Source organism: Pinus tabuliformis, chromosome 9 (assembly GCF_031772625.1).
Source record: "Pinus tabuliformis cultivar Carrire ecotype Pingquan chromosome 9, CPIR1, whole genome shotgun sequence".
Lineage (NCBI taxonomy): Eukaryota > Viridiplantae > Streptophyta > Pinopsida > Pinales > Pinaceae > Pinus > Pinus tabuliformis.
The window spans coordinates 194,376,442-194,448,530 of NC_142307.1; the positions used below are offsets into that span (position 1 = coordinate 194,376,442).

At 38.6% G+C, this 72,089-nt stretch overlaps 1 long non-coding RNA gene across 1 annotated transcript; it reads left to right on the top strand.

The window, feature by feature from the left end:
- The first annotated feature begins 17,393 nt into the window (after positions 1-17,393).
- LOC149147802 (uncharacterized) lies at positions 17,394-17,850 on the top strand. Its single transcript, XR_016263113.1, has 2 exons — positions 17,394-17,601; positions 17,720-17,850. It is a non-coding gene; the product is annotated as an uncharacterized LOC149147802 (long non-coding RNA).
- Positions 17,851-72,089: the final 54,239 nt, after the last annotated feature.

A 72,089-nucleotide genomic window follows, 5' to 3' on the forward strand; every position in this document is an offset into this window, starting at 1 on the left:
AACACATCCTTGGCTGTCCAAAGGTTCCTGGCGCATACTCTAGGCTTCAACAGAGGATCATTCCCCTCCAAATACCTGGGAATCATGTTAAATGAGCACCAATTCCGGTCGGCCAACTGGAACCTGCTAATCAAGAAAATCCGCAACAGAATGGAGAACTGGACCCACCATTTGCTAAATGCCCCAAGCCAAGTAACCCTATTGAAATCAGTTCTGCAGGCAATCCCAAACTACCAGCTCTCTTGCCAAGCAATTCCTAAGGCTGCGAGCCAAAATCTAGTCTCCCTGTTCAAAAATTTTCTCTGGCAAGGGACTAGCAAAATCAAAAAGTGGGCCCTTATCTCTTGGGAGTGGCTATGTAGACATCCTAAAGCTGGCGGGCTCGGACTTCGTGACCCCTTTGCCCTCAATCAAGTAATGGGCGCGAAGCTCTGGTGGCGGTGGCTTCAGAGGGGGCCCAGACTTGTGGAAGACACTCTGGGAACGAAAATACGACGAAACAGTGGAAATAGAAGACAAATTGAGAAGCATAACAGAAACCAGAGGTTCAGCGATATGGAACCTAGCTAGAAGCAACAAGAATCTGATAAGGGAGCACAGTTTCTGGAAAATCCGGGAAGGAGACAAAGCAAGATTCTGGGAGGAATCCTGGCAACAAAGAGATCGTCTTATTCAAAAGGACAACCTCCATGCCATCCTCACTTTCTCGACCCAGGCAGGGGCTATAACGGTTGGCAATTTCTGGAAGCAAGACGAGGAAGGATCCTGGCACAATTGGAAATATAAAGACGACTGGGCAGGAGCGCCCGAAACAGAGAGTTGGCAGGATTATCATACAGAGATGGTGTCACGGAAAATAGCCAAGAAATCAGGGTCTGACATTCTCAGGTGGGGCAAATGCATACAAGGAAATTTCACTACAGTTGAAGCCTACTACCTTCATTCCAACAACAGCCTACTGGCAAATAACCAATGGAAAAATCTCTGGGAAATTAAACATTGGCCTAAAATTTCTTTCTTCATTTGGACAGTTCTACACGGTAGAGTGCTTACCTGGGACCAAATCCTGCGGAAAGGTAGCCATGGCCCGTCCCGCTGCGCCCTTTGCCTCACCCAAGAGGAAACCATGGAGCACCTGTTGAACCGCTGCTCCGTCAGCTCCTCCCTGTGGAGCATCCACCGCAATTTGTTTGAGAGACAACACCGCAATCAGCAAAATATTGTGAGCACAATCATCAATTGGCCAAAGAAACCTTACCTGAACCCGATTGTCAACCGTGCCTGGCTCCTCTCCGCTGGATTCCTCCTCTGGAATATCCGGAAAGCCCGAAATGGAGCCATTTTCAAAGCAGAAACCAGATCAACGGCAGTAATCTGGGAGAAGGTCACCAAAAACCTCCAGGAAACAATCCTTTCGGAATGTTGGAAAGACGACGACTGGAACGTCTCGAATCTGGAAGAAAACATCCTGATAAAACTGGAAATCAGACAGAGTATGGTAAACTGCAGGGAGTCTCGAGTAGATACGGCTAAAGAGGTAACAGAAAGTAACCAGTACAGAGGCCCTCCACAAGGGTTCACAAAATTGAACTTCGACGGTGCAGCCAAGCACAACCCAGGCGAGGCCGGCATTGGAGGAGTCTTCAGAGACGCAGAAGGAAACACTCTCAGAACCTTCGCGATGGACTGTGGGGAAGCTTCAAACAACGAAGCAGAGCTGCACGCTCTAAAACGAGGACTAGAAATAGGTCTCCGAGAAAAATTTAAACGACTCCAAATCGACGGGGACTCAAAGCTGGTAATCGACATGGTCAGGAAGCTCCAGAAGCAAATCCCAGCAGAGAGAATAAGCAAAAGCTGGCGAACCGCTTGGCTGATAACCGAAATTGGAAGGCTCATTCCGAAAATTGAATATCTCCTCCCAACTCACACCAGGCATGCAGGTAACAAGCCGACAAATTGGCTTGCAAATTGGGGATGCCGAAACCGCGGCAAGGAAATTGATAGCGATGGTATGCCTCTTCTGCAACAGGAAGAGAAAAGCCAACTCCAACAACTTCTAAATGACGATACGGGAAGGCAAAGCATGGGAGAAATGAACGGCCAAGATCAGGTGGCACGCAGCGGAGGCGGAGATCATCCACATCAGCAAGGCTCGGACAACTCCTACGTGGGAATGGGAAGAAGGGTAAGGCAGGCACATGACAGGCAGGTGACGGGGCAGGACCAGAATGGCCGATTAAACGGAGAGGACATGCGAGCTGCGGCATCATTAAAGAAAAATCTAGAACTAGCTCCGGAACTCGAGAGAATGAACAGGGAAAGGACGACAGATGGCAACAGAAGTCAAGTCGGGCTACGACAAGAGCAACCAGACAGAGAAAGGTATGATGATGCATGATATGGAAAGGACAATCCACGCCACATTCTGAGACGGTTCAATCGGTTGGCGTGACGGAAAATTAAATGAACCAACGGAGGCCGGAATTCCCTTAAGCCAAGTGGCGGCACGCTCGACACGACATCGAGTTAATAAACCCAAGCAAACATATGGCAGGCTCATTTCGAGCAGCAAGGAGAATGACAAAGAACGGAAAGACGCCTGCGCATCTCTGCGATCAACCCTCCTCATCGGCCTCAGCAAGGAAAGGTGGTATGTTTCCTTCTGTCCTCGTCCCTCCAGCATGCAAGCTAATTTTTATGGTCTCTTGGTTTGGTTGAATATGATATGGCCCTGCAAGTAGAACCCTTATAGCAGAACAATTATGGCTCCCTCGAACTCCTTCTGTCTCCTCCTTCTTCAGTCCCTGGTTAGGAAAGTCTTGATTTATGATAATGTCATGTCCTGCTCAAAGAGTCAGGTAGTTCGGGAGACTCCGCCGAGTCTAGCCATGCTTCTCTACTCCCTGGTTTACTTCTGCAGCCGGCTCCAATACTGGTCCTCCATCCCGCTGTCCAAAGCAGACAGGTCTCTCTGCTCTGCAGACTGGGATGTTCTCCGAACTCCTGATAATAGATGGCGGGTTCTCTACCGTTGAGATCATTCTGGCCCTGCTCTAAAGTCAAAAATGGCTTCCCAAGATATGAACGCTGCCAGCATAGACTAGACTCTGTCCAGGCTCTATATCTCTTGCACTGACTCTCGGCTCTCTGATGTGGCAGGTAAGACAAGAGGAAACATGGCCCCTAGAAGGAACACCCCTAAACAGAAGAAGGAAGCTAGCACCAGCAGGCAACCAAAAAAAAGAGGCAGAAAGCATGACTTAGATAAACTCCTTCAACTGATCGACGGGTACATCACTGGCATCTCTCCTGAAGTCCGCGCTCTCATCCATGAATGGGAACGCGAGCTGAGGGAAATAAGTGCGGACCAGGAAATTCCCCGCGAGGACTGGACTATAATCTCCGACCCAGGCACTTCCAGAGGCAGGGACTCGCTATTCAATAGAACGTTACAATTCTACTGGATAATGAAGCATGTGGTTGCCAGGGCCATAGAGGTCAACCAAGCGGTGCGCGAGGAGGAAGATGAAGAACGCAAGCAAGCAGAAGAACTCCTCAAACACTAACTGACGGATGAATCTGCCTCCATAAAAAGCATTCTATTGAAAGAACTCGCGACGGTCCAAGTTCAAGTTTCAAGAAACCATCTGATGATCAAAAACATAGAGCAATTGACACTGGAGCTCAAATGGGCTATTGAGCAGAAGATCCTGAAGCCGGGCGACAGTGACCCCAAGCATGCCCTGATGAATCTGTCGGATGAAGATTAATGGTGTGTTTATTTCCTTAAAGTTTTGTGATGAATTTGAACATCTGGGTTCCTTCCACTGCTACAATAGTCAGTGTAGCTTTGAATAAGCATAATAGTGGTTATGATAGGAAGAAAGAGTTAAACATTTTTAAATTTTGGTCGGTCTTTCACGCCAAAAGGTGGCGGTCTAGTTTCCCTCGGGCAGGCCAGCGACCCGAACTCTAGTATAACTGTATTTTGCTGTTTTTTGGAATGAAGATGCCTAACCTTACAAAAAAAAATATACAATTTTTATTTTTTATTTTTATAAAAACTAATATTATTTTTTTAAATATACTCTATTCACAATTGTGATAATGTAATATGATCTCTTCTTCCCATTACAATATGTATGACAGAGAACTATTTAATTATTATAATGTATTGCACAGAGCTATCTAAATATTTTTCTTTATAATTATACATTACATAGAACTATCTAATTATGTGATAATTTTTTTAATTGAAATTTTAATGATTTAAAATTTTAAAATTTTCCCTATGTTCAATTTTTTTATAATTTAACTTAATTTGAAATTTGAATAAACTTTAAAATTCATTCACCATATCACAATTGAATCAATTTTACATAAACACATTATATTAATAATATTATTATTTTTCCTTAACTTAATTTCATGGTAAAGGCGCCGAGGATCTTGCGGACGAATGGTCCGGTGCAGCCCTCGGCTTCCAAGCGTGGTAAGTTCCCTATTCTAAATTGCCTTTTTATTGATAGGATGCGAAGTTTTAGGCATTTCGGCCTCAACGGTTGAAAAGACGCCAGAAAACTTCAAATTACACTGTGAAATTTGGAAGGATGCTGGAAAAGATTAAAAACCTTGTCAGAAAGGAGGAAATTGTGCTTGGATGAGTTCAGGCGTCGCTAAATTTGATGCTGGAATGTCAATTTGTGGTTGGCCAGCGCAAATTAAAAAATTTGAGTGTATATTTCGAAGATAATGTTAGAAAGTTCCCCGGTCACTACACAGTCAGATTCTGGCTAGCTAGGAATATTTTCCCTTGTTGGAGACGTCAAAGATTGTCCCCGGAAGCTGGTGTGGTTCGAGCATGGATTTCGTGAGGCTCCTTGATGCCACTGAAGACGATGCTTACAGTCAGTCGATATATACATATAATTTAATTTTCCTAGAGTTGGGTGCATTCCCAATTTATTATAAAGCTTAAAATAGTTAATTTTGAAGGTTGGCACTTCTTTCCTTGCCATTATCAATAGTCGAAACATTCTCATATTTTCCAAAAAGGGTGTCTTAAAGTATTGAGCTTATTGTTTGTTTTCATATCCCGAGTTATCCTAACATGAATGTAAATTTGTTCGTTTTTTATAAAAAATACAAGATCTGATTTGTTCTTTATTTTGCAAGTTTCAATGATTTTTCGATCTTTATTTTGCAAGTTTCAATGATTTTTCTAGCTTTTTATTTGTCTTAAAAAACTATGTACGTAATAGTAACCACAAACTCACATCAAATGAATAAGTAATAAAAACATGAAAACACAAGGTTAGAAGTGGGATAGTCCACAATCGAAAGTGGCGGGTTAATACAACAACACGTCTTCAACAAGATTCATACAATTGCATACAAAATAGTTCATACACAAATGCATAAGTTAAATAACATACATTGCTAAAGTAACCAGAATAGTCGAACTACAATAACAACATATGCATGAAAACGTGTTGGCTCAGTTATATTATTAAGTGAAAGTTCCATCCATACATACACCATTGACAACCACTAGCCCCAATAGTGGAACATTACAGTCAACACCGCCTGCTCCTCCAAAGAGATGTACTCGCTCTACGTTGTGGAGAAGCCAAGGCTCATCACAATACTCTCCAAGCCTTCTCTAAGCAATGCCTAGCCAAAAGCTTGGCTCCTAAAAGTTTGTTCTATGAGTTATGAGGTTTTATTTATAACAAAGGGCGGGGTGACCCTTGACATTACCCTTTGTGACTCTTAAACTACTCTCATGACTCTTCAACTTCTTTACAAATAACACTTTACATTACATAGTGATTGTTCACATTCCACTAATGACACTTGGAATTTCACTTACAACATATTTACAAATAATATACATTTTCCACATGTACCCATGTGAGACAAAATAGGCTAGAGACAGCCTAACAAGACACAACACTATGACTTTGAATTTTGGGGCAAGACCAACTCGACAACCTCCACTTGATGATTCTTGGTCACGTACTAATGCCAAGCTTGGTACTATGTTATGATGTCCCCAAACTGCTTGATGGTGTCTTCCTGATAACAAATTCTTGCCTCCATAGCTTCTAGATATATGGTCTTGGAACCTGTGTCCATCTTGTCCTGAAGCATGTGCAGCATGGTGTAGACCATGACAGGACCACCAGTGTGCTTCTGCATGTTTAGTGTGCTCAACTCCAAGTCATCCCTGGTGGCCTCTCGCCTTAGGTGATCCATGTACCTGTCGACCTCTAACTGGACTTGGTTCTTGTGCTTAGCTTTAATGAGGGAAACTGCATCTGTTCACTCTCGTCCTCAGCTGTTGGCTTTTCTGGCTCATGAACCTGTATTGGTGATGTTTGCTATGTCATTACGTCTTTGCCTTTGTTCTTCTTCCATTTTCTACTTCTTTTCCAGTTCTTTCCTTCCCAACTCCCGTTCTTCCTTCGATTCTTGTTCTTCTTGTTGTGATCTCAGTTCTTCTCTGTTGTTTGTGTCCTCTGCTTCTGTTGCTTCTGCTGTCAAAGCTGCTTGCATGAAGATTGAATGCGCTTTCATTTTGCAACTTTGTTCTCCTTTTATTATGTCAACAATTTCCTCTTTCCATGATCCTGTACTAGATTGTTGCCTTCTTCCATTGCTGGTGGTCTTGCTATCATGTGAGTGTTGATTCATTTTTTGTAAACAGTTGGGAATTCCCATATATTGGCAAGTAAATTGGCGCTTGCTCAACTACTTCCCCAGTACTGCTTCCAATGTTCTTTCTTGAAGAAAATCTCTTTGGTGCCATGGTACAATGACCGCTTGAGAGAAGTGCTTGATGAGTGTGGTACACGTGGGACAGAAAGGACACTCATGGCAAGCAAACATTAGCTCTTACAAATCTAAATTCACAACATGATCAAGCAGTAACCAGGGCATCTAATGAGAGGAATTGCGCAATTTTGACTGACAGGGGTGCATGACAGACTATGGGAACTGCACATTGTGCAGTCCCGACAGTCAGTGTGGAAGCTTAATGACTGGAACTACACAATGCGCAGTTCAATATGGGTCAGGGCCTAGGAGAGACTGCGCATTGCATAGTCTCAGTGCCCAAGCTAGGAGACTGGCCCTTGGAACTGCATAGTGCGTATTTGGAGCTAGCCTAGGACAGACTCTGCACAATTCCGGAAGCCAAAGCAGATGCCTTGAGCTCCCAGATTGCTCAATGCATGTAGTGAGATGTGAGATCGTGGGTAAGGGGAGCCTAGACCTGTTCATGGGTAGTGTGAAAACAAGCAGATCTGAAGGATGATGTGAGGATGAGTGCAAATATGACTAAGTGTAGATGTATGCATGTAAAACAATTGCAACAATGGATCAAATTGAAGAAACATGAAGCATGTGAAGGGAGTCACCACAATGACGACCGTTGTTGCAAAACAGGAAAACTCATGCGACACTTGAGAAAGCAAATCTATAACTTGGAACAACACTTCTAAAAGTTAAAACAAATTAGAACGCCAGTGTTCGTTCAAAAAAAACGAGTGAAACAACACTCTCACAAGCTAAACAAACAAAAGCAACAAAAAAAGTAGTAAAACGCAATAAAAGAAAAACTCACCCCGAAAAGTGATGGTAATGCTCTGAAGGATCCTTGATCTTATAAGGAAGCTAAAGATTGATGATCAAATGTATAAGTGAGCTCTAGAGGTGTCCATTACATAGATTTGAGCAAAATGGAGTTCATGATGCGTACGCTTGAGATCAAGGACAACAACAACACTTGGCAAAAACTTCTAAAGATGGCAATGTGTCACCTTCAGGAAACTAATAATAGGTCCCTACTTTCTAAGGATGCTTTTCCTCTTAGCTTCTTTCTTTTCAAGAAAACTGCCATGCATTGCTTGGAAAGAATGCGCAGTTCTGGGAAGGACTCGGCAACTCTCTAGTTCATGCACCGAGCAGTTTCTGAGCATAGTAGGTTCTGCATAAATTTTGGGTTGAGTGACTCTGGGCTACATCTCAAGCTCTGAGAAATTTCCCAGCTGAAAGCAGGCTGTCAGCCGGTTCTGCGCAATTCTAGAACTGAAGGCTCACTTGTTGGCTTGGACTGCTCTGCACAGTTTCCCAGCTGAAGACAGGCTACTAGCTGGGTTTGCGCAATTTTGGAGCCAAAGCTCACTGCTGGGTTGCACTGCGCATTTCTTGAAAGCAAGGTTGGTTGACCTCAAGGATTGCACAGATCATCAAGGCAGTGCTAGAACTATTTTGCAACCAAGTCACGAGGTCAACTTGTGGTTAGATAACAAAGAAAGTAAGCAAACACAAGTTGTAAAGAAAAAGATAAAACTCAATGAAAGTACAAGTACCTGGGTAGTGTAAGACAAGTTGCTGAGATTTTAGTAGGAAGGCTCCAAAACGAAGCGAACGAAAAATTTTAGAGGGTGGTTGTAGCCGCTACAGCAGTTGGAAAACTCAGTGAAGTTAACATTCTTATTTTGAACCATGTCCTTTTATCTTCAACCTAGAAAAATCAACACATGTAGCATTTCAGGTCAACACATTATTCATAATTCATTTATGTTTGGAATTCAAATTCTTTATTCAAGCTAGGTGGAGCCAATTGTCGGTGTTCTTACCATTCAAACTCAAAGATAATTTTTACCTTGTTTTTATTATTGCAAATAAGTACCCTATCACTGATATGGACATCATTTTATTTGATGGGACTATATAGTCTTTTGGCAATGATTTTCAATAATAAGTGTTAGCGGTAGAAGAGCATTACAGTGCATCTTGCTAGCCTGAAGCGTGATCAATGGCTCAAGAAATATGAATACAAATCAATAACTCATGTTAGAAATTTCACAAGTCATGCAAGGATGTCAAACGAATTTAACAACATTGTTAGAGTATCCGAAGTTGTTAAAGTCGCTCTTATCAGTTTGGAAGAAATAAGAGGGATTCAAATATGAAGAAGTGGATGAATTCTTGGAAGTGAAGGCACTTGTTCATGTCGAGGATGTATGCAATAAGGTTAACAAAAAAAAAACGTTAATACTCCATTATAGCTATCATATGAGGTTGATAACACCAATGAATATGATAGACAGGATGAAAATACATATGATTAAGTTTCCCAATCATTAGCAATGGTGATTATGATTATTGAGGTGTGTTAACACCTAATCATGATAAATATTTGGATGTTTATCTAATTTCTTAGGAGTTATGCATGAAGGATGACAAAAGGGAAACTAATTTTGGGAAGCTTGATGATATCGCCCATGAGTCCCATCATTTGGTAGGGAAATTGAAGGTAGGTGAAGACATGATTATTGCAACCATGAGGCATTTTAATGAAACACAAACATTGGTGGCATATCTTTCTTGGAGAAAGGAAATGACACATGATAGTTTGGGATGACAGCCTTCACTTGCATATTTTCAATACTCAGAGAAGCATTGGTAGTAATGAAGTCCAACTACCTACACCTTCTTTTAGGGAGATAGTATTTACTCATGCTTGGTGAGATGTACCATGATGCATTAGAAGGGAAAGAGGAGGAAGTTGACAAGCATACCCATGAGCTAGAGATTACGCAAGAATCTTTGAAGAGCACTCATATGGTCCTTCAAGAATTAGAGTTGCAGGTTGAGCAGCTATGTATGGAGCTTAGTTGGGTACATTCTCTATTCTCCACAATGGAGAGTGAATTAACTCTAGAAACCATCATGCAAGAGGTTGTTAGGGGTACTTATGATTTGATGGAGGATCCCCCTGTGACATTTGAGCATGAGGAGTTTTCAATGTATAGGCAATTGCAGAGAGGTATGTCCTTGAGGTTTATGATTATGCATCCATGAATTTTGGAAACATGTATATTTTAGACGAGGATACATCCTTCTAGGATCCAGGATCAGTTGACACTAGTGGTGTGATTGACACAATGGTACACATAGGAATGTGATGATATAATATGATACAATAGCATGTAGTGGTATCTGGTGGTGTATAAGGGTGTGCAACAATATGCAATGGTATGCAAAGGTACCTTGGGTGGTTTCTAGGAATGATTGGGATCCTCCCCACCCAGGTTCAATTCCCATGAGTGACATGATGAGCTTTAATGTAATGGACGACGACATGTATTTTCCTCATATGGAATAATGGATATTTATCTATCTAAAAAAATATTCTTTTTAACCTAAGAAATTAAAGAGAAATGTGCAGCAGTGGAGTGGTGCCTTGGAAAGAGATCAAATAAAATATCAAATGTAAATAACCTATCAAAAAATATGATAAAAAAAACAATATTTAGATATCAAATTTAAAAAAACATTGCTTAAATGGACCATATGAAAATAAGTCAATAGGATTAATATTAGGTCTGTGTGATATCAATCGTTATACACCTATACCTTTGGCGCGCGCACACACACACACTTAATATTAAAATAGTTGTTTATAAATAAGTTTAAGCTTTTTTATTTCTTATAAATTTATTAGGAAAATAAATAATTAAAAAAAAGGTCTATATTAAATATAATTAAATCCTTTTATCCCCATATAATATGATTAGGGAAGGTTTAAAAGGTTGCGGGGCAGGTGGGGCGAGGTGGTTGTCATGAATCATGTAATGAATGAGGTTGACATTCCTTTCCCCTCATTACCTTGATATAATGTTTTAAAGGATGTGTCGTCCTCACAACCTTTGACATTATGACCATTAAATCTAGTCATTCCTCCATCGTGCATGATAGTATCTTAGCTTGGATGTCCACTCACTCCTAGTAATTACTTGGTATTTTATACTTAGTTTCATGATGGAGTTCTCTTGCCATGGAAGCAACCTTCCTCCACTCTTATTTCTGTTAGCTCTCTATCTTTCTTTGTGGTTTTCTATGAGTTTAATTGTAGTCCTTTTCCCTTTGCTAATTACAATGCTAACTTCAATGTAGCTTTCTAGTTGGGTTTTTCTACTCTTTGACCTTCCCTCATTGTTTATTTCCTTCCTCTCATCTCTGGCCTTCTCGACCTTTCATTTGTTTCATCTCTTTCTTCTGGTTGCAGTAATGACTCATCATAGAGCTCAATGTTGGTGTGATAGTAGTGGCAGGGGTTTTCTAGGTGACTCGAGGGCTCGTTTTCATGTTAAATCTTCAACAAGTATATTCCATGAACAAACACCTCATGAAATCCAAGACGAGCTAAATTAGATGGATGTTGAGGTTGTGAGTGAGAAGGATTGTCACTCAGATTCAAAGGTCTTCAAAACTGTTGTGGCCTTGGTGCTTGATTCAGGGCATACTTGTGGCCATAAAAATCAATACTTATATACTATTGACTTATACTAGCACATGAAATCTCTCCTAGGAAAGGTTCTCCTTGAGAGAAGTGGTGGGAAGGAAAATATTCTCTTGATGTTGGACACCATTGAATTACAACTAAAAGATATGAATGGTAAGTTGGTCTGCATTAAAGAAGGCATTGCACTAGGTCTAGGACGAAACACCCACAACCCAGTTGCACCAATTCCTATCAAAGTGGATACTTTGATTTTTTCCTAATTCTCATTACCTTTAAGCACTCTCGGTTATTTTTATTTGTAGTTCTCTACAAATCCATTAAAACAATTATATTTTTGTTTAGTTAATTTTTTAAAATCTTCTAATATAAACTACAATGCTATTAATTTTAATCAAATTAAATTAAAAACTCTCTATACTAATTTTTTATTTTTATTTTTCCAATACTCTTATTTCCCTAACGAGGCAACAAAGATAAACAAAAACTATAAGCGCATATATTTTTTTTATCGATGATAAAAATAACTTAACCTAAAACAAATCTTTTAAAAAATATTATTAAAAAATTAATAAATTTTCCAAAAAAATATTTTTGACCCATAAATTTCTCAAAATATATTTTAATTGGAATATTTAATCAAAAGATATATAAAATCTAAAATTTTAGTCACATTCCAATTAAAAAAAATGTACCATATCTTTATAATTTGACCCTTACCCATATATGAAATATGACAAGAATCTACCTATCACAATAAGCCTCATAACACGACAAAATCAAGAACTAACATAATAATGATTCCTTTTAACCTTTCGTACAAACACCAAAATCAAGAGTCTACTTTATTAAATATTTTATAAAAACACATCTCGTGAATATTTTCTAGAGTAAACCTTACAACACATACCTTTTGCATAATACAATATCACTTCTTTCATCCATCAAAACTTTAAGTTGGACACGTACATGAAACATGTCTTGACAATTCAGGAGCAAGGTGTTTGAAACGTGCTCGACTTCTCCTCTTCCATGCTGGTCATGATGTTGGCATGGCAATCAATATTAGTTACATTTGAGGGTAACACAAAGTGAAAGGTGGGGCTCTAAAATTTATGATTTTAGAATTTTTTACTTTTTATTTTTAAATTTATGATTTTAGAATTTTTCTTTCTAATAAAGTGTTTTTAATAATTATTCGATGAGGTGTTTGGTTGAGGACAAATCATATCTGACTTTGGGTAGGCGGTTTTTAGGCGAATGGGCAACAGAGAAACAATGAGTAGTATGCAACGAGTTTTGGTGGCCAAGGAGGAGGCGATCCTGGGGGAGTGTGCCAAGCCACCACCTTGGCATAAAGTCCCCAACACATGGAGGAAGCCAAAAGAGTTAAGTGTGGGTGTCGTATGTTGTTTTATTTGTGGCATTTATTTCACGAGGCTATGGTACAAAGTAGTGGGTTCTGAGAACACCATTGAGTAGAAAGCTGAAGTTTTCGAAGTAGGCATGGAGGAGAAAGCTTGTGGGAGAATGTAGATAAGGCGGATTTGCCCTGACAGGTGATCAACCTGCATTTATGATTCACAAATTATGGGTGTTTTCAGGTAAGAAAAGCACAGGATCAGGTTTAACACTTGGCACTTGGTGAAGGAATGGAAAAGGCTTTGTTTTGGTTCATGGTTTAACCTTGCCTTGTTGGTATTGTTATATACAGGCTCTATTGAGCACATAGGGTGGCAGAGAGCATCAATGTTTGTAGGGTGGCGCCAAACCATTCTAACTCTTTCAGGGTATGCATTGACATATTTTGTTTTGTGTGGTAACCTAATTTCACAAATTGTTATCATCTTCGACCTCGAACTAGAGATTCGAATGAGATCTCCACCTATTTACTTTGGTTCTGTCACGTTTTATTCATATACATGCTCTATTTCTACTGTAGAGTGGTGAATAACACTTGTGTATGTAGGGTGGCACCATACAATTTTCATTCTTTTAGGGAAGGTGCAGGTGGATTGTGTTTTCCATGGTTAAGACCTTTCCAAAGCTGCATGCTATCAAGCCAATTTCCTTAATCAATTCTCTTTGTGTCCATCGTTGAGTAGGTACTTGATGGTCTACTTAGGTTTGGGGTGGTCATGTGGTCGGTCTGGGTCTTTTAATTGTATATGGTGTCATTTCGGGTTGTGTAGTTGTGTTTTTTTGCGATACATCACAATTTGAGCTCTACTAAGGGATATAGTTTCAGGTGGTGGTTATTTTGGGCGATCTCCTGTTTGTATTCTCCACTATATCACTGTCATCGACAAGGTTGAGGAGTCACGAGAAGCCATCAAATGTATTTTGTGTGCTTTGTGCTTAACTCCTCCTCTGGACCTTCTTTTGAGTTAATCGTGTTACTCTCGTCAGCAACCTTGCAATCCCTCGAACCTTTTGACTTATCTTTCAACTACCTAGTCTTGGTTGTCAGTGTTTGGTACAGTGGCTCATTTTCGATTTGGTTTTAATACTATGAGATTTCAAATTGATTAGGGGGTAGTTACTACGTCTCAGGAGGGGGAATTGTCTGTGGTTATAAGTCCTATTCAATATAGAGTCATGTTTGGTTGAAATATTCATTGCTATGGGTATGTGGATGATGTTTACACTAGGTCTTTCTCACTGGTAGTTGTGTCTAGTCTACTGGGAACCAAGGGCTTTTTGTCTCGGCCTAACCCATCCGTCCATCGTAAATTCAATTGTGGGCTATCTTGAGGTTTGTTGGTCAAGTTTTACTACAGGTTCTTTTGTTCGATGGCACGATGACAACGACTCATCAGTAGAAGAGGGGGTTCATCTGTGATGTCCTCATACAGAAAATATCGTCTCTTTGGTTGGGTGTCATTGGCAAATTTTTATAATGTTGTGCCTCTGGAGGTTCAACAAGAAATTCGATCCCTATAGGCAAGATAATTTGGTGAAAGACTGTACCATTCAGATTCTGAGGTTTGTGAAAGGAAAATAGAGTGGGTGCGAGACCCATGTAAATGGAGAAAACATCGGCTATATTTCTTGTACTCAATATTCTCACACAGATAGATGGTTTTCTGCTTTGCATGGTTTTGAGGGACAAACAAGTTGATAATTATATGTTAGTTATTGGTCAGGAGGACCTCAAACGAATAATGTGGGATATCAAATATGATATGCATGACATCATGGTTCGACTGAACAAAATGGAGTGCTACATCAATTCAGATTTAGATACTAAAACCACAACACCCCAAAATGGTGAGCGATCATCGATGCCACACCAGTTAACATGGTTAGTGGCAATTTGTCTCTAAACCAACCAGTGATCATCCTTGATGAATGATTCTACCTGCGCTCTTTTGCTATCTGGGTTTCTATTCTGGGCTCTCATGTTTTCTGGTTCTCTTATGTTATGTTTGTTTCCATTGTTGTAATATGTATGTCTTGCCATTATCGTAATATCTATGTTTCGACAATGGTTAGCCTTTTGTAGTCACTATATCTACTTGCCAGTACCTATGGTCTTTTTTGTACGTCGGGGCAATCATTACTCTTAGTTTTGTGTGGATATTAACTTTGGGTTGGCAGAGTTAACAATATGCTACAAAAAATATCAATAGAAATCTTGGTTGGATATTACAAAAATAAGTGTTTTTAATAATAGATTAAGTTTTGTCTGCCTGGGGTAGCTCAAGTGGCGATGGCAGTGGAAATGAAGTCTCACCGAACCAGAGATCTTGGGTTCGAATCTTGTGCTACCCTCCCCCCATAGCGGGGTGAATAATGGACATGTAAACATGAAAATGGAGAGTCGTGCCAAGCTTAACAAAAAAAAGTTTAAATTAAGTTTTGATTTTAATTATGGAAATCATTAATTTAGATACATTCATATTTATATTTTATTAGTATATATATATTTTTAAATGAAAAATAATACTATTGTTTAAATACTTTAGGCTTTTCCATTATAATTAGTATACTTTCTTTTTTTGAAAAACATATATATATATATATATATATATTTTATATACTCTATGCATAATTGTGATATGATCTTTCTTCCACATTACAATTATCTATTCAGGAAAACTATCTAATTATTATAATGTATTGCAGAGAGCTATCTAATTATTATAACGTATTGCAGAGAGATCTAATTTTTTTTCTTTATAATTATACATTGCATAAAACCATCTAATTATGTAACAATTTTTTTAATTGAAATTTTGATGATTTAAAAAATTAAAATTTTCTTCATGATCAATTTTTTTATAATTTACCCGGATGCGGGTGATGGTACAGATATTATGGCATGGCCACATGGCCAGCGCGAGCTGCCACGAGCCAGCCCGTGGAGGAGCGAGACTCATTACGCTGATGACATAAATGAGGGAGCTCTTGCTCCATTCCGTAATTTCATTAATGGTGGTAGACGGTGAAAGCAAAGCGCATTCATGGCGCTCAGGTTCCAAGAGAAAGCCATGGGAATTAAGGTGGGAGCAAGGTTGGGGCTGCGACATTCTCAGCCAGACCAGCTCGCTGTGCAAACTTGCTGGAACATTCTCTGCCTTCTAGCAGACTCCGGAGACTCCTGGAGAGATAGCTCTGCTGGGAATTGGATCAATGAAGTGGAAGCTCTGTTGCAAAGGAGAGACAGCTCTGCTGGGAATTGGATCACTGAAGTGGAAGCTCTGGTCAGTTCCTCCGTCCATATGGCCAGAACAAGAGAAAGACAACCATGTCGAAGAGGGTTTGGTCGTGGGACACCTTCTCGCCCTCCAGCAGCAGAGGCACACCACCATTGTTGCTGCTGTTACTTTTTTCGCAGAGTTGGAACTCCCCACCTGCAAGTATCTCAGTTCTTGGACTCCTGCAATCCGAATGAGGGACCGCCAGGCCCGCCTGCGCTTCCAGCATTCGGCACCGCCGTATTTAACTTGGGAAATCTTAATGCCCATATTTCAATTCTCTTTGTCAAAGACGCAGAGGAGGAAAATGCTGGGGCAAGCAGCAGAGAACTGCCCTCTGCGAACCAGCGGGACAAGATCGAGGGACAAGCAACCGATGCCAAAGGAAAGGCGCCCGTCCAAATTCAGACGCAGGAGGCGTCGACGTCCAGAGCGGGTGCGGAAGAGGTCCAGGCAGACCCCCAGGACGACTATGGGTGGTTCCCGATCGTGGAGATGGCGCCGGAAGAGATGGAACCAGAGGAGTAGCGCCACCATCCATCTTCCATTCAGGTCCTGTTTTGTGGTCTTCTGTCTCGGTCGCTTGGTCCTGTTTTGTGGTCTTCTGTCTTGGTCGCTTATTATGTATGGGATAAAATGCATGCTTTTGAATGGGTCTGGTAATCTGTCTGTAGGTCCTGCTCTGTTTTCAATTCTGTCACTTAGTATATTCAGGGAGTCTGCAAAGGTCCAAGGTCGCCCCTGCGTGGGTAGTTTTTTTGAGTCACAGCCCCTGCGAGGGCAATGTCAAAGCTAAACGATGACTTTTGATGAGGTTTTGGGGCAACTTGAGCACAAATGCAACCAAATGTCAGCTGCTATCCCACAGTGCCATCGATGGCCATGGGAATCTAGTTTCACTGCATGTAATTTCACTTTGTATATAATATAATTTCCTAGAGTAGTCTTACTGAGAATTTTTTTTTTTTTTTTTTATAATTTAACTCAATTTGAAACTGGACTAAATTTAAAAAATCTTTCCACCCTATCACAATGGGAACAATTTTACCTAAACACATTATATTATTAAATATTATTTCTCTTTAATTTTATGGTATTTTAAAACTCCTTTCTTCTTAAAAAACACACTTATTATTATTATAAGTTACTTTTATTTTTGATTCTCACTGATTGCAACCAATAAAAACACACTTATTATTATAAGTTACTTTTATTTTTGATTCTCACTCATTGCAACCAATATATTCAAGTCTATTGAGCCATAAATGCACGAGGGCAATATATACCCACAATTAAATCCAAATAAAAAATCCAATAAATACATTATCCAGCTGCCCCGTATTTATCGCTCTATAGCCTGCTAAATAACTCAAGAATAACCAGTACACTATTAATTATCAAAATTAAAATAATGCACATTCTGTCACTGACACTCTTCCTTCCATTAATCTCTATCACGTACACCAAACAAAATTAAAATAATGTATTTATCACAGGGTCCAAAGTCAAAATCATGTACAGTAGATGGTCCTCTTCTCTGAAGCACAGCGCAACTTAATCTCTATCAACACCAACCACGTACAGGTACACTGTTTGTTGTTACAGTCAATAGCCCTTTACATTTTTAACAATCTGTTATTGCATCTTCTGTTAGTCGATTTTTATTTTTCAATTTCTTACCATAACTGTTGATTTCTGCCAGGTAGATGCGTATAGGGAATGCAACGACCTTCCCGCTGCACAGTTTAAAGATGTAAGTACTTAAGAAGGCAAAAAGCTCTGCTCAAAAGCAGTCAAATCAGAGAGGTAAAGGTGCTTGGATGGCGTGCAATAGCCATGGAAACAGAGAATGCGGTTGTCAATAGAGTCCACAGAAAGCATCATGCGTTTCGAATGCCAGGGTAAAAGGCGCCGAGGATCTTGCGGATGAATGGTCCGGTGCAGCCCTTGGCTTCCAAGCGTGGTATGTTCCCTATTCTAAATTGCCTTTTTATCTATAGGATGCGAAGTTTTAGGCATTTCGGCCTCAACTGTTGAAAGGATGCAAGAAAACTTCAAATTACACTGTGAAATTTGGAAGGATGCTGGAAAAGATTAAAAACCTTGTCAGAAAGGAGGAAATTTTGCTTGGATGAGTTCCGGCGTCGCTAAATTTGATGCTGGATAGTCAATTTGTGGTTAGCCTTAGCAAATAAATTTATTTGAGTGTATATTTTGAAGATAATATTAGAAAGTTCCCCGGTCACTACGCAGTCAGATTCTGGCTAGCTGGGAATGATTTTCCTTGCTGGAGACGTCAAAGATTGTCCAAGCTGACCATGACCTGTTGTTTATGGGGTTACTGAACTAGTCATTTAAATCGAAGGATTCGCCCCGGTCTTTTCCCCATGTCTGTCGGGAGAGTTTATGAAACCTGTTTGGCCTCCGGAAGCTATTGTGGTTCGAGCATGGATTTCGTGAGGCTCCTTGATGCCACTGAAGACGATGCTTACTATTTTGGTTACAGGTTCAGGGGAAATCAGAATTGTTTAGCCAGACAAGCATTTCTTCGGAGTTACAAGTTTTGTATCGAAGAAAGCTTTAAAGATAAGATGAAAAGGTCCATTCGGAAATTAAGAGAGGATTCTTTTGAGGAAATCGTCAAGCAGGTAGCTAGAAACTTAAAGAGAACGGCAAAGGCCATAATGGACAGCCATAACCAGAAAATGATTTCAAGGAAAATGAAGCAGCATATGAATCTATGGCCTGTTGCCTGTTTTAAGCCCTCTTCCAGCCAGGATAAACCGCATGTTTTGATCTTTTCCTGAAGATATTTCAGGGTATATGCCTCTCTTACAGTTCTTATCTTATGTTTATCTGGAATATTTCTAATTGTATTACAACAGTTCAATTAAATTGTTTAGGTTTCTCTGGCTTTGTTGTCGGAGTGTATTACAGAGTATTTAGTATATTTTATTTAGAAAAAACAAAAATCTTTCAATGCTTTTGAAGATATTTTTCTCGAGGCAGAATCTGAAGTCTGTAAAGTTGCAGAGACGCTGCAGTTTTGGAGCCCCTGGAATCTTGATAATTGTGAAATAATTTTATTTTAAAATCACAACTGGGATGAGAACTTGTTTTTAATAGGTTAAATTACAATAAAAGTTTTGATGTTTTAACAGTTTGGTGAGAAGATTTGAATCGCGTGGGAGTGGTATATTGAAAACTTATATTAATGAGGGTTTGTAACAGTGCGATGAAAGAGAGGATTAAATAAAAGTAGTCACAGTGTGGTCCCAGAGACTTCTCATTTTTCAAAATTCTGAAAATATTTTATAATGGCAGGCATTCGGATATTTGGTTTCAAATTTCGAATCAACATTGTAAGAGGAGATTTGTAAGAGGAGATTAATGGAAATGCTTGAAAATTAGTGTCTGGTAAAATGTTTATTTTTTTAAATGCGTAGGCATTTGTTGTTTTTGGCAAAAATATTTTTCTCACAATTTTAAAAAGGTTGAACATTTATGATTTATAAAAACTTGAAAATCTATAATTTATTAGTTAGAACTAATGATATTTTCTGCAAAATTATTGTTTGACACATTAACTTATTAGGGAACATGTTAATATGGGGCATCAAATCATTGCAGAGGAAATATCAAGATCCCACCTTCATCAAGGTTACAAGTCCCTTGAAAGACTTTTACTTAATAATAAGCTCTTTGTAAGGATCCATTGGTATATAAGGAGAATATGTCATTTAAGAGAAAAATGATTTATAATGAGGAAATCAGAAGTATATAAAAGGAATCTGTCATTTAAGAGAATTGGATCAGAGTAGGAGAATAATATTACCTTGTTTTTATTTATTAGACAAATATTTTTAATAAAAAATGTAAAAATCTCTAAATATCATATCTGTAAAAAATATCAATATTCATACATTAAATAATGTAAATATTTTTAAATATTTATACTTGTATTATAATTAACATTAAGTTTTAAATAACAAGTGTAATATGCAGTGTTGTTGCTTAGTACTTGTTTTTTTCGCAAAAAGTAATTGATAACTAGAGTAAAAAACTTTAAAGAAGTAAAATTGCATATATCCCATCTTACAACAATAAGACAATTGCATTTAGGCCGAAGAATGTAATAACTTTTGATGCATTTGTAAACCATTTTACAACAAACATTTTGGTCTTGTGGTACAGACAAATGCTTCCAATAATGAAAAAGGTGGGAGGTTTACCAACAGTGAAAGTAAATATGATGACACAAAGAAGGAACGCTTGGAAATAATAAATGCCCATTTTCTCGAGGAAGATTTTTTTCTGCAATTTTGTTCAATTGATGGTGAAACTTGGTAATGTTAGAGGGAAGGTCAGTTCCAATAAGTGAAACACTTTGGACATTGCACTACATTCAATCATTCCCCTTTGCATTAACTTGATCCTCTAACATTTATTTTCATTCACTACATATTTGTTGCACCGTATAAGATGCAAAGGTTTTCTTTATTTAAATCATTATTCAAATATCATAATTCCTATAATTAAAACTATGTGAGAGAGCTAAGATTGGATTTGAACCCTGATAAGTTTTAAGTATCCATTTTTTGATGGAGTTCTCAACTTTTATTATTTGAATTATTGATTTAAATTTCACTGTATTTATATTAAAGTAGAGTGAAATAGTTCTATTTATGATTTCAAAGATATTTATTGAAATATTAAGTTTTGTTAATATATTTAGTTTTAAAGGATTGTGTTTTACTTATCAAATATATTAACCTAAAGAAAAAATTATTACATAAATTTTGGTGGATAAATTGCAAAAACTTGCATAAGTTAATTGAAAAAATTAATTGCAAAACCTTGGGAGTAGCAACCCCTCGCAAGTGTATTTATTTACATCTTGTTCCTATCCATTTTTTATGCAAATATTTGCTTAAATTATGGTGAATAGTAATTGATGGTGAATATGTTATTTAGGTGAATATGAGTTATTTTCAAGGATTTTAATTTTTGGTGGTTTCTTATGAAGGTTAACAATGAAAAATCTAAAAGTATCTAAACATAATAGCGTAAATGTTGGAATTGCATCCAAAAATTATCGCACAAAAATATTAGGGAATTATCCATATGACATTGCGCTGAGCAAAAGGCAATAGGTTTTTCTTTTTAAATTTTTATTTTTTAATGTAATTTTTATATAACTAATTAGAAAAAAACCAATTTACACTTAAAAAAAAATTAACCGTCTAAATATTCAATTTAATATTTAATATTTTCAAAATTTTAATAAATTTCATAGAATCTATTTAAATTATGAATTTTTTTACCAAAATTAAAAACAATAAATAACCAAAAGTGTTTAACACTAAAATATTTATCTTTATTATATTTATTATATATATATCTCCTCTTTTTATAAATAATAATTTATATAATTATATTTTAATTTTAAGCTTAGACGGTGAAAATGCTATATAACAATATAGTTATATAATATCTATATGGATATACATGGATAAAGAATATGTTAATTATTTAGAAAAGATTAGAAAATGATAAAAAAAATAAGTTTTAGTAACAACAATATATTATATATATATAGAATAGGAAGTTTTAGTAATACCAATATTCCTTGTACTTATATATATGGAAAAATTATAAGAAGTTTTAATAATAACATCATATCATTTTAAAAAATAAATTTATTTAAAAATTATAATTATATAATAAAAAGTTTGAATGAGTATTTCAAGATGCATTATAATATTTTTTCCATATATTAAAGGGTGGGACATTATACATTATGTTAAAGGGTGGGACATTATACATTATGTCATAGGGTGGGATATTATACATTATGTCATAGTTGTGATATATAGGTATTTTTATTATATTAAATAATTATAATGATTTTGTTTGAAAAATGATTTATTTGTAAGAAAATGTCAACTCATAAGGAGTGTTTGTGTTTAATGGAGATCATAGTTTTCATTAAATATTAATAAAGATTTTATTGTAGTCTAAATATGTTAGTGTTTTCAATTTTCCCAAAGGAAGAAGGTATCATCTGAAGTGTAATCTATTTGTAATCTATCTTGATGTTTTTGGAAAAATTGGAGGAATTGGTGCGCAAGGGAATTTATTGACATGGCCCAATATGGAGGATTGGGGTCCAAAGCCTTTCAGAAGCACTTTGAGGCATTAAATGAAGTTATTAGGGGGTCCAAAAACTCTTGCTTATTCAATACCCCCTAGATTTATTCCACACATAGAGGCCTTTCCAATGGTGCAAGAAATAAATCAATCAGAGTTTGCATGAAAAAGTTATGCCTCCTGAAAATTGACCTTCCAGTTTGACCACCATGGTTCTATGCGATGTCACATCAACCCTGGTTACTCATGCAAAGGGGGACAACCACATGTGGACTAAGAAGAAGACTCTAGAAGGTCAAAGTTATCACTTTAGTTAGAGAGTTGAAGTAGTCTAACCCAACCTCGAGTTAGTTATCAGGGTATGGTAAAATTGGGTCACTATGAGGATAAAAGATTCCATTTTATGCATATATTGTTCCATAGTAGAGTAGAGTCACTGATATTGTGAGTTAGAGAGCATAACAAAGGGGGTTAATGTTATGTAGTAGCATAATAAGCCACAAGTCTTAGAAAACTCCAAAGAGAGTGTCTTCTCCTTCACACTTGCATTTTTTTCCATACCAAAAAGGAGAGCACGACAATCTCCCCTTCTAGTTGAGTTTTCTCACATAAGGGCTTCCTAGAGCAAACCCTTGTGTTCATTATGGATGGTGTGTGATTGTATTTGTTGTTTTCTATTTTCCATTTTTTATTTATTCCATATATAAGAAAAAAATTAGTAATGAACAGATAGGAATCTAATGGAATTTAACCTTCATAAAATAGAGTTCAGTGTATTTTATAAAATATGTTATGAGAAATTGTAAAACCTCTTTTTAAACTCTAAGTTTTGTAATTGTAATTAAGATTGATGATGCTGGAATGACCATCATGGATAGTTTTATAGATTTCATTTGATGCAAATATTCATTTTTATTAATATATTTCTAAAGCTAAAGAAAAGAGCAATCGATATGAATCTTGATACCTAACGGAGTTGCAAAGGGGATTGGGAAGTTTCCTATCTTATTTGAATTAAATCTTTGATTTCTAATTTGGTAGTTGAACCACCTAACTACTAGTAGTTATAGGAAGGAATGGGAGTGGTAATGAATTGCTCGAGGAGTATGGGCTACATATCCATTTTGGATGCTTCTTATTGACCACACATCCCTAGAAGGGAGCCCAAATTCTCATGTTGGGAGTATGTGTGTTGTAGTATACCAATGTAGTATACCTAGGGGGGATAATATGGGGTACAAAGGGAGGTACCCATGGGAATAATGCAATAATGTGATATAATAATGGGCAATACTTAATAAATAAAGTGGTTAATCCACATTATGTAAGGGACCACAAGTAGTTAGGGAATAATGTGATAAGCCCATTGTAACAGATGTATGGTATTGAGAGACCCATGGTAATTAACCATGGTATTGTGTGTATGAAGCCTATATAGAGGCTGGAGACTTCCCATCGAGAGAGGTCAAGGATTATTTTATTGACAAGCATATGACTTGTGGAGTGTTCTCCTTCCTTAAGGAGTAGTTGTATGGTGTTGCCCTACCTCAAGGGTTTGATATTAATAAAGATATGAAGATTCTATATTTTGTTCTTGCATTTGTATTGATATTATTGGAAGTTATTGGGCATATTTGGTATTTTTAATATATTTGCAGGTTAGATCTACTACAAGTGGTATCAAAGCACTTTATTGGGCAAAGAGGGGAAGCATTTTTTTTTTCATTTTTTGCAGGATTTTTGCAGTGGTGATTTTGCAGATCAGATTTGAAAATTTTGGTGCAAAATTTACAAAAAAAATATCATATCTGGATTATTTGTGGAAAATTTCCCAAATTAAAAAAAAAAAAAATCGACCGAATTGAAGTCCAGATAAGGGAGATATCGCTGATTTAAAATCAGCTATTGTGCAAAATTTTTTCTTACGAAAATTCGTGGATGGCGGATCTCTGGTAAATTTTTGTAGTTTTGTGCAGAATTTCAGAAATAGATTGTAAATCCAAGTTCCTCAATTTCAAAAAAAAATTGGTCAAATAAGAGTCCGGATGAGGGAGATATTGCTGACTTAAATTCAACTCCTTTTTTTTTCTCATTTTTTTATTATTTAATTTTATTTACGGCGCGACAATTGCAGTGCAAATTTGAGTTCTTGAGTGCCCAGATCAAGCTTTTAATCACATGAGAAGATCCAGAATGGTTGTTCCATTTCCGAAAACATGCTATAATACAGATTTTGCGCCATAGTGACAAAGTTGTGGCCATTTTATATTTTTTGCATAAAGTAGTTAAATTTTTTCAAAACCCTCATTCTTTTTCATGGCTTCTACTAAGAGGAAGTTTAAGGGAAAATATGATGGCCCTACCATTGAAGAATTCCTAAAAGTGAAAAAATCAATATATTCAATTGTTTGGAAAGAGATATCATGTCTTAATTTTAGAGATGAGGCTGCCATATGGTGGGACTCATTTGACAAAAAGAAGTTGGTAAGCCTTTCCGATGAAGAATTTGAAAAAGTCCTTTTGGAAAAATGGTCTCATGCTAGAAAACAGGATAATGAGAAACATAAGGGGTTATTTTCCACTGGTATATTTTTATTATAGGTTCATGGATCTATTCAGAAAGAGAAGAGAATTGTGTTTATCAATCCTAGTTGCAAGAATAATCTTATTAATAATCATTTGGATAAAAGATTGCAAGTCCCAAAAAAAAAATGGAGCACACACATGTTGATAATGAGGAGGTGCAAGTTTATAAAGATTTGAAGATTTCCCTAGATAAGCATGTGTTGCATTCTGATTTTTATGCTTTAGATATGACTGATGTGGATATTATTTTGGGATACCTTTGGATGGAATATGTCGGTACTGTCAATATTAATGTGCAGAAGAAATTTCTGAAACTCTGGTATAACAAGAAGAAAATTACATTGCAGGATATTTCCATCAGTAAACAGGTAGAGTCTAAGGAGGCCGAAGCAGAAAATGCTGCAGGTTGTTATGAATCCAGCTCACAAAAATATAGAAAAGATAGTTCAATGCCTTATAAATAAGCCTCTTCGAGGGGGCAACCTCCTTTAAATTACACAAATGAACAATTCTTGGATAATACAAATGATAAGACCTCATTTCTATGTATAGGAGTCTAAGGGGTCATAATATAATCAGAGTCGACATAACAATAATAATGTAAGAGCACAATAATAATAATAGTGAGCTTCTATGGGGCACACTAATAACAATATGGGGACTACATGGGCACAACAATATAATAACGGGGTTATACTAATAACAATAAGGGGTTACACTAGTAGTATAGGGACCTAACATGGCCCTCTCCTTCAAAAAGTGTTGTCCTCAACGCTTGAGTAGTTCATGATGCTTCTGTATAAAATTTTTGTCCTCCCATGTGGAATATTCAGTGGGTAAGTTCTTCCACTTGATAAGATACTTTGGGTTTTTTTTTCTGTGACTGCTCCAGGCTCCAATATGATTTTTCCTTCCTCGTCAAGTTCTGGCAATATTGTTTGACCTGGGATCTTCTGCAACTTTTGAATGAGCGGCCACACTTTTTCATCCTTCTTCCATTCATACCTTGTTTTTTTTATCCAGTCTGGTTGGATAATAGAAATGGCGCACAACAATGCTTCCACATCCTCATCCTTTCTTGAGAGTGCATCTGCCACAACATTTTACTTCCCTTTTTTGTAGATGATTTCGAAGTCATAACCCAACATCTTTGTGACCCATTTTTGTTGCTCTTCAGAGGATAATCTTTGTTCTAAAAATTATTTAATACTATCATGATTCATTTTTACCTTGAAGTGCCTTCCCATTAGGTAAGGTTGCCATTTCATAAGTGCGTGTAGTATTGCCAACATTTCCTTGTCATAAATAGCTTTCTTAAGGGACATTTGTTTGTATGTATGTAACCATAAAAATACGCAATTGCCTACATCAAACTTCTTTCATTGTGATCTTGATCTGCCTGTTGTTTCATTCGATTCTGCACCAAAGTGGCGTTATCCTTTAAAGTTGTAGAACTTCTTGTTGATGCTCAATGTGATCTTTCACTGCTTGAATATTTTTTCTTCTTGATACATCCTTCTATATTGAGAGTTTGAGGATTGGTAATTTCTTCCAGTGCATTACAAGATATGGTCGGATTCATTTCTTGATTCTCTATGTGATCTTTCACTTCTTGAACATTTTTCTTCTTGATATGTCCTTTTATCTTGATAGTTTGAGGAGTGGTAATTCCGGCCATTTCATTACAAGATATGGTTGGATTCATTTCTTCTTTCTTGATGTGGTCTTTCACTTCTTGAACCTTTTTCTTCTTGATATGTCCTTCTATCTAAAGAGTTTGAGGAGTAGTAATTATTTCCAATGCTTTACAAGATGTGGTCGGATTCATTTCTTCTTTCTCTAGGGTTGGTTCCTGGTGTATATACTCTTCTTTTGACGTTTCTTGATCCTTTTCTTCCTCCTCTCCACAATTAATGTAAAATAATTTCTTTTCAGCACACTTATGACCTTTAATTTATTTTTTATCACAATTGTAACAAAGCCCTTTCTCTTTTTTCTTCCAATTGTTGTGGTGTAACCCTTGTAGGTTGTGGAAGGCTAGGAGAAACAACACTTTCATCTTTATAGTTGTGAGGGGTAGACTTCCTTGTTGCCATAATTTTTCTTTCCACTTTGTAACAAAACCCTTTTGCTCTTTTTTCTTCCAATTGTTGTGGTGTTGCTTTAAAGAAGGTGTTGCTCTTTGTATCCTCATAATGTGCTATAATTTCCTCCATGAAAATTGACCACGTAACAAGTGGTTTACAAGAACAAAGCCCTTTATACCATAAAAGTTGATCTTGTTCTAAATATGAAGATGTAATACATACCTTTTGTAACAATAGTACACCATGTAGATCAAAATATTTCTCCATCTGTAGTATCCAATTTACTGGATCCTTGCCATCAAACTTCCTCATCTCGCTTTTTCTTGATTTTAGGAGCTCGATCTTGAAACGATTGTAACTTTGTAATTTCAGATTTCCAACTTTTGAAATTTTGTCCTGTAGTAGCCCTCTGGGTCCTCTTTCTAACCTCGAAATTATGATCAAGATTGAATTTTGTAAGGAAGCGTTATGTCAAATCTCCCACGATGACTGGATTATAGACTGGTTCAGTAGAGCGAACTTGTACGAAGTGCCACGTATCACTGTTTCAACCTTAGGACCTGAAACCGATACATAGAAAACTACAGTCTGTTGTCGTTCTGAAACTTCTTACGAAATTTCAATTTAATGCTCAGAGAGAAAGTTATGACGATTTTCCAGACCTTTTTGGAATGCATTTCGGGGGTCTGCAAAAACCCTAACTTTCTTAGATTATATCTCCGAACATATAGCGAGATAGGATCTGAAATTTGGACTGGAGGTTTAGTGCAATGTCGTCTCAAATGGGTTTTTTTTTTAAGCTTCTGAAACGTCGCAGAAGAAAAGTTATAGCGAAAATGCCACGATGACTTGTTTGGAGCAGCAAAACCATAGAATCCAAAGCTCTGATACCAAATGTTATGAAACCAGCTCACAAAAAGATAGAAAAGATAGATCAACACCTTAGAAATAAGCCTCTTCGAGGGGGCAACCTCCTTTACATTACACAAATGAACAATTCTTGGATGATACAAATGACAAGAGATCCTTTCTATATATAGGAGTCTAAGGGGTCATAATATAATCAGAGCGGTCATAACAATAATAATGTAAGGGCACAATAATAATAATAGTGGGCTTCTATGGGGCACACTAATAGCAATATGGGGACTACATGGGCACAACAATATAATAAGGGGGTTGTACTAATAACAGTAAGGGGTTACATGATGGTTTCCTACTTTCGGATAACGATGGGAGCGAGCAATGACAGTTCAGAGGATAACAGAGACGGTTTCTAATGGAGGGCGGCAGAGGAGGGAGCTCGACTCCGTCCTACAAGGACACGATATCTAACAAAGGCAAAACAATGGTGATAAACAACAAAGGCATGGTTGGGAAAAACATAGAGATAATGATAAGGGGACAAAGGGGACTAAGACCAAGGTAAACAACAACATAAAGGACAAGGAGGAAGAATACAAAAATCTTGGTTCACGAGACCACAGTCAAAAGGGACCTTGCAAGCCTAAAGCTGAAATCACTCCCAGAGTAATATTAAATGACCCTGCTCTGCAAGCACACAGAGAACACATGGGGAACTATGCCATTATATGTAAATTCATGGGACTATGGCCCACTGAAAAAGCTTTACAAACGTGGATCAAGTATCATTGGAAGCCCAAAGGAAGCATTGACCTACATCTTGGGTCAAAGGGATTCTTCACAGTAATGTTCTCAAACATCGAAAAAAAAGACAGAATATTCGAAGGAGGACCCTACTTTTATGCAGCAGCTGGTCTCTATATGAGGCCTTGGATGATGAACTTTGTCCTAGAGCGGGAGACCTTCACCTCGGTTCCAGTATGGGTAAGGCTATACTCTCTACCTATTGATTATTGGCAAACTGAATTGCTAGCAGCTATTGGTAATAAACTAGGGCGTTTTGTCAAAGTTTCTGAAGCCACAAGAAGAGGAAATATACTTCCTTTGCAAGAATATGTGTGAAAATGGATCTATCAGAAGCTCTTCCGGATGAAGTTATTTTGGAAGTCTTTGATGAGGAGTGGGTGCAGACAGTGGACTATGAGCATATCCCATTTAGATGCCGTAGATGCCATGAACATGGACATCTATTTAGAGATTGCCCTCTCAATAAAGTAGACAACAAAGGGTACCTAAATACTTCGAAGGATACAGAGAGCTTTCAGAAAGTGGCAGGCAGAAGTAAAGGGGGAAAACGGGAATGAAGCAACAACAGAATGAAAGGCAGAAGGTCATTTAGAACAAATAATAAGTGCTGGACGAGAATGAAGAAAACACGAAGGAAGATCAATCTCAGGAAAAAGATCCTAATGAAAAAGAAAAGGAAGAAAACATTAAACAATCTCAAGATATGGAACATCAAAATGAGAATTTTATGAGTGAGACAGAAATGGAGATGGACCAGGAAATGACCCAAAGTGAAATATATCTGGAGACCATGAATTACAAGAAATTCTAGACAAGGAAAACCTAGATCTGGAAGGATTATTGAGGCAGCGATCCAAGGGAGGAATATAATCAATACCTCCAGAAGAATGCTCTAGAATATAGTAGTTATTTTTATGGAAAACCCAGGAAAGAGGGTCTGATAAAGGTAAAAGTATTCACAAGCAGGAGCACAGAGGTGTGAAAACTATGAAATAAACTTCAGGATTAGCACCTAGAAATTCAGGAAAGAAGAGGGGCAATAAAAAGCAAAATGAGCTCTTGATGGAGTGTGGAAAGCTAATGATAGATTCGAGTAAGATGAAAGACCTAACCAGTTACTCTTTCACAAATCTTTAATTATGAAGTTCATATCTTGGAATATCAGAGGTCTAGGTAGTAAAAGAAAACAAAGAATGTTAAGTAACAGAATGAAACTAGCAACACCGGATATAATCTTTATTTAAGAAACAAAATGTTCCATTCAAAAGTTAAAGCAAATCCATAGCAAATGGATGGATAGATTTGAGTTTCTCGAAGTGAAAGCAGAAAACGCAGCAGGAGGCGTCCTCACTCTATGGAACCCCCAAAGAGTCAGCGTATTAGATTCGGAGGCATCAAGAAATTATCTATCTGTAATTATTCAACCAATGGGAGTTGTGGACACTTTCCTCGTCACAAATGTTTATGGGCCACAAAGAATAGATGAGAAACTAATACTCTTAAACTCCTTGGCAGAGCTAAAAAGCAAACATGAAAAAATATCTTGGGTCTTGGGAGGAGATTTTAATATGATTAAATCACTTTCGGAAAAAAAGGAGGCACCAGATTGCTAAATAAAGGCTCCGTCCAAACCTTTACAGATGATATGAATCTGGTTGACTCGGAAATGCATAATGACCTTTTTACTTAGAACAACAAAAGAGGAGGTGAGGCTCAGGTCGCCTCCAAGTTAGACAAATTTTTGATCTCAGAGGAGCTTATGTTAGAAAATAGAGAAATAACAGCTAAAGTTCTTCCCTTTGGAGGTTCTGATCACTGGCCGATCCAATTAAAACTCAAGGGGTTTGATTCTCCCAGAAATAGACCCTTCAAGTTTGAGAATATCTGGCTCTCCCACCCAGATTTCATTAGCAACATTGAAAAATGGCGGGCAGAAGATCTGTAGATCCAAGGCATGAATATGTTCACCCTACACAAAAGACTTCAACATATTAAATTCAGACTCAAAGAATGGAACAAGAAGGTTTTTGGCAACATTTTTGTGGATAAAAAGGCAGTGGAAGCCAAACTACAGGAACTCAATCAAGCATTGATCACAGAGGGTTTTGATAAAGTCAAAAGTCAGCAAGCTGATAAACACCATCAAGAATGGGAGAAATTATGCAAACAAGAGGAAATCTTTTGGAGACAAAAGTCTCGAATTCAATGGCTCAAAGAAGGGGAACATAATACTAAATTTTTTCATAGATCCACCATAGCCAATAGGGCTCACAATAGAATCTCTTCGATTTTGAATGACAACAGGCAGCTCCAGACCTCTCACAAGAATATCGAAGATGCGTTGGTTCAACATTTCAGAAGTATCACTAAGGCAAACAATCCAGACAGAGAGCAATGCATCAAAGAAATTGCAAAAAACATCCCTAAGCTGGTGTTAAGAGAGGACAATTTTAACCTGAACAAACCAGTCACCGAAGAGGAAGTCAGTGAGGTTATCAAGGACATGCAGAATGGCAAAGCTCCAGGTCCAGATGGTTTCAATGTGGATTTTTTTAAGGCCTGCTGGAACATTGTCAAGCAGGACATTCTAAATGTTGTGGAGGATTCCAGAAGAAGTAGGACTATTCTGAAAGCCCTCAACACCTCCTTCATCTCTCTAATCCCCAAACAGGATTCAGCCCTGATTGCTGATAAGTTTAGACCCATTGCTTTATGTAATGTGGTATACAAGATTATATCCAAGGTATTGGCTAGCAGACTCAAACCTCTTCTTCCTTCTTTAATCTTAGGTGAAAAATCTGGTTATGTGGAAGGCAGACAAATCCTTAATAATATCATTCTAGCACACGAGACATTTCACACGCTAACTAGCAAAAAGCAAGCCGATATGATAATACAATTAGATATTGCCAAACCCTATGACAAGGTAAACTGGGTCTATATCAAGAGGATCCTTGCTGCTTTTGGGTTTGATCACAACTGGGTCAGATGGGTTATGGCTCTGATAACTTCTTCCAGCTTTTCTATTCTGGTGAATGGATCTCCCTCAGACATCTTCACTCCTTCTAGAGGTCTCAGGTAGGGCGACCCACTCTCTCCGTTTCTCTTTATCCTCATGATGGAAGGATTGGGTAGAGCCATTAAGCAGGCTAAAGCCTTGGGAAAAATTAAGGGCCTTCAATTAATGGAGAATGGTCAGACAATGACTCACCAACAATTTTTGGATGACGCAATGCTGCATGGAGTTCCTACAGTCAAAGAAGCTTCAACGTACAAACAAATCCTGAATAACTTTGCCTTGGCTACAGGTATGGAAGTCAATCTCTCCAAATCAATTTTTTTTTTTAAATACTAACATTGCAATTCAGAGAAATATCTCAAGAATTCTGGGCTTTCAAAGGGATTCCCTCCCTTCAAAGTATTTGGGAATTCCCCTTATAGCCAGACCCCTGCACAAAAGTATTTGGGAACCGGTTCTCAATAAGATGCAAGACAAAGTTAAAAAATGGACCATCAGATCATTGAACCTGGTTGGTAGGTTGATACTGACAAAAGCCGTTCTACAGTCAATCCCGGTTTTCTTTTTATCAGCCCTCCTAGCTCCCAAAGGGGTCTTACAGCAATTCAGGAATATCCAGAGAGACTTCCTCTGGGGCAAGGAAGAAACAAGGAAGAAATGGGCCCTTGTTTCTTGGGATAAAATATGCAAACCTAAGAGTCACGGGGGTCTAGGATTAGATGATCAGGAAATTTTAAGTAATGTACTAGGAGCCAAACTCTGGTGGAGATGGGTTAAAGAACCAGAAGCTCAATGGGCTAAAACCTGGAAAGAAAAATATGCAAGTTCATGGAAAACTAATGATCTTATTAGAATGTCTGGAAACATAAAGGGCTCTTACATCTGGAATAAAGCCTGGGAAAATAGAAGCCTAGTACAAGACCACAGTTTCTGGGAAATCAGAGCAAGAGATCTTGCTCTCTTTTGGGAGGACAAATGGCAACAAGAACCAATGCTGTTAAAAGAGGACTATATGAACCTCAAGCAAGAAATAGATTCCCAGGGACTAACCAGAGTTAAAGATTTATGGAATCTTCCTCACAACTCTGGAAAATGGAGAAATTGGAGAAGCATAGACTGTAGTGAGTACAACCCCCTAAAAATAAAAGTCGAGGAAATTATGAGCATACTAAAACAAAGGAAAATCTTGGTAACAGAGGGGCAAGATCAGTTAAGAAGGGGCCTCAATAAAGAAGGCTCCTTTAATATTAAGGAAGCTAAGAGGATTATCCTGAACCTAGATTCCAACAATGCAACGAATTCTTGGCAACAACTTTGGAGCCACCAAGGGTGGATGAAGATCAAGCTATTCATGTGGTTAGTTCACCAAAAAAAATCTTAACTTGGGACAGCATTACGAAAAGAGGGGTTATTGGGCCTTCTAGATGTTAGCGATGTGAAGCTCAAGAGGAAACAATGGAGCATATTCTTAACAGTTTCACCTTTACCACCTGGTTGTGGGATTCTTTTGCCACCATTTTTCAACAGACAGACAGAGATAAAGGAAGCATCACTAATACCTTGAACAAGTGGAGAAGGAACTTTTTAGAGAATGAGATTCTCAATCTGGCCTGGGCCTTTATGCCAAGCTTCATTATCTAGAATGTTTGGAAAGAAAGGAATAAAATAATTTTCAAGGATGAAAAAACTAGTCCTCTTCGCCTGTTGGATCTGATCTTGAAGCAGATTAGGGAGACAGTTAGTACCACTGTTCGCAATTATCCCAAAAACCCTCCCACAGAAAATGAGATGAGAACTCTCATGCAACTGAGAATGCAAGAGATCATTACCAATGGACTCAGTAGAAGAGAAGGAAATTTGGGAAAGGAAAAGGATTTCTGGTAGCCTCCTCCAAAAGGATACCTGAAATGCAATATTGATGGTGCTTCAAAAGGCAACCCTGGAATAGCCGGATATGGAGGGGTATTAAGAGATGAAGATGGAATTATAAGCTTCATTTTCCACTGCCACTTAGGTAAAGCCACAAATAACATGGCTGAATTAATGGCCTTAGAACAATGCCTAGAACTGCTGAATCTAAATCATAGCTCAAATGTCATCATAGAGGCAGACTCAGAAATCTCTATAAAAGTTGTTAAAAGAATCAGTTGTGGAGCAGCGTCGGAGAAGGTATCAAAACACTGGAGACTAATACAAGTGTATCAAAGAATACAAAAGCATCTCCTGAGTCTAAGAACTGTTAGTTTCAGACATGTTAGACGAGAAGCCAACAAACTAGCGGACACTCTAGCCAACCAAGGAGTGATTAATTTAGAGAGCAGATTTGAAATGAAGTGGCAGGAAATGTCTCAGGGCAGAGTAAAAGCTCTTTGTGAAGAACAAGTGGCAGAAGATAGAGAAATTTTTAAACATTGGGCCAGAAGGAAAGATACTGTATGATGATGTCTAAACAGGTTCGATCTCAGTTCTCGGGGTGGCACCTGGAAGACGGACATGTTCAAAGTAGTCTTTTAACACCCTGGTGGAAAGTGACCAGGTCCCTTTCCCTTCAGATTTCTCTACAGGGTTCTATCCACAGTCAATGGTGGTCTCTTTTGAATGTACTAAGGCGATCTTGTCCGGATAAGAGTGGTTCTAGTTTCTCAGCGAAGGCGGTTCCCCTTCATTCCTCATCCTGGTCGGAAAACCAGGCTCAAGCGATTTACAGGTGATCGCGCAGATTTGGGATGGTAAGTGGTTTAGTTTTTTGGGAGCGATACCATTAGGCTCCCGCCACGTGTCCAGGGAGGGGTGATGAAACCACCCTCCATCGCGCGTTAAGTTTCGCACATTTTAAGTGGTGCGATATTTCGCCGTGCCATCTGATTTCGTTGGTTGATTTAACAGTCAGATCTGTATGTGATTTTTTGTGGGGCCACGAGCCTTTTCGAGCTTGTCACGATAAAGATGTGGGTGGATAGTGGAGCCTTTGATTAGGCTTTTGTTTTTTATTGTTCAAACTAAGGTCTGATTTGAGAGATTATTGTTGTATGTTGTAGCGGGATGGAGCTTTACTTTGGCAGCATGCCCTTGGCTTTCCTAATTCCATTCGGAGTTTATGGTTATTGTATATTCTATAAATTTATTCTTGTTTTAATGAAATAGAAGGAACTACTCTTGCTTAAGCAAAAAAAAACAATAAGGGGTTACACTAGTTGTATAGGGACCTAACACAGGTACTGACACATGATATGAGGAGTCCATGGTGGAAGAAATAATGGAAGCCAAACAACAAAATCAGGCACCACAATAGGTACCAGATAACACTCAGGCTCCATTAGGTGACAAATTGAAGAAAAATACACCATCAGTTAAAAATATCACCACCCACACCACCCAACTAGACAACAACTAGCAAGGTGGCAACGGATTAGCAACAAGAATAACAACTCTTGGGCAATAGATAGAGAGGTGCAACCATCCACCCACAGCACATCAACACTGTGGAACCACCAAAACCAGCTTCCATCTCAAGTGAGCGAGGCACCGGCTAGATTGAGTGTTCACCTTTCTCTATGATGGCTAGATGCACGTGCATGGTACTGGTGGCTACTCTTTTGAGCGAATCTTATTATTTGTATTCTTCTCATATTTCAGGGATGAAACATGTTTAAGGGGGGTGGAATGTAGTATACCTAGTGGGGATAATATGGGGTATAGAGGGAGGTACCTGTTGAGCCCCAAACTTGCATCTTTCCTATACACTTTCCTAGACTCTTTCCATTCACCTGGACATCCTAAGCTATCAACATCATTGCATATTAATCATAAAAGAGCATTTAAAATGGTTTTTAACTATGTTTTGTGTTTGCTGTTTGAATTATATTTTTGCTCACTGAGCTGCGAATCCTATCACTTTCCGCAACTGCTTCAACTTTCCGCGGCCGTTTTTGTTAAAGTCTATATTGCAGGTGTCTTCAGGAAAATCGAGCCACATGGGCAAGTTGGAAATGACGTGGACATGGACAGAGTCCTATTGGCTCAGTCAGATTCATCAGAGGAGGTCGTGGTCAACGGTGGTCAAGCGGTGGTCAACTAGAAGAGTCCTACAGCAACAGGACTCTGCTTCCAAGCACGTGAAAGATTTTCGTGGTCGTTTCTAGATTTCTGGAGGCACGCTGACACCTGTAGACTGCCCACAATGTAAATCCAACAAACCGCTTTCATTAGATTGCATCATCTCGGCAGCTATGATGCTAGATCCATGGACGTTGTCGTTCACGTGTCCTCTGTCAGCGCAGTTTTTAGGAAAACAGTTATGTAAACTTTTGCTATAAATAATGCGTCTCTATACGCATAGTAGTTAGTCTTTGAAATGTAATTTTGCTGTTCAAAGCCCACTGTGCCGTGACATTTTTTCGTTGTTATGACTGCGTTTTGAATATAGGAGAAGACTCTGTTTCTGAGCATAATTCGTGATTGGTAGCTGTTGCTCGAGGTTGTGCAGAGGGCCCCTACACACGCCGAGGTTTTGTTTCTTATTGCTGTACAGTTTCATGCTGTGTTTCTTTATGTTTATTATGCCATAGTTATTCACTTATGTATATTTCATTCACTATGGTACTAACGTTTCATTTTTGTTCATAATTTTACATGCTTTACATTGCTGTTAACGCTGATCAGTGTGTCTGTTCCAGATTACAGTAGGCAGCCCGGGCATTTGCATATAATTTTCACAATGAATAATGACATGGAATCAGTGTTTCTGCTGACTTACTTTCCTTAGCTTTTAATTCCAGTTCTGTTTTGTTTATTTCAGTTTTGTTCACTGGCTTTATTAGTTACCTTAGATATTAAATTGCTCATATCATCGTCAGTTACCTCCGAAAGCCATAGCGAGACTAATGGCGAGGGATTGAAGTATGAGTGTGTAATTTGATATTAGTTTTATTTCTCTGCAATTAGATATCAGATTGCTCAAGTTGTTGATGATTACCTCCGAAATCCATAGCGAGACTAACTGGCGAGGGGTCAGACTATGAATTGATGTAATTTGATTTTAAGATTACTTTTCTGCAATTAGATATCAGATTGCTCAAGTTGTTGATGATTACCTCCGAAAGCCATAGCGAGACTAACTGGCGAGGGGTCAAACTATGAATTGATGTGATTTGATTTTAAGTTTACTTTTCTGCAGTTAGATAACAGATTTCTCAAGTTGTTGATGATTACCTCCGAAAGCCATAGCGAGACTAACTGGCGAGGGGTCAGAATATGAATTGATGTAATTTGATTTTAGCTTTACTTTGCTTGCAATTTTTGGATTTCTTTGAGTACAGTTTCTTTTGTATTTAGACAGCAGCAGGGATAATGGTTTCATGATCAATAGTTCACTATTTGTTTGATTAGAATAGTGGCACATTTATATTCTCTTTTAGGAGTTAATTTTATCATTAGCATGTTCTAAGACTTTCTGAAGCTTGAAGTTTGGAAACCATTATAAAGGACATAATTGTCTTGAAAATTTATATCCATACTTGTCTTTTAGAATTTCCATTTCACATTAGGAGATCAATGGAGATAAAAACCCCCAAAACAAAATAAAAATAAAAAACGACAAAAAGTAAGAAATAGGTTATCTTGCACATATAGTGCACCACACTTCAACAGTTTATGACTCCCGGATTGACAATTAATATAGCAATTTAGGACACTCTAAATTGACCAAACATTTTGGCGCCGTTGCCAGGGAAGTGTAACTAGGTAGCCAATTTCTTAAAAAAAGAAGAAGAAAAATTCAAAGAAGGGAAAAATTGATAACTTCTCAAAGTATGCTCTCCTCTTGCACCTAGTGTGATCTGGAGGATCAGAAAAGAGAGTTATTGGTTCAATAATTTCTTGAGTATGCTCTCTTCTTGCACCTAGTGTGATCTGGAAGATCAGAAAGAGAATTATTAGCCCGACTTGAAGATAAAAAAATAAAAAAAATGATATGCATAGAGCAAGAGATTCTAGGGGAAGGTTTATAGTTAGGGCCAAGAGTTCGATTTTTACAACTCCATCTACTTCAAGGCATAAAAAAGATACACCTCCATCATCTCCAACTCACACTCCCAGCCTTAGGTGTTGTGGGGAAAAATGCCTATGCAGGACAATCCTATCCACCTAAGGTGTGACAGTGCCTTAGCAACAAACGAGTACAACTATTCTGGTTTCTTCCTTTATGAAATGTGAAAGAAGAGAGATCAATAGACTTACCGGTGTCTTCCATTTGTCCCTCGATCTGGTCTCTCTTCTCTTTGGGAGTTCACAACTACTTGTCTTCTTCCTTATCCAGCTTCAACTTCTTGCAAGGTCACAAGAGAATAGCTACTTGTGACAAGAGAAGAACTCTACTCAAAGACAGATGTTCACATTCATAACTAGTTTAGGGTTAGAAATAAACTAAACATGCTAATACATTCATACATCAAAAATACATCAGCATATAGGAGAAACCAAGATAGCTTTATTGATGAATAACAAGGTTCAGGAAAAGATACAACCCAGAGGGCTCCAATCCAGCATCTCCTTCCCAGCAAATGGAATTCCTATCTTCACCCCTTTCAAAGCATTAAGCACCCAATGGTTCCAGTCTCAAACCAACAACAATTCTTTGCAATAACAAAATTCCAGCCTCTAGATCTCATGGAGGAGAGATCCATATATAGATGTTTGGAGAGAGGATGAGTCAGCTTGAGATCTGACTAGTGTCCTCTCCCTCTGTCAATTCTTGAGTCCACTTGGAGGTTCTTGCTTCCACTTGGATATTTGGAACCTCTTACTCATCACCAGTCAAATTCCCTGAGGCAAGTGTCATTTTGGAAGCTTCCTGGGTTTTGACACCTTGAGAAATGAGCATGCCACTTGTCCACTCTCGTTCAGCGCAGGTAGCCAGTGTTCCAGTTGACATTCAACGCAGGTAGCCAGTGTTGGCTTTGACATTCAACGCAAACAGCTAGTGTAGCCACTGAAATGATCCTGAATTGACTTGTTTCTGAGCAGTTTCTGGTGGAGAACTTCTGTGAATTGATGTGGTTTGTTAGCCTTGTTCCTCTAGGGGTAGGAACAACATGTTTAGGGACTTTGGATCCCTTAGATTATGGACATTTCATGCTCAATGTTGTAAGGCACAAAAATGTCTATAACAGTTGCCCCCTAAAGTATGAGGCTGTTTATCGGGTGAAATGCTTTATCAGGGGGATCCGAAGTTCATCCAATGCTGAGAGGAGACCTGTAATAAGATACAATACAATACATTATTTTTCATTCTGCTTTCATGATCTAGCTGAGGCGGGCATTCCCATGCTCAGCGTTATAAATTCATTTTTCTGTACATGGAATAGACAATCGTCTGATGGTAGACTGATAATTTTGATGAAATTATCATCCTTTGAGTAGGATGATTATCTGCTGCAATGATGTACATGTCAATGTCTTTATCTTTCCTGAATATATATCGCAACCCGGATGGATGAAACTAGATCTGGGGTCTTCAAACTCGTTCGATCTTCATTCTAAGTACAAGTCAATCCATGTGAGAAATGTTCTAAATTCGAACATGGAAAGACATCGCTTGATTACCGGTCAATGATGTAAACCGTTAACAAGCGCGAGAGAAATCACCGATAATGATAATGACCCTCAAGGTACTGCAGTACAATTCACGTGGTGTGAATAAAGGACTTGGCGTCGAACACCACGCAAAATCTTTTGGTCGAAGGTCATTGATGTATACCTGTCGCCGGAAGTGAGAAACTTGCCATTGTGGCATGCAAGCTTCAAAGTACTGAAGGGGTTGTTCCTAGATCAACTTCTTGGATAATGAGCTGATGTCGACAAGAAGCGATCCGTCAAAGGAGGGCCTTGATGAATCCCACATCAGTGACATGGAACGGAGCTAATGATTATAATGGAGGTGAAAACGATCTGTGACATATGATTCAGGGTGGCGGTCATGAAAGGATGAAGGATAATGTATGGCAGTGGATGGGACACGGTTGACTTTTCTGAACGACTTCTCTTGAACATATGGCGACACTGTTGCGATGGATTGGTAGCATTACCCCAAATATGGATGGTATGGCGAGACCATGGATGTGACCGGTGAATGAAACAACCCAACCCGATTGTGGTACGGAGGAAAAGTGTCATGTTCAAGAGTGACTTTCTACCATCAAAGTTTTCTTTAGTTTCTCCCAATTTTCCCCAGTCATTGCTGACCAGTACCTCTTTATTTTTGTTAAGCTTGAGGAGGATAACATATGCTTGTTCTATAACCTACCCTTCGGGCAAGCCCATCGCTATGTTTTAACGAGCCTAGCGATAGTGAAACTCGTTCTTGTCTAAAGACAAGTTTGTCGCTATTTAATGATTTTAATGAGTCTAACGACAAGGATAACTCTATCCTTTTCATTTTTAGAGAGTCTGAAAAGGTACATAAAGTTAACTCCAAAAGTCCTTTTTCGTCATCTAATCCCTTAAGTCCGAAAAAGTATAAAACAATACAGAAGGGATGAGTTTTCGATAGTTTTAACGAGCCGAACAAAACAAGCGCTCGATCTTTTTGTGCAATAATACCTCAGGTCCAAAAAGATTAAAATCTAAAGGAGGGATAGCTCTTCCAGTCGCTTTAACGAGCTGGAAGGCCAAAACTTGGCAATCTTTTCATATTTTACGAGTCAGTTGAAAAGAGCTTAAAGAAGACTCGTCTTTTGAGGAACGAGTGATAAACAGGGTTAGCAGCTGATTCCAGGTACAGGTTGGAATTTTCCAATCACGGCAGTGTCACAAGGATGGCTAGGTGAAATCACTCTTCGCAGCTGTTCCTCAAAATGGGTAAACAATCATATGGAGGTGAACGATCGGCCAATGGAAAAGTGGAGGTGACGGTGCAAACACGACCAAGGCTTTAGTGGCTGATGATATTACATTCACAGTGGTTATTTACCGGGACAGTTCATTTTTTAACGAGCTTAAACGCGGGTGGAAACATTTTCTCGGTCTTATGTTTATTTTTTAACGAGCATGAACTATGTGCTAAAACTGCTCGGATCTTGTGTTTATTTTTTAACAAGCATGAACTTTGTGCTAAAACTGCTCGATATTATATGGTCAAATTTTTGATTTTTACCATGACTAGCTTTGCCCTTTTCAAAGATAGTACTGTATCCTCAATTTCTGCATCAAACTAGTTAGAAATGAATAACATTTGCATGGAAATGAGAATAGAACCCTAATATTTCGCTTTGAACTACGTAAAAAGCAATTAAAAGGTGTTTTTACCTCTCATTTTACCATTTCATTTGAACTTGGTTTGTTGGAGCTTTGGAGGTGCCTCTTCCCCTTGATTTTCACCAGCTGATTCCGGGAGATTCTGCGGACGATTTTCGGCGCCGTCTGGACCAGGTAGGAGCTAAACTCTAGCTCTTTCTTTTCATGGTTTCCTTTTTCCATTCTGTGCCTGTTTTCCTGTTCCCATGAGCCCCTGGGGTTTTGCTAGGGCGCTTTGCCATCAGCGCAGGCAGTCCATTTGAAACTTGCATTGAATGTCAAGCTGCATGAAGGCAGTTTGACCTTCAACACAGGTGGGACACTAGCCAGTTGCGTTGATCATAGAAAAGCAGTTCTATTGCACAGTTTTTGATGAAATTTTGCCAGTTTTTCATCAAATCCAGGATCTTACTCTTTCTCTTGTTTGTTTTGCAGGGACTTTTGAGCAAAATGACCCTCACATGGCGAGAACGAGAACATGAAGAAGAGGACATGATTGCCCTCCATGACCCTGTCACGGTGAACGCGTTGCGGAACTGTGGCCTGCTGAAGTTCTTCCGCATCTCTAGTATGAGAGCACAGATCTCTTTACTGCAGTATATGCTTGATGCTTGGGATCCTATTAACCAAGTATTTCAGATCAGGAGCAAATCCATCCCTTTGACCATGGTAGACATTTACTTCTTGACTGGTTTGTCGAGGCGGGGTGCCCCCATTTCTTTGTCTGGTTCAGCCCGAGGGAATGACTCCGTGAGAGATTATGTCTGCCAGTATTGTAGGGAGGGATCCCAGCCGAGCAGAGACGGCAAGGTTGTTATCTGTGAGATTACTGACAGGTCTGTCAGGTCCATTCTGTATACTATTGGTAGGATGGCCGGTAGCGCATCTCTACATGTTGCCAACAGATCTTATGTGCAACACACCTTGGAGTGTCTCCAACCGAAAGTATTCAACTGGTGTGATGCAGTACTTCTTCAGATGAAAAGTCAGTTGAACAAGGTAAAGGACGGGAAGCTGAAGAACTTTGGATTTGGTTCTATTCTGACTGCCTTTTCCTTGGAGAAAATACCACTGATGCAGCCTCAGTATATTGCACTCGACTTGCCTTCTCCTACCGAGCCACGCATGCAGAGATGGGTTGATCACATGTCTAGGCATGCTGGTCAATCTCAGATTTCTTTCACTGATACCTTCTTTAGGTGGTTCGAGCGTCAGGAGATGGTATATTCCGAGTATCCATATGTTGGTATGGATTTCCGAGGTGATCCGGACTTGGTACTGGCGGATGGCGAACAGTGGGGCGCTATTGGTAAAATCTTCGACCATATTACTGTTTACTATTCTTATTTATAATGTCCTTGTGCTTTATTCTATGAAGACTTTAATCAAACTCATGTGTGCATGCAGATGTTGGTCCTGTTCGTCCAGCAGTTCGCCCGAGAGCGCCAGTTGCTGCCCCAGCAGGGGAGACTGCTGGGAGAGTTATCCTCCGCGACCTTGACGTAGCCGAGACCCTTATAGCTGTGCAGGAGCAGGTTGAGAGCCTTACTCTTGGCATTCCCGATGTGAGGATTGATGAGTTACCTTTACAGTTGCAGCGACATACTACGGGTGTGCCTAGACGATGGACTCGTCTCTTGCGCATGATTGCACAGGCCGTGACGTGCTATCATGAGCATCACTAGGCTAGGGTGCCCCCTAGCATTTTTGAGTTTTTGGGTCATATGACCGTTTTTTGTCTTGGTTACAGAACATTATGTATGAACGATAAAAAGCTTATATATATATTTTGATTTTCGAGTTTTATTCTGGTTGAGTTACATGACCCATATGTACAACATTGATGATGTGTCTCTTTTTATAAATGTCGCAAATGTCTATCTAACACATAGTTTGCTAATGAGTCGGTTAATGTGTTTAAGTTTCTGGAAATATGCTGGTATTGAATTGAATCAAATTGTCTTTCCAAAATCTTAACCCTTAGGAACATGCGATAACTAGCTGGATTGCGAACGGAATATATACCATTGAGTTGTAGTATTACGAGTTGTGAGTCTAGCCTGACAATTAGTCGGCGTATACCATGGGTGATGGCATCATAGAGTAGTTCTATCAACGCGCTATACTCAGCGATGTTATTCGTTGATTGCCCAATACACACACCTCTGAAACTTACTAACTCGCCGCTTGGATCAAAAATGGCCCAGGCTGCGGAGGATAGGTTCCACGAACTACGACTCGCTCCGTCGGCATATCCAACACATGTCTCCAGAAGGTTTGACATCTGCAATAAATGTAAAAAGGTGGATCACTCGACCAAAACAAACACTTTAGCGAAAACAAAATACAACAAAAGCATACAGGTTACTATTTAAGCATAGTAACGCTTGAGGTACAACCCATTACGGGGTTGCGCCAGTGGAATTCCGTCATAATCCATTAACTCGTAGGCTCCTTTTGCTAACACTCGTTTAACAATATAGGGGCCCATCCATAAAGAATTAAATTTGCCTGCTCCCAATTTATCGAATTCTTGGTCATAAAGCAAGACCAAGTCACCTTCTGAGAAGACACGGGGTTTGACATTTTTGTCGAACTGCGCCTTGACTCGTTTCTTATGGGCTTCGTTAGACAAAGCGGCATCACGACAGGTTTTATCCAATTGGATTAATTCCAAGAAACGAACCTCTTCTTCCGAAGTTCCGGGGAGGAGATCAATTGCGAGTTTAAGAGACGAGATTTCACACTGGATTGGCAAGACTGCTTCCAGGCCATACACCAGTTGGAAAGGTGTGAACCCGGTCGCGTTCTTTACCGATGTTCAGTAGGCCCACAAGGCTGAGTACAGGATTAGGTGCCACCTTCTTTTGTGAACCCCGATCATCCTTTGCAACATATGCTTTAGGACCTTGTTGATTGCTTCAACTTGTCCGTTGGCTTGCGGATAATATGGGGTAGAGCTATCGTGAGATAGCCCTAGCTTGGCAGCTAATTCAACCATCATGTGATTGCGAAAATGCGACCCATGATCTGTAACTATGGCCTGTGGTACGCCGAACCTGGCGACTACATGATTGAAAAAGAAAAGGGTAGCTGTTTCACCAGTGTTATCTAATGTAGGCATCGCCTCGGCCCATTTGGTAAAATAGTCAACAGCGACTATAATATAACCATGCCCCCCGGTCGAGGTGGGGTTACATGTCATGAAATCGATGCCCCATTTGGCGAAAGGCTCGACAACAACTATTGGTTGTAAAGGTGCGGGCGGTCTTCTGGTTTTGCTATCAAAAATTTGACAAGCATGGCAACTTCTGACTGCGGTTATGCAATCTTTGAACATGGTTGGCCAGAAGTATCCTGCTCGTAAGATTTTTTGTGCTGTAGCATATCCAGATTGATGCCCCCCACACGCGCCTGAATGACACTCATTCAGGGCTTTTTCGGCCTCTTCATGGGTGAGGCACCTCCTCAGAACTGTATCGATACCACGACGGTAAAGCGTATCACCGACAATCATGTAGTCTTTCGCTTGGTATCGTATACGTCTCTGTTCTGAGTGAGAGGTGTCAGGCCTGAATTTTTGGGTTTGGAGATAAATTATTATATCCCCATACCACTCATTGCTTGCAGATATCAGAAACAAACTTTCGTCCACGATTGACTCTTCTGATGTTTCATCGTTGGACGACGATGGGAGATCGCACAATAATTCTGCGAAAACTAAAGCTTTCTTTGATTTGGATTTGACAAATTCCAGATCAAACTCTTGAAGGATCGCTATCCATTTTGAATACTTGCCCCCCAGCAACTGTCGCGACAATATATAAGTCATGGGGTTGCAATCTGATAGAATGGTAGTTTTCCGAAAGAGGACATAATGTCGAAATCTTTGTATCGCTTGAACAACAACGAGTGCTAGCTTTTCAACATAAGAATATTTGTTTTCTGTATCATTCAAGTTTTTACTTAAATAATATATAGGATGTTCAATTCCATCGACTTCTTGAACTAAAACCATTGCAATGGTCGTATCTACTGCAGCCAGATACAGGTTAAAATCTCTTTGATAGTCCGGGGCATACATTAATGATGCTTTTACTAGAGAATCTTTCAGAGCATCAAAGGAAGCTTGCGCCACCTGATCCCAGAGAAAAGGTACATCCTTTTTCAAAAGACGAGTATAACCTTTAGCAAGTTCTGCGTAATTTGGAATGAACCTCCTCAGAAAGTTTGCTTTCCCTTGGAGTTTCTGAATCTGAAGCAAATTTGAAGGTGGAGGCAAATTAATGATTGCCTGAACCTTACAAGGATCGAGACGAATCCCATCCTTAGAGACTACAAAGCCAAGTAAACGACCATAACCGATGCAAAACACACATTTTTGTGGATTGAGTCTTATCTTGTAGTGTCGGCAACGTAGAAATATCGCTCTTAAATGCTGCGGATGATCAGTCCGCTTTCGCGAATGAGCCGGAAGGTCGTCGAGATAAGGTTGAACGATGTTATTGATGTCATGGAAGGCATAATTCATTGCCCTCTGAAACGTCGCCCCTGCGTTCTTTAAACCAAAGGGTAATTTTCGATAAGCGAATGTGCCCCACGGACAGATGAATGCAGTCTTTGACTGGTCCTGTGGGCGGATATTTATTTGATTATACCCGGAAAATCCATCCATAAATGAAAATATTTCGCATCTGGCGCATTCATCAATTATCTGGTCGATGAAGGGTGTAGGGTAGTTGTCCTTCGGACAAGCTTGGTTTGCATCCCTATAATCGACACACACTCTGATTGTCCCTTGTTTTTTCATAACAGGGACAATATTTGATACCCAATCGGTTAGAGGAACCGGGTAGATGAATCCAGCATGGAGAAGTTTTTCAACTTCTGCCTTAATGGCAGTGGCTTTCTTGGGGTGCACCTGCCGAAGCCGTTGTCTTACTGGTTTGACATCAGGATACATTTTAATTTCATGTTCAACGATACTCGAGTCAATGCCTGGCATTTCATCATATGACCAAGCAAAGACATCTCTGAACTCGCGAAAAAGAGTGTTATATATTTCCAGTTCTGAAGTAGAACAACCTTTGCCAACATAAATATTCTCTACAACATTTGTTTTAGTCGAGATATTTATGGCTATAGTCTCTTCAATATTGGATAAGTTTCGCTCGGAATCCACCGTATTTACAGTATTTGATAGGAATTCAAAAACTGAAGGGTGGTAAAGGTCATGCTGAGTATCTTCTTCATATTCTGGAAGAAGGGAACGATGGTGGCAATCATTCCATGGTGCCCCCTCAATCAACATTGATTGTAGGATTCCTTCGTCAGTCCCATGTACTTTCGACCAAGGATCTAATGGGGTACCATATTCCCTAGACCTATCTACCCAAACGCTTGATGAGCGTTGATTTGGGTTCGCCTCCCATGCTCGAAGCATTGATTGCTACAATATTTCTATAGGGCTTGGGGGCAAAACCATTGCATGATCCATGTCGACATTGCCTTTTGAGATCTTCGTGGAAGATATCATGTTGCAGGCTCTTACCAACGCTACTTCTCCTATATAGACTGGAGGTGGAAGTGCGAAAGTTCCAATTAATGTGGGGTCTTTCAGTAGGCCTACTCCGATGTCTTGAAGCGAGTGGTTGCTTCCATGGATCATGGGAATGCTTCCTATAACTTGTGAACCATTAGGGAGGAAGTCTTGCTGGTCGACAATCGTAATCCCTCCTTGAAAAGGGAATGCGATCTTCATAAAATAAGTCGACACAAAAGCTGCCATGGCATATATCCACGGTCTTCCTAGTAGGATGTTGTAGTCCAGATTCCCATCGATGACTTCAACATCTATTTCTACTGTTTTTCCTCCCAGTTCAACTTTCAAGTTATTAAGGATACCGCACGGGGTATATGTCCTTCCATCAAATGCTTTTAATGCCGTCGATGATCGCGACAAGGTTGGAGATCCTAAAGTTTTCCAGCAACTCATCGACATAATACATGTAGATGCCCCCTCATCAATAATTGTTCGGTGAATAGTTTTGTTGAGGGCTTTCACTTGAATAAGGAAAGCTAGTTGAGCTGGTAACTGAGGATCGTATCCTTTGTGATCGAAGGATACAAGATTGGAATCTTTAGGATCAACCCCACCAATAGCCGATAACAAAGCCTGCCTTTTGGATGGGCAATTTTGTAGTACTTCAAGAGTCGACATAGCCGATGGCGATTGGGCCAAATCTTCCACTATGTTATAATGCTGCACCGCTCTGGCGCGAGGGTTAAATGTCGACTTGTGTACTAATCCCTTTGGCGGTTTTATTGTTAATTCAGGAATGATGGGCGGTACAACTTCTGTCGAAGTTGTTGTCGAACTACTTGGTTGATCTTTACCTTTGTCGTTCGACAGCTGCGGATTCCCGTAATCTTTGTTCCTTGTCGAAATCAAAGCATCATTATGCTGTTTTGAAACCGACAACATGAGCACTTGCGACGGGGAAGCATTTCCACTATCAACAAGATTTTGACCTGGGTTTGGGAACGGATCAGTTAACACAGCTGAGGTTTGCGAACTTTTGAAGAACCTTCTAAGCTCAGCTTTGTATGGACAATCGGCTGTCCAATGATCCTCGTCACATATCATGCATGGACTTTTTGGTTTCCCTTTCCTAGGAGGGTTTGAAGAAGTTTTTCCGGGGGATGACTCACCCTGTTTCTTCTTCTTCCCTTTGTTTTGCTTCTTCTTGCTTCCTGGTTGATTGGTTTCTTTGCCTTTATCTGCTGATACGAAATTTACTTCCGAAGCAAGAATTTCATCTTTTGCATTTTGATCTGAATTCTTACGGGATTTCTTAGACGAATCCTTTGTCAATTTCGCGTTTGCCGTGCCAATCACGCCATTGCCGACGTGAGAGTCACTATTTGATTTAGGAGGAGGAGGAATTGAAAATTCCGGTCTAGGGTTGTCAGGTATTTTTTCGTAGAGCGTGCCAGACTGAGTATAAACTAAGTCTAGATATTGCGCACGAGTAATAACTTGCTCCTCTGTTACGACTCCCCCCTTTGCCACATCTTCTGTTATAGCAGGAAGTAACGACTTTATAAACCATTCAGCTAACAGCTGATCGGGAACGTATGTTTTCACCATCCTACGACGACGACGCCACTCATGTATATGATCGGATATATGAGTGGCAGTTGTCTGCTTGAAGTTGGTTAATATTTCTGTTCCCGTTTCATACCTTATCGGTAATTGAAAATGGTTTAAGAAAGTCGTGGCTAGGGAGCTAAAATTGTCGAACGAGGCTCTAGGTAATTCAATATACCATTTTGCCGCTGGACCTGTTAACGTCCTCTGGAAAAGGTGAAGCCTTATCGAATCATCATTCAGGGTGTTTGATGAACACCACAGATGAAAAGTCATCAGGTGATTCGACAGGTCTTCACCTGGATTTCCATTGAATTTAGGAATGTCCGATGGAAGTTTGTGAGGAATCGCTGGCCACCAAGGGGCATAAGCAATCGGATCGTTGGTTAACCAGTGTAGATCGAGTAACTCTAAAGTTGCCACGAATGGTAACTGTTGATTCAGGTTAGGTGAAGCATACCCAGGGTACGATGGGATCGCCTGAGCAGTGGGCCTTTGCATACCAGCATAATGTAATTGATGTTGGTATGACTGATACGGTTGGTGGACTTGACCACTGTAAAGCGGTTGGTTTTGACAGTTTTGAATATACGGTTGTCCACTGTTCGCAAAGATCTGCTGCTCAGAACCTTGGTACACTTGCTGGAATTGTGGTTGTTAGTATTGCACCAGCCACGGTTGTGAAGCCACGTTCTGTGGCGCTATGCTAACCGTTGGACCAAGGTGTGGGGTAATTGTACCCGTTTGGACTTGTGTCGCCCCACCAGTTGGCGATTGTGGTTGTGTCACAGGGTCAAGGGGTTGTTGCATTACAACCTGAGAAATCTGAGGTTGACATACAACAGGCAATGTTTGAACTTGCGACACTGTCACAATAGCCAGTGTGGTCGGGATGTTCGACATAGGTACACACTGTTGCATAGAATATACAACCCTTGGTTGTTGAGGTAGCATAGGTACCCAACCACTTGATGTAATTCCAGTATAACCTGAATACTGTTGTGAACTCCCGTATGGATACCCTCCCGGAGGGGGTAATGAAAGGGCATACTGCCCCCCATACGGTAGCAATCTGGAACTCAAGGGGATTGTTTGTCCTTGGGGACTGGATTGCCCAAATTGACCTCCAAATGGATCAATCTGGCGAGTCTCAACATAAGAGTTGCCGGATATTATTCCAGATGAACAAACTGGAATGGACCACACTGTCGAAATAGTCCCTTGGTGGACTCCTTCTAGCGGTTGTGAGCTAGTCGGGACAGATGGTATGCCGACAAACATTGTCGGAGTGACGGCAGGGGCTTCTGCTGTCGCTGTGTCGTTCGACACAGTCCTAGATGTTGACGGTTGTTCAGACATTTTGAGTCTATCCAATAGATTGCCTAGCGATTCTACAGGAACTTCCACTTGTGGTGGACTGACTTCTGATGAAGGAAATAGAGTGACCCCGACTCCAAAATGTGTTGGAGTACTTGCTTGCGGATCCTCTACAATTTCCTCTATCGCAATCAAACCCGGTGGAAGAGGAAGACCGTCAGGTCCGTAAAATATTTCTGGTGCTGAAGAAGGGGTTGAATCGACAATGACAGTTGTTTGAGGAGCAAGACTCTCTAAACCGGTTACAGATGGAACTGGTTCAGTAACGCAAGTATTTGCTCCTAGACTAGGATCAATGTTATTGTCCCTCTGTGGCTGTTGAACTTCTTCTATAGAGGCAGGGTTTCCAGGAATGTTTGGAGTAACCGGAATCTCAAATGTGGTTGGAACACTTGTTCTAACTTTGATAGGAGATTTCGAACCGGTTAAACGAGTTCGCTTTGTCCGTACTGTTTTCGATTCCGGAGACAAAGACGATTGACTCGTAAGCCTCCGCGAACGACGTGGTTTCAATTGACTTTCTTCCACGATTGCGGATTACTCGATCAACCAAAATACAAAAGGGGAAAGTGTGTTTCCGAATTAAATGAATTTTTTAGACGCTTTTAGACACAACTTGCTTTTTCACTTTTAAAGAGTCGAGAAAAAGCTAAAGATGACTCTAGTCTCCTTCGATGTTTTAACGAGCCCGAAGTGACAAATGCTCGGATGGACTTTTTCTGTTATAGAGTCTGAAAAAGGCCAAAAGGAACTGCTCTAGAGTTCTAGGCAGAGGGTGTGCCAAACTTTTCGCAAAACCGCAGAATACTTTTTAGGGTACGGGCGGTCGATCTTCCTGAATGCTGTGTTCAGTGCATTGCGATCAGTAGGGCGGCCGACACGGCTTCCTAAGGATAAGGTTTTATGCCTATAGGGGTCTCCCAATATATACGCGACGGTACGTGGGAGCACAATCCGTACTGGCACTATCGTCCCTCAGGAGGAATCACCCACCATCCACGAGATCGACAGTCACCAGGCTTAACGACGCCGGAACACGTCTCTATCCTAGACCTCTATGTTGTGCGTTATGTTGCAAAGCGTTGTTAAGTTCATTCAATTTATTTTAAGTTGATCTTTTTAGAAGTTTGCCTTTCAAGGTTCACCACGAGATGTATGATAAAAATTCCTAAATGCAGTCTGAAGATGATAAGCAAGCTTTATATCTTTTCAACTTTGAAAATCCTAGCTACTAAGGGAAAAGAAAGACGCCATCTTTTCTCAAAGAGCAATCAGCACACTCTAATGCACTTTTCCTAAATCCAACATGTAAACTATCAAATGCAAATGCACAATGCAGGTGTTTGTTTTGCGCTTTCTTAGTATTGATGCCTACAAAGAAAGCTTTTTGTACATCTTTGAATTTGCTTTTAAATGATCAATACAAACAAGTTTACTTTTTCGAAATCAGATAGGGTAGAAGAGATTACAACACTTAACGATTTTCGAAATAAAGACTTGTTTCGACACTTAAAAGAGACAAATTCAAACCAATAAGCAAAAGTAAAATGTATAATCAATATGCAAACAACCAATGAACTCTCTTCTAAGATCACAAGCAACAGATCTGAATCAAGGGCTACAGGATGACTATTTCACTCATGCAAAGGAAAACTGTAAATGACGCCACAAACACATAAAAACACTCACAGTCTTTTTGTACAAAAGGAGGTGGAATCTAAGCAGAGAAAAGGAGTTATCAGACTGGTACCTATGCTGGTTACAGGCTGCAAAAAACAGAGTTCAAAACAAGGCAAAACAGAGCAGAGAACCCCAGCTGCACAAGGACAAACTGGTTCAGCGCAACCTCAACACAGGGGTTTTGACATTCAGCGCAGGTAACCTTCACGGGACCTGCGTTGAAATGTAGAATCCCTTCACTGGGTCTGCGCTGAAGGAGAAACTCTCGTTTCCCTCAGGTTCTGGGTCACAAATTGCTCTTTAATTCACTGTTTCAGGCCAAATAAAAGCAACAAGCAAGGTACAATCAAAGGGATGCTTTGAAGGGCTACTAAGATCTATCACAAGGATCATCAAATCATTTGTGAATCCATTGTTCAGATCATAGACAAGTCCAGTGATTGGATCAAAGCAGCAACTGTCTACTTTGCATCCGGGAAAGATGCAGTTCGATTGTTGCTGTCAAGTCTATGAAACAAACAATGATAGAAACACAAATAAAATGACTAAACAAATGTCCCCAGCGGAGTCGCCAATTTGTTGTGGGGACAAATGCCTATGCAGGACGATCCTATCCACCTAAGGTGTGACAGTGCCTTAGCAACAAACGAGTACAACTATTCTGGTTTCTTCCTTTATGAAATGTGAAAGAAGAGAGATCAATAGACTTACCGGTGTCTTCCGTTTATCCCTCGATCCGGTCTCTCTTCTCTTTGGGATTTCACAGCTACTTGTCTTCTTGCTTATCCAGCTTCAACTTCCTGCAAGATCATAAGAGAACAACTACTTGCGACAAGAGAAGAACTCTACTCAAAGACAAATGTTCAATTCATAACTAGTTTAGGATTAGAAATAAACTAAACATGCTAATACATTCATACATCAAAAATACATCGGCATATAGGAGAAACCAAGATAGCTTTATTGATGAATAACAAGGTTCAGGAAAAGATACAACCCAGAGGGCTCCAATCCAACATCTCCTTCCCAAAAAATGGAATTCCTATCTTCACCCCTTTCAAAGCATTAAGCACCCAATGGTTCCAGTCTCAAACCAACATCAATTCTTTGCAATAACAAAATTCCAGCCTCTAGATCTCATGGAGGGGAGATCCATATATAGATTTTGGAGAGAGGATGAGTCAGCTTGAGATCTGACTAGTGTCCTCTCCCTCTGTCAGTTCCTGAGTCCACTTGGAGGTTCTTGCTTCCACTTGGAGATTTGGAACCTCTTACTCATCACCAGTCGAATTCCCTGAGGCAAGTGTCATTTTGGAAGCTTCCTGGGTTTTGACACCTTGAGAAATGAGCCTGCCACTTGTCCACTCTCGTTCAGCGCAGGTAGCCAATGTTCCAGTTGAGATTCAACGCAGGTAGCCAGTGTTGGCTTTGACATTCAGTGCAAACATCTAGTGTAGCCACTGAAATGATCCTGAATTGACTTGTTTCTGAGCAGTTTCTGGTGGAGAACCTCTATGAATTGTTGTGGTTTGTTAGCCTTGTTCCTCTAGGGGTAGGAACAACATGTTTAGGGACTTTGGATCCCTTAGATTATGGACATTTCATGCTCAATGCTGTAAGGCACAAAAATGTATATAACATTAGGATTCCTGGAATTCAAGGGGCAACAGCTGAATTAGGAGACTCTCCCACACTATCCATCAAATCTGACCTAGGGAAAGAACCTTTCTTCACTTCTACAGGGGAACATATTGTAATCAAAGAAGTAGAATCACCTGAAGAAGAAGAGGGAGAAATTCCTCCTCGTTCGCCATTAATAGAAGAACCAGAGGACTCTGAAAACTCTGAGGAAACTATCATGACAGAGGAAGTAGTAAACGAATTTGGAGGAGGAGGTAGAGGTAGAGGTAGAGGAGGAGGAAACAATGGAGGAGGTAGAGGTAACAATGGGGAAAATAGGGATGGAGATAATTCATTTGGATTTCCTATAGTTGATGAGGAATCTCATACAACAACGAAAAACATCTCACCATCTGTCCTCCCAAAATTTTATGGGTTGTGAAGTGAGGATCCTAAAACATTTCTATTTGAGTTTGAAGTCGTGTGCCGAACTTATGACTATATGGAAGACTCTCAAAAACTCAAATTGTTTCCTTCAACATTGAAGGGAGCTGCTTTGAAATGGTTCATGGGATTAGTCATTCAATCTATTAGGACTTGGAATGATATGAAACAAACATTTCTGGATAGATACCTGAACTATTGTATGCCCACCAACCATAAGGATGAGGTATTCAAAATGGTGCAAAAAGAAGATGAAAACTTGGAGGATTTACTTGAAAGATTTCAATACAACTTAAAAAGAGAAAAAATGAGTAACTTAGATGAGGAGACCTTGAAAGCCCTTCTATTAAAAGCCATTAGAGTTGAATGGATAGATATTTTAAACATGATGGGAAAGGGAGATATCTCTCAACTTCCACTTCGTGACATAGCAGAACTATGTGTCCATCTCTCGAGGGGAAAATCTAAAACGGGAAAAGGGCCTAGAGATCCTTCTCTTATTAGAGCAAACAAATCTTCAACTGGATCAGTAAGTAGGGCTGAGATTGGCAATATGCTTGACGAGTTCAAAACTGATATTCTGGGGAGCCTTAGTGAACAACTAGACACCCTTAAAATACAAAACAAGCAGAAAGAAGAATCTGAAGCCTTGGCCATATTTTGTCCAAAATGTAGGAAAAAACATGCTCTAAGGGAATGCCCCTTGGATGCAAAAGTTGTAGAAATTTGTATGATTTTCTCAGAAAGCCATGAGACCAAGGATTGTCCTTCAATTCCTGGGCTCAAAGTTGTCTTTCAAGAAGATCCAAATTCAGTAGAGTCTCTTTGTTTTGTTTCAAGGAGACCTTGGCAGGGGCAACAAAATCAAGGGTTTAACAACCCTATGAACTTTCAACCCCCGCCAAATTGGAATCCTTGGCAACAACCTTGGTCCCAACCCATAAATCCATATGAATCATGGGTACAAGGTATGCAAAATCCTTATGGGAGATTTGGTCAATTTTATCAATATCCTCCATCTTTTCAAAATCAACAAGCTCCACAACTTCCAAATCAAAACCCACAACTTTCATTGCCATTTCCACAACAACAACCTTCTCAAAAAAATCCAAATTCTCAACTCTTGCTTCCGTTCCAACAAAAGACAAATCAAATACCAGCCCAGCCATTGCCAAATCCTAATAACAAAAATCCTCAGAATTCTTACATGGTAGAAGGACAACAATTTCCTACCTATATGATTGTTCCTCTTAATGATGTACAACTCAGGTCTGGTAGAGTTTTAGAAAAACCTTCTATAGATGTTCAAAAGCAAGATAACTCTGAGGAGGATTCTCTTAAAGCCAATAAAGGTTCTAAAGAAGCATCTCTTCAAAACCCAACCATTCAAAAAGAAAAAGAAAAAGAGTCAACCCCCACAACTCTTATAGTTGAGCAACCTGCATCTTCATCCACACCTCCTTTCCCTGAAAGATTACAAATCGACAGAGGGGTGGAAAAACAAATCTTGTTGCCTGACTATGATTTCCTAGATGAAATAAAGAATGTCTGTATCAAGATTCCCTTGGTACAAGCCATTAGAGAGATTCCTATTCTAGCAAAAACAATAAAGGAGTTAAGTCTCAAAAGACCAGGAAGGAAACCAAGAGATAAAAGAAGAATCCACCTGGTAGGAAAAATTGCAGATATCATGATGGGAAAAATTACCATGCAAAAGTATGTAGATCCCGGTAGTCCAATCGTCAAGACACATATAAATGGGATAGAAATTGCAAACACTTTGATTGACTTAGGGGCTGCTATCAACATTATGAGTAGACAGACTATGGAACACTTAAAACTTCCTAATCTTGTTTTTACACCTACCTTACTGCAACTTGTAGATCGATCAATAATCAAACCAGATGGTGTATTAGAAGATATTTCAGTCTCCTTAGATTCTTGGGAATATCCAGTAGATTTCATGATTTTGACTCCCAAGAGTAATTTAGGAGGGCACCCACTCATCTTAGGAAGACCTTGGCTAGCCACAACTGATGCTTTCATTAGTTGTAGATCTAGGGATATGTATATTTCTGATGGTAGTTCGACAAAGAAATTCAATTTGTATCCTCCAGCAAAAGCAATTACAAAAGTAGGAGATGATGAATGGGTCGATGATGAGGACATTATACAACCTTTCTTTACCATTTCTGAAATCAGTGAAGATAGTCAAATTCTGAACACATTAGAAAACTTTGAAACATCTTCAGAATATGACCACACACAATTTCAGTTAGATTCTGAAATTGAGTATTTATCATCAAGACAAATGTCTCTTTACTCTATGGAAGAATTCGGTAGTTTCGCCATTGAGATTTTTCCAGGTAAAAAATTGAATATCAAGAAAAATTTGGAAAAGTCACAACAGGAAGAGCTAACCAAAATCTTGTAAAAACATTCTACTGCATTTGCATGGGAGTATACTGATATGAAAGGTATTGACCCTAAGACTTGCATTCATCACATCTACATTGAGGAAAACAGTAGACCAATCAGACAACCTCAGAGAAGGATGAATCCAAACCTTAGGGAGATAGTGAAAGAAGAGCTCCAAAAACTACTCAATGTAAACTTCATTTATCCAATTTCAGATAGCCGATGGGTTTCTCCTTTGGTTATAGTACCTAAAAAGAATGGTAAATGGAGGGTATGCATTGATTACAGGGAATTGAATAAATCAACTTTGAAGGATCACTTTCCTTTTCCCTTTATCGATCAAGTATTAGATACATTAGTAGGCAAAAAGTACTTTTCATTTCTGGATGGTTTTAGTGGCTATAATCAAATTCAGGTAGCACCTGAAGATCAAGATAAGACCACATTTACCTGTCCATGGGGAACTTTTGCTTATCGAGTGCTTCCTTTTGGATTATGTAATGCACCTGCAACATTCCAAAGAGCAGTACTAGGAATCTTTTTTGATCTAATCCATGATTGTGTAGAGGTTTATATGGATGATTTTACAGTTTATGGTAATTCGTTTGAAGAGGCATTAGAGAATTTGGAAAAAGTCCTTATAAGATGTAAAGAAAAAAACTTTCATTAAGTCATGAAAAATGCTTTATGATGTTTACTGAAGGTATTGTTTTGGGACATCACCTTTCAGGGGATGGGATTAAAGTTGATAGATCAAAAGTTGAAGTCATCTCCAAGTTGCCTATTCCAAATTGTCAAAAAGATGTTAGAAGTTTTCTCGGATTTACTGGGTACTATAGAATATTTATAGAGAACTTCACTAAAATAGCATCTCCACTCTTCAAATTGCTTACAAAAGACTGTGAATTCAAATGGGATCCTGATTGTCAATCAACATTTGAAACTTTGAAAACAAGAATATATGAAGCACCCATCTTGAGAGGGACAAATTGGAAACTCCCTTTCCATATTTCTACAGATGCTTCAGATATAGCTCTAGGGGCTGTGTTGGGTCAAAAGGATTTAGTTCCTTATGCCATTTACTATACCAGTAAAAATTTAACTCCCACTGAGTTGAACTATACTGTGACTGAAAAAGGGTTCTTAGCTCTTGTTCATGCAATCAATAAATTTAGACATTATATAACAGGCTACGCAACTTTTATTCATACTGATCATTCTGCAATTAGATATCTAATTAAAAAACCTGTTACTAATGGAAGAGTTACAAGGTGGCTCTTACTTTTACAAGAATTCAATATTACTGTGTTGGATAGACTAGGGAAACAAAATACAGTAGTTGATTTCTTGTCTAGGATTCAGAATACTAAAGAAGATTCTCCTGTAGAGGACAAGTTTCCTGATGAATACTTATTTGCAGTAACTACTAAGACCCCTTGGTATGCAGATATAGCTAACTATTTGGTTACAGGGAAACTTCCTCCACATTTATTTCTTGGTGAAAGAAGAAAGATTATTCAGGAGAGTTCAAAATATTCATGGATTTCTAACGAATTGTTTAAAACAGGGCTAGATCTTATGATCAGAAGATGTGTTATGTTATGAAACCAGCTCAAGAAAAGATAGAAAAGATAGATCCACGCCTTAGAATTTAGCCTCTTCGAGGGGGCAACCTCCTTTACATTACATAAATGAACAATTCTTGGATGATACAAATGACAAAACCTCCTTTCTATATATAGGAGTCTAAGGAGTCACAATATAATCCAGCCGACCTAACAATAATAATATAAAGCCACAAAAATAACAATAGAGGGATTCTATGGGGCACAGAAATAACAATATGGGGGTAATAGGGGCACAACAATATAAATAAGGGGTATAACTACAATAGTAATGGGGTAATCACTAGTATTATAGGGACCCAACATGCCCCTCTCCTTCAAAAAAGTGTTGTCCTCAACGCTTGAGCAGTTCTGGATACTTCTGCATAAAATTCTCATCCTCCCATGTGGAATCTTCAGCGGATAAGTTCTTCCACTTGATAAGATACTCTGAAATTGATCGATTTCGTAGTTGTCGAGTTCTTGTTTCTGTGACTGCTTCCGGTTCAAATATAATTTTTCCTTCCTCGTCAAGTTCTGGAAATATTGTTTGAACTGGGAGCTTGTCGCCTATAACCTTCTTTAAACATGAAACATGGAAAACTGGGTGCAATCGAGAAGCTGCAGGAAGCTCCAATTTGTATGCCATAGTACCAATCTTTTCCAACACCTTGTACGGACCATAATACTTTGGTGATAATTTATTATCCTTCTTAGCTTGCTTTAGGGACATTTGCTTATATGGTTGTAGCCGTAGGAATACCCAATCACCTACATCAAAACTTCTTTCACTGCGATGTTGATCTGCCTGTTGTTTCATTCTATTTTGTGTCAACACGAGGTTATCCTTTAAGAGTTGGAGGACTTGTTGTTGATGTTCGATGTGATGTTCCACTGCCTGAACCTTAGAATTTTCTCTTAAATATGATGTGATTGATGGTGGTTGGTACCCATAAAGTGCCATAAATGGGGTCATTTTTGTTGCTGTATGGAAGGAAGTGTTATACCACCATTCAGCCAGAGGCAACCATTTGACCCATTGTGTCTATTTATCAGATACAAAGCAATGAAGATATCCTTCCAAACATTTGTTTACTATCTTAGTTTCCCATCAGATTGAGGATGATAAGATGAGCTATGAGCTAACTGAGTACCAAGACAAGAAAATAATTCTGTCCAAAAATTTCCAGTGAAAATGGGATCTCTGTCACTTACAATAATCTTTGGGTTTCCATGTAGCTTTTGAACTGTTTCCATAAATGCAGTAGAAACTGTACTGGCTTTAAATGGATGTGATAATGCACAAAAGTGTGCATACTTGGTAAGTCTGTCAACTACCACCATAATGACACTCTTTCCCTCAGACTTGGGTAAACCTGTGATAAAATCCATTGAAACCTCCTCCCAACGTTGGCTTGGAATGGATAAAGGTTGTAATAGACCCGGTGTCTTAATTGTTTCAACTTTATTTTTTTGGCAAACCAAATATTCCGCCACAAACTTTTGAATATCTGATTTAAGGCCATCCCAAAAAAATTCCTTCTTAACCCTGTGGTAAGTTTTTAAAAATCCTGAGTGCCCTCCTAAGGGAGAAGTGTGCAATTCCATAAGAATCTTTTGTTTTAGCTGGGAATTCTTACAGAGGTATAAGCGATCTTTGTACCATAACGAATCATTTTGCCAGCTAAATGTATTAGAAGTACTGGAATCTTGTTGTAGCTTTAGAATAAGTGCCCACACTTCTTCATCATTCTTCTATTCCTCCTTTGCTTCGTTTATCCAATCTGGTTGGATAATAGAAATGGCACACAACAATGCTTCCATATCCTCATCCTTTCTTGAGAGTGCATCTGCCACCACATTTTGCTTCCGTTTTTTGTAGATGATTTCAAAGTCATAACCCAACATCTTTGTGACCCACTTTTGTTGCTCTTCAGAGGATAATCTTTGTTGTAAAAAGTATTTAAGGCTACCATGATCCATTTTTACCTTGAAGTGTCTTCCCATTAGGTAGGGTCGCCATTTCTTAAGTGCATGGAGTATTGCCAACATTTCCTTCTCATAAATAGCTTTGCTTAAAAACTTTCCCTTGATTGGACGACTTTCAAAAGCAATGGGTCTTTCATCTTGCATTAGAACAACACCAATTCCATTTTCTGAAGCATCACATTCCACAATAAAGGTTTTTGTGAAGTCCGGTGTAGCTAAGACTGGTGCTTGGCACATTGCCTCTTTAAGATGTTTAAAGGCCTTTGTTGCTTCCGGAGTCCATGAAAATGAATCTTTCTTCAATAATGTTGTTAGAGGTGCTGCTATTCTCCCATAATTCTTAACGAACTTGCGATAATACCCTGTCAACCCAAGAAATCCTCGCAGATGCTTTATGGATGTGGGGATTTTCCATTCCTTAATGGCTTTAATTTTGCTAGGGTCTACCTTAACTCCTTCATGAGATACAATATGACCCAAATATTCCACCTCCTGGACTCCAAAGAAACATTTGGACCTTTTTGCATATAATTGTTTCTCCTCCAATAGTTGTAGCACCTTGTCAACATGTTCAACATGATCCTTCCAAGACTTGCTGTAGATTAGTATATCATCAAAAAATACTAACACAAATTTTCTAAGGAATGGTTTGAAAATTGAATTCATCAAACCTTGAAATGTTGAAGGTGCATTGGTAAGGCCAAAAGGCATGACCAAAAATTCATAATGACCCTCATGAGTTCTAAATGCCGTTTTCAGAATGTCTTCAATCTTAATTCTGATTTGATGATATCCCGAACGAAGATCCAACTTGGTGAAGTAAATTGATCCATGCAATTCATCCAGTAATTCATCAATGACAGGAATGGGGAACTTATCTTTAATAGTGAGCTTGTTGAGCTCCCTATAATCTGGACACATGCGCCATGATCCATCCTTCTTGTGCACCAATACTACTGGAGCTGAGAAAGAACTTTGACTTGGTTGAATTATACCAGCCTCTAGCATTTCTGCAACCATACGTTCAATTTCACTTTTTTGGACATATGGATATCTGTACAGCCTGATGTTTGGAGGAACACTTCCTGGAATCATATGAATAACATGATCATGATCACGCATAGGTGGGAGACCTTTGGGAGTCTCAAATACCTTGGAATGATTGTCCAGGACTTTTTGGAGATCTGGAGAAATAGATGATTCCAATGGAAACATCTAGCAAACATAATTGTGCAATTACACCTCTTTGCTCCTTTTTTAGAAGCTTTGTCATGCCATTAGAGCTGATTATCTTTCCTGGTTTCCCTGCAATACCCCTTAATTCAACTTCCTTTCCTTCCATAGAAAATTTCATGAAAAGTTCTTGAAAATTAAAAGCTATTGTACCCAAGGATTGTAGCCATTGGACTCCTAGTACAACATCAACACCTCCCATTGGAATGGAAAGCATTGGGCTAGTCAATACATATTCTCCCATGGATAGCTTGATATTATGGCACTTTCCAGAACAATTTATTGTTCCTCCATTTGCAATCATGACTTGACATTCTGGTGCTGGATATAGGAAGCAATTCAATTCTTTTGCTACCCTACAATGTATAAAATTGTGGGTGCTTCCTGAATCAATCAACACTATTACCTTTTTCTTCTTGATTTGTCCTTCTACCTTGATGGTTTGAGGAGTGGTAATTCCCACCAATGCATTACAAGATATGGTCGGATTTATTTGTTCTTCATCTAGGCTTTGTTCTTGAAATACATCATCTTCTTTTGACTTTTCTTGCTCCTTTTCTTCTTCCTCTTCACAATCTATGTAGAATAATTTCTTCTCAGCACACTTATGACCTTTTGTGTATTTGCTATCAGAATTGTAAGAAAGCCCTTTTGCCCTTTTTTCTTCCAATTGTTTTGGTGTCAACCTTTTAGGTTGTGGAAGACTATGGGCAACAACACTTCCGTCTTTATAGTTGTGAATGGTATGCTTCCTAGTTGCCATAATTTTGCTTTCCATTTTTCTTGCTAACCTGAATGCCTTCTCTAATGAATCAGGTTCCCAAAGGCGCACATCATGTTGGATATTATCCTTTAAAGACCCTATGAACACATCAATCCTATGCTCCTCTGGAATATCTTTTACCCTTATGTTCAATTTTTGGAACTCCTCAATGTGCTCCATTATTGAACCCTTTTGTTTGAGACTTATCAATTGGCTAAAAAAAGGTGTTGCTTTTTGTATCCTCATAATGTGCTATCAATTCTTCCGTAAAAATTGCCCAAGTGATAAACTATTTACGAGAACAAAGCCATTGATACCATACAAACTGATTTGGTTCCAAATATAAAGTTTCCATACGTACCTTTTGTGTGTTTTGCACATTATTGAGATCGAAGAATTGCTCCATCTGTAATATCCATGTGGCGGGATCCTTGCCATCAAACTTCCTCATATCGATTTTTGGAACATGGTGAGTCTTTGATCCAACATTAGAGTCTATGGAATCATGATTAACATTTCTTTTGTTCTCATCATGAGTTTCCTTTAGTACCCTTTCACCCTTAGGGACTATTTCTTGTAGCAACTTATTCATATTTATCTTCAATTCGTCCATGTCTGTCTTCAAATCTATCTTCAAATCATCCATCTTAGCTTCCACGTCAATCATCTTAGCTTCTACGCCTTTCTTTAAATATTCCATCTTAGCTTCTACACCTTTCTTTAAACCATCCATCTTAGCTTCTACATCTTTCTTTAAACCATCCATCTTAGATTCTGTTCCTTTTTGTGCAAGGGACAGTTGTTGCACTTGGTCTTGTAATTTTGATATATCATGTTGCATTTCTTCCTCTTCTTCATGAGTCATGCTAGAGCTTTCAGGTTCCTTACTAGGTGTTTGCATTTTCTTTCCTCGGGGCATCAGTTACCGATAATAATGCTCTACTATGCCCTTTGAATTCCTTCAAAATTAATTTTCAAACCAAGCTTAAGCAAAAATTTAAGAAAATCTACACACCTTTTTTCACTTTGTAGGAGCTCGATATTGCCTCTGATGTATCTATGTACTTTCCAATCATTTACTTCTGAATTTGTGAGTTGTAGTATCCCTCTGTGTCCTCTTTCTAATGCCACAAGTCTGACCCAAATTGGATTCTCCAAGGAAGAGTTATGTGAAATCTCCCACAGTGACTTGCTTATAGACTAGTTCAGTAGAGCGAACTTGTACGACGTGCCACGAGTCACTGTTTCGACCTTTGGATCTAAAACATGCAAACGCGAAACTACAGTCCGTCCTCTTTCTGTACCTTTTTACGAAATTTCAATCTGATCCTCAGAGAGAAAGTTATGACGATTTTCCCCAGGTCACCTGTTTTGAATGTAATTCAGGAGTCTGCAAAAAGACCAACTTCCTCAGATCATATCTCCGAAACTATCGAGCGAAAAGCTCTGAAATTTGGACCCAAGGTTCAATGCCAATTCTTATCAAATGAGTTTTTTTTGCGACTTCTGAAATGTCACAGAAAAAAAGTTATAGCGAAAATTCTACGATGACCTGTTTGGAGCAGCGAAACCCTAGAATCCAAAGCTCTGATACCAAATGTTATGAAACCAGCTCAAGAAAAGATAGAAAAGATAGATCCACGCCTTAGAATTCAGCCTCTTCGAGGGGGCAACCTCCTTTACATTACATAAATGAACAATTCTTGGATGATACAAATGACAAAACCTCCTTTCTATATATAGGAGTCTAAGGAGTCACAATATAATCCAACCGACCTAACAATAATAATATAAAGCCACAAAAATAACAATAGAGGGATTCTATGGGGCACAAAAATAACAATATGGGGGTAATAGGGGCACAACAATATAAATAAGGGGTATAACTACAATAGTAATGGGGTAATCACTAGTATTATAGGGACCCAACATGTTAGGGAAGATGAAATGCCTGATATCCTCAAAGCATGTCATGATGAACCATGCGGCGGACACTTTGCTGACAAAAGGACAACCTATAAAATTCTCTCTTTGGGATATTATTGGCTATCCCTTTTCAAAGATGCAAAACAATATGTCAAAAGGTGTGACAACTGCCAAAGAGTAGGGAAGCCTACCCTTTCAAATGAAATGCCATTGCAGCCACAGGTACTCATCGGCCCCTTTGAAAAATGGGCTTTAGATTTCATTGGAGCTATTAACCCACCATCTAAACAAAAAAGTATATATTGGTATGTACTGATTATGTCACTAAATGGGTAGAAGCCAAAGCATTATTTTCTGCCACTGAAAATTCAGTTGTTAATTTTCTTTATGAGGATATTTTTACTCGTTTTGGTGTTCCAAGAGAGATTGTGACAGATCAGAGAAGTCAATTCACATCTAACTTGGTGGAAAAGCTGATGGAAGAATATAAAATCAAGCACAAAAAATCTACTCCTTACCATTCGCAAGCAAATGGCCAAGTGGAGTCTACAAACAAAGTTATTGAAGGAATCATCACCAAAACTGTTCATCTACATAGAAGAGATTGGGCAGAAAGGCTTCCTGAAGCCTTATGGGCCTACACAACTACATGGAGAAATACAACAGGACATTCTCCCTATGAACTAGTTTATGGGAAAGAAGTCCTGCTCCCCATTGAGTTCCAAAGTCAAAACTTTCAAGATGGCATTTTAGTTGGGGATGGATCTATCAGAAGCCCAAAAGCATAGAATGGAGCAGTTGAATGAGCTAGATGAGATCAGATAAGAGGAAATTCTAAGAATTGATCTAGTTCAATATCAAAGAGCTAAGTGGCATGACAAATACATCAAAGAGAAAAAGTTTCAAGAAGGAGATTGTGGATTGCTATTTGATTCCAAGTTTAAAGGTTTTAAAGGAAAATTTCAGACTCATTGGCTTGGGCCATATGAGATTGAAAAAATCTTTAGCAATGGAGCAGTAAGAATCAAAACCATTGATGAATATCAAACTGCTTTTATTGTGAATGGCCACAGATTAAAGATCTATCATAAACCACTCTCAAAAGAAGAATTTGTTAAAATATTTCAAGATAATTCTGCAATAAGGTTGGTGAAGAAGAATCCTTCTTCTCCACCAGCCTAGCTTTTGTTCCTTTCTGTTAAAAAAATAAAAAATAAAAATTGTATAAGCCTGAAAACCAATCACTGATTGGCAGTCTTATATAGAGAATACAGGGCGAAAATCAGGAACTCCTAACGCCCTATATTTTCCAAATTTTTTTTCTCTCTCTCTCATTTCACAATTTTGTGACACTTCACTTCATCTCATTCCACTTCATTCCACTCCACTTCATTTCATTCAACTCCATTTCATCCATTTCATTTCATTTCGCCAATAAAAGTTTCTTTCATGACCATTTTCATTCAGGCAGTTATCATCTATCCATCTCCATTCAGTCAAATGATCGATGTGTCAGTTTCCGCAGCCAGAAGCAGTTTCCGCAACTATCACTCTGTTTTTCAAAATTGATAGTCAGATGTTAGTTCAATAATCATGAAACCAAATGCACATATGACCAAGGACATATTATGAAGACATGAGGCACTTAAAGCATCAATAAGGAGTAGCTGATCAAAGATTAAAAGAAAAATGGCAAGAATTCCAAGGTATGAGTAGAAATTTATTTCAAATAGCATTCAAAGCACATTGTTACATAGTTATTAAACCATAGCTCCACTATATGCAATGATTGGCGTTGATAACTCCATAACCGTTCCATGATCTCTATACGATTCTCCCACAATCCTTGCATTTATTTGCAAATGGCCTCATGATCAAGCCTCCGGTTTTAACTCATGTTCGGCTGTACTTTGATACTCCACCTGTAATCATGGGATGTGGTTGATTTGATCATGGCTTCTCTCCGCCGCACAAATTCCATAGCCATTTCATAAACGTGTTTACGTCCACTCCGCAGCCATTCAGTTTAAAATTCTGCTGGGTTCACTTTACTTCCCTACTATTTTATTGAAGCCACGGTTGCATTTCCACCTTGTTCATATCAGTCTCCGCTCCATTCTGTGAATTCACTCCCGCTACCTGTTCTCTGTTTTCCATTTACAATCACTATTTTTTTCTCCGTAAACCCTGTTCATCATCGTAACCCAACCGTTTACCTTCGCTAAAACCCTTATTCACGCAAACAAATTTTAAAGGCAGAAGGAAGGATGGGTTTGTTGTTAAGGGCAGAATGAGAAGGGCGCAAGTTTTTGGAAGGATACCAGCAAGTGAAAAACATATTGAAAAAGGCAAGGTGGCTACGGTTTATTCAAAATTTCAAGGGCTACAACAAGGACATCACAAAGACTTTTGCTAGGTCTTTTAACGGCCTGGACGTGGAAGTGGGAGACCTCAAGTTTACAATCACCGAGGCATCTATAGCAGATTCTACAGAACTTCCGCAGTAGGATGAACGCTGGTTCAAGAACAAGAGCTTTGACGAGAAGGCTTGGAGGGCTATCCTACGAAATCCAGGTATGGACGTAACTATTTTTAAATGAGGAATCCCTGTCCATGCTTTAGAAGAGAAGTGGGCCAGTCTACTGTTGATTATTCAAAAGTTCATTACCTGTGAGGGACGTTTTGGATCAATGTATATGTATCACACCCGGCTGTTGATGAATTTCCTAGAAAACCAAACCCTCAATCTGCCATAATTTTTACTGAACAGTTTGAAAAATATGTCTGTAACCGTCCAAAATAATTTGGGGGACGTAGAACCACACTTGTATCACCATGGCCTTGTGAAAATCTTGATAGAAAAACAATTGAAAGAAACGAAGGATACATGGGAGCAGTTTCTAATCAGAAATTTCTTTCAAGATCCACAAATAGCCCCTGAAAGCAGTACATCAAGAAGAAGCAGAAGAAAGAGAATAAGTGATAAAATTCAAAGTACTCCTACTAACATAGTTGAAGAAACTAGTAGAGCAGAAAGACTATCTAAAAGGAGGAAGGAAAAGACTGAGGGTAAAAAGCAAAAAAAATCAAAAGAGAAAAGAAGCATTGAGGCTGTGCATCAAACCCCAGAACCTTCCTCAGAAGAAGACCATCAAGTATTGTCTGAAAGACTAGTTCACCTTCAGGAACAGTCAGCTATAGCCAAGAAGAAAGGAAAAGAAAAACAGAGTAGGGAGGAAAAAGACACTAGTCCACAACATGTAAGAAGAAGCTCCAGGCTAAAAGGGAAATTAAGGACAATGCAAACCAAAGGACCCCACTTTATTGACTTGGGAGGGGAAACACCGGAGCAGCCTCCAACAACCTCTCCTGACCGTAGCCCACACCATACTTCCATTTCACAGCCAGATTTTGACATGAGTCCTTCTCGGCCAGATTTGGAAATCAGTCCTTCTCAACAGGATTTTGGGGTTAGCCCAAGGAAAACTACACTCGAGATAGACCCGAATCAGCAAGAGATGTATGATTATCTAGAATCCTTGGAAAAGACAGCCACAGGCCCAAGCACTTCATCCACTCAGCCTCACACAACACAAGAAGCTCTAGTCCAATCATTGAAACAAGAAGTTTTTGAATTGGAGGTCTTAAATAGACATATTAAAAATGAAAATGAAGCATTAAAGGAGCAAAGCAGATTGGACAAGATCATTCATGACAACACCATGTTACATCTAGGGCTGTGGCAGAAAAAGAACAGGAAATTGAAGAAGAAATGCAAAAGGTTGAATAAAGCATTTATCAACCTCAAATTCAAATGCTTGATGAGGAAACCTAGGATGGTACTAGTACCAAGGAAGAGGAGAAGAGGGCTCGATGTGCTAGCGGAAGTCTCAGAGCATATGGATTGAGGAAGAGGATGGTCAAAATTTTGGTTGCATGGGGACATGCAACACCTTCACAGTGGGGGTATGTTGAGCCCCAAACTTGCATCTTTCCTATACACTTTCCTAGACTCTTTCCATTCACGTGGACCTCCTAAGCTATCAACATCGTTGCATATTAATCATAAAAGAGCATTTAAAGTGGTTTTTAACTATGTTTTGTGTCTACTGTTTGAATTAGATTTTTTCTCATTGAGCTGCAGAATCCTATCACTTTCCGTAGCCGTTTTTGTTAAAGTCTATATTGCGGGTGTCTTCACGTAAATCGATCCACATGGGCAAGTTGGAAATGATGTGGACATGGACCGAGTCCTATTGGCTCAGTCAGATTCATCAGAGGAGGCCATGGTCAACGGTGGTCAAGCGGTGGTCAACCAGAAGAGTCCTATGGCAACAGGACTCTGCTTCCAAGCACGTGAAAGATTTTCGTGGCCGTTTCTAGATTTTTAGAGGCACGCTAACACCTGTAGACTGCCCATGATGTAAATCCAACAAGCCGTTTTCATTAGATTGCATCATCTCGGCAGCCATGATGCTAGATTCGTGGATGCTGTCGTTCACGTGTCCTCTGTCAGTGCAGTTTTTGCGAAAACAGTTATGTAAACTTTTTATATAAATAATGCTTCTCTATACACATAGCAGTTAGTCTTTGAAATGTAATTTTGTTGTTCAAAGCCCACCGTGCCGTGACATTGTTTCGTTGTTATGAATGTGTTCTGAATATATGAGAAGAATCTGTTTCTGAGCATAATTCTTGATTAGTAGCTGTTGCCCGAGGTTGTGCAAAGGGCCCCTACACACGCCGAGGTTTTGTTTCTTATTGCTGTACAGTTTCATGTTGTGTGTCTTTATGTTTATTATGCCATAGTTATTCACTTATTTATATTTCATTCTCTATGGTACTAACATTTCATTTTTGTTCATAATTTTACATGCTTTACATTACTGTTAACGTTGATCAGTGTGTCTGTTCCATATTAAAGTAGGCAGCCCGGGCATTTGCCTATAATTTTCATAATGACTAATGACATGGAATCAGTCTTTCTGCTGACTTACTTTTCTTAGCTTTTAATTCCAGTTCTGTTTTGCTTATTTCAGTTTTGTTCATTGGCTTTATTAGTTAGCTTAGATATTAAATTGCTCATATCATCGTCAGTTACCTCCGAAAGCCATAGCGAGACTAATGGCGAGGGATTGAAGTATGAGTGTGTAATTTGATATTAGTTTTTTTTCTCTACAATTAGATATCAGATTGCTCAAGTTGTTGATGATTACCTCCGAAAGCCATAGTGAGACTAACTGGCAAGGGGTCAGACTATGAATTGATGTGATTTGATTTTAAGATTACTTTTCTGCAATTAGATATCAGATTGCTCAAGTTGTTGATGATTACCTCCGAAAGCCATAGTGAGACTAACTGTCGAGGGGTCAGACTATGAATTGATGTGATTTGATTTTAAGTTTACTTTTCTGCAATTAGATAACAGATTGCTCAAGTTGTTGATGATTAACTCCGAAAGGCATAGCGAGACTAACTGGCGAGGCGTCAGAATATGAATTGATGTAATTTGATTTTAGTTTTACTTTGCTTGCAATTTTTGGATTTCTTTGAGTACAATTTCTTTTGTATTTAGACAACAGCAGGGGTAATGGTTTCATGATCAATAGTTCACTGTTTGTTTTATTAGAATAGTGGCACATTTTGATTCTCTTTTAGGAGTTAATTTTATCATTAGCATGTTCTAAGACTTTCTGAAGTTTGAAGTTTGGAAACCATTATAAAGGACATAATTGCCTTGAAAATTTATATCCATACTTGTGTTTTAGAATTTCCATTTCACATTAAGAGATCAACGGAGATAAAAACCCCCAAAACAAAATAAAAATAAAAAATGACAAAAAGTAAGAAATAGGTTATCTTGCACATATAGTGTGCCACACTTCAACAGTTTACGACTCCCGGATTGACAATTAATATAGCAATTTAGGACACTCTAAATTGACCAAACAATACCCATGGGAATAATGTAATAAAGTGATATAATAATGGGCAATACTTAATAAATGAAGTGGTTAACCCATATTATGTAAGGGACCACAAGTAGTTAGGGAATAATGCGATAAGCCCATTGTAATGGATGTATGGTATTGAGAGACCCATGGTAATTAACCACTATATTGTATGTATGAAGCCTATATAGAGGCTAGAGACTCCCCATTGAGAGAGGTCAAGGATTATTGTATTGATAAGCATATGGCTTGTGGAGTGTTCTCCTTCCTTAAGGAGTAATTGTATGGTGTTCCCCTACCTCAAGGGTTTGATATTAATAAAGATGTGAAGAATCTATATTGTGTTCTTGCATTTGTATTGGGATTATTGGAAGTTATTGGGCATATTTAGTATTTTTAATATAGTTGTAGGTCAGATCTACTACATGTGTGGTTAAGAAAAACAATAAATAATGAAGGGGGAATGTGAGAAAGAGAGACAAAGAAGTGCATGCAAGTGATCCAGAGAATCTATGACAAGAAAATTAAACCACATGTGGGGCTAAAAGTGAGACTTTGGTTAGGGAAGACATAAAATCCTCTAAATCACAACAAAGCTATGTGGAATTATGAAATTACTTAATTGGACATGGAAATGATGTGAAAGCATTCAAATTGAGCTAAGGGTTAGGATAATTGCTTGAATATTTAGTCATAATTAGCACATAAGGAATTAAGAGAAGGAATGAGGGACCACATGATCAACAAAGGACTCTCTTTGTGTTGTGCAAACTCATAGTAAAATTGTGAGAGTTACTAGGCCTAGAATCAATAATTGAAAGGTCAAACATCAATTTCCTACATGTGAAGGAGAGTGTCCTTCATGTCCTCTACGTAATTTAAATTTGTTGAACCCTGAGTGGAGCTTCCTCTTAAGGCATCAAATCTTGCTCGAGGGGGTTAGTTGCAAGAAATTTACAACGTCGTTGTGCCTATGGTTGGGTGGAGAGTGGATCTCCCTTCTTTAGTTTCCAACAAAGCTTAAGTAACTCATATAAGTGTAACTATTTTCTCTTTTAATGAAATAAAAACATTATTCAAAGTTCTCAAAACTTACTATGTCGGTTTATTGAAAAATTTCTAGTGATGAGTTAAACAATGTAAATATACTTGTTTGCTAGTTGTTATTTCTTTTATGAATGAACTCCTTGTATAGAGGTATGATTTGAAATATGTTTCCCATGAAGAACATGAGAGGTGTAATGTTGTGAAGTAGAATGTATAAGTTGAATTGACTTTCAAGGTTCTACAAATCATTTTGTTACGTGAATTTCCCTCACCATACCATCTGTGGGATTTATCCATTGTGTTGTATCCATGAATTGAAGTAAATATTCTGGGAAGTTTCCCTTGAGTGGAGACCTTAAAATGGGTGGTTAAGGCCTTGTTGTGATGGGACCCTATTCTCTCAAGTAATATGCCAGAATGTTGGCTTCTTTATTTGAAGGTTTTGGAGCATGATGTTTGTAGTTTGTAGTCCCAAGGAGTGTGAAAATATAATCTCAGTTGGGGTCCAAATGAGTATATGGCCATTAGCCCTCTTATGTTTTTCTTTTGTGAAAATGACAGGTTGTGGGTAGTGATTTGGAAATTTTGGGATTGGGACTTTTAGCCCAAGCCCCTGATCCCATGGGTCGGAGGGGGAGCTGTAATTGGGATCTCTTTGCAAAATGGATTTAACATAAGGCTCACTAACTAGACCAACCTTAAGTCTCTTTGGAAAATTTTCTTTTGGTTCTCTCGATGGCCTGTTTATTTGTTATACCAGACCAACCTTAAGTCATCAGAATATTTGAATAACTAATCCAATGGCCTGATGCTTTCTTATCAGATCTTTCTTTTCGAGGAAATATGTAATCCGTTGACATCCATCAACTGAACTAAGTGAAAGTTGTTGAATACCATTTTTATTTGTCTCAGTGTCTTGGTGTCCCAATTAACAAAACCATCAACTAACAAATATGGAAAATTTTGAGATCTATCAAGTGGCAGGATCAGGGATTTGAAATTTGTTGAGATCCAAATTCTATTAAGAGTCAGAGTTGGAAAAGTATGGGATCTATCAAGTGAGGGACCACGGATCTAGAATTGTCAAACATATGGATATTGAGACATCTAAAATTTCTTACAAATTATTTTGACAAAAAACTTGAATTTTGAATGGAAGAATCTGTAGCGAAAAAATCATGAGTTCAAGAACTGTGATGTTGGGATTATGATATATTTGGAGTCTAGAAATCCAAAAATCTTGAATAACATCCTTTATGAAAACCTTGGATTTGGATGATAACTGGATGAATCATGTGGGAGTTTTGTGGAATTCATGTGGGAAATGACATGGGATGCTAATGTTTCATGTTGATGTGGTAGTAGAATAATTTTGGATGATGTGGCATTTTGATGTAGCACATAGACTAGTTTTGAATGATTACCATGTTTATGTGTCACTGGTGTGGCATACCATCATGGTGTGGTGACGTGGTAGGCTTAGTATGGAGGATTCGATGTGGTATATGATGTGGTTGCACGTACTATTGCATGTGATGTGGAATATAGAAGTCTGAATATGTATAGAAGTATGAAATGGTACTTACTAGGATTTTATTTATTTATTTATTTAATTTTATTATTTATTTAATTTAATTTAATTATTTATTTTATTTTATTTATTTATTTTTTAATTTAATTTATTATTATTATTATTATTATTTAATTTTTTATTATTTTTAATTTTTAATTTTTAATTTTTTTTTTTTTTTTTTTTTTTTTTTACTTTTAATTTTAATTTTTAATTTTTAATTTTTAATTTTTAATTTTTAATTTAATTTAATTTAATTTATTTTTATTTATTTATTTGTTTTATTTATTTATTTTTATTTTTATTTTTTATTTTTTATTTTTTATTTATTATTATTATTATTATTATATATTATTATTATTATTATTTATTTTATTTTATTTTATTTACGTTTATTTTTCTTTTAGATTTGGATGGACATAGAGGAATCCATAAAATTTAAAGGCCATATATCCAAATAGGTAGATATTTGACCCTTGTTGACTATTGCGATGTG